Below are 72,089 nucleotides of genomic sequence, written 5' to 3' on the forward strand. Positions count from 1 at the left end.
AGTTTCCTTATCTGTAAAATGAGCTAGAGAAAGAAACAGCAAGCTAGTACTTTGCCAAGAAAACTCCAAATGAGTCCATAAAGAATCAGATACAACTAAAATGATTCAATAACAATACACACACACACACACACACACACACACACACACATAAATATGTTCTATTTCTGGTCTATGTAGTACTCTACACAAACATAGGCAAGTTCCCAGGAGGCTTCATTTCAGCCTTACAATCACATTAAGTATTAGGGTCAGAAGACCTGAGTTTAAACGCTTGCCACTTGGCCAGAATCTTAATGTTCTCTTAAATTTCTTATCATTTGTTTAGTTATGAGTGACTCTATATGACTCACAGATTTTTATCCATCATTTTTCTTGGCTAAGATACTGGACTTGCCATTTCCTTCTCTTGTGTGCTCCCATTTTACAGAAGAACCGAAGCAAATGATTTGCTCAGAGCCACACAGCTTGTATCTACAGCCACATATGAACTCAGTTCTTCCCAATTCCAAGCCTAGTGCTTTATCTACTGCATCACTTGGCTACCTTAAGTTCTTTATACCCCACAACTATTATGATTCTATGATCTAGGCTTACTAATCTTATCATTACACAAAAGTGCTTAATTTTAAATGACCAAACAATATAGTTCGTATTTAACACACAAATTGAATGAGTGACAATTCAAGGAGGAGAGAAGTAGATAAAAAGATTATTATCATGGATTGAGCTCTGGGAGGTTTTGTTTTAAACTCTCTCTGTATCTGTCTTTTAATTCTTAGTTTTTACAGTTTTCATATTTTATTGTTTCCCTGGTTTATTTTTTTCTTTCCAGTGGGCTCCTACAGCTACATCAATGAGTATTTTTTGTTTTCAAAAAATAAAGAGATCCCTGAAATCATGGAAAACCCAACAACAAAATACATATTCAGGTTTTTGCTTTAAAGATTAATATACTGAGTATAACAGCTCAGATTTGCATGATATTTTAGTTAATCTAGGGCTGTTCTTTTGGCAATCCTGAGAGGTATTTAGTTAAGTATTGTTTCTATTTTACAGAGCAAAAACTAAAGTATAATGATTTGCCTATTGGTATTTTCAGTTATTACATGGCCAAAGCCAGTACTTCAACCCAAATCCTCTCACTATGAAGGTCAAAACACTCCTTACACACCATATATCATCTTGCTAGGAGATAAGAATTAGGAAATGAATATCCCTAAAGTTTGATCCTAAAGGGAATAGAAGGAAGGGAGAGTTTTGTGCTTGAGAGTATAATGATAAATGTGATTAGACAGAGATAGTGCTAGTCATTTAGTCCACATTTTCTTACTAGACCTAAAACACTCCCAATTAAAAAGATACCGACTAAATGAAGATTCTCCAAAGGGTATCTGTCAGAGAAGATATATCAAAATTGTGAGACACTTAAAATCCAAGAGATTATATTATGTTACTATCATATTATAGAGATTCTATAAATTATTATATATTATCAATATATTATATGACATTCATAACATATATTATAAATTATATGTTAATAATATATTTATCATATATTATTACATATTATGTGGTTATACATAGTAATACATTGTATTATACATATAAATTCATATATTATAAATTGTTATATATCAATAATATATGTATAATATACACTATATAACATGTTACATGTAATATAACATATAATGCATATTATACTATAAATTATTATATATTGTTAATATATTTTAATATAGGTAATACATATATGTAATTCATTATGGCATGTTATATTAGAAATTATGTTTTGTTAACACTACATCTTATCATGTAAAATATATTTACATATATTATAAACTATTATTATGTGTTATTATTGCTAATAAAAAACTAAAATATTTGTCTAAATTCAATAGACTTTTGAGAGGATAAAAGATCATTCTGAAGCCAGAAAAAATATTTTTTTAAATTTTGAGATGGCCTGGAAACAACCAAATGAAATATAATATGGAAATATAAAATCATTTCTTTAGGTTTGGATTTTTTTTAATTGTGTTATTAAATTGTGCCCCCAATATGGGGGCGGATCTAATTTAACAGTTCTGAATGAAAAGTTGGATGAGTTTGGTTTGCCTACAGGTTCAGGAAGTCAGTGACATGGCCAACCTCACTAAAAAGCTAGTGAGCTCTTATCATTCATCCTTCATTCTGGGAGAGAAGCAAAGGCATCAGAAGGGGGATGCTTTTACTTGTGCATGAACTGGACTTAAGGGAGGCAAAGCTGTGAGCAAAGTCATCAGCCTCATTGATGAGAAAGCTCCAGACTCCAGGGCCAAGACAAAAGTAATGGTGCCAGATCAATGGGTGACCCTGGCCTTTAGACCAACAGGGAAGTATCAGTAGTTCCAATGTAACCTCTGCTGATCAGATAACAATCAATTGTGTTTGGTTCTGGGTACCATATTTTAAGAGATCCTATTTCAAAATGGGTTCTTAACTTTATATGTCTGTGTGCCATAGCCCTTTTTGGCAATCAAGGAAAGCCCATGGGATTCCATTTTTAAATGCAGCAAATAAAATGTTTAGTTCTACAAAGGAAGCCAATGATATTGAAATACCATTAACAAAATATTTTTAAAACAGCTTCTGTTCTAGAAGAAGGGTTTGGGAGGGAGGGGGAAAACTGGAAGGAAAATTATCTGAGGACATAACTATGAGACTGAGGACATAGATTGGAGAAGAGAGAATTAGAGACTTCAAATATTTGAAATGTTGATCTATAGGGGAAAGGTTAGGCTTATTCTATATAGCCTTAGAGAACAGACCCAGAAGCAGTTATTAGGTTTCATTGTCCAAAAATGGAATGGAATTCCTTGGGAATAAGCACAGATCATTCAAAAAGTCTTTGAATACAACCCATCAATGTGTGCTGTCTGGGAAGTTTCTGCAGTGGGGGGAGAAGGGGGTGTATAAAAGATGACAAAAAATGATGACTTAAGAGTAGGAAGGAAACTCTTGCATTTAAGGTCATTAAATCCAACCCTTCCTTTTCATTTTACAGATAAAGTAAGGTTGAGAGTTTAAGTGACTTGCCTAGAGGCATATATGTAGGTAATAACTACTTAGGGTAGGATGTAAGCTCCCATCTTGCCTGATCTCAGGCCCAGAATTCTATCTAATAAGCCAACTAACAACTTACGACCAACAATGGTCTCTTTTTAAGATTTTAAGATTCTTTGTAAAGTTTGAGAAGTTTATGAGAAAACATGTTTCCCCACATTTGTAAAATAAAACTTTCTAGTATTAATTGAACTTCACATTAATTTTTCAAGGCCTACTTGAAGATTCCAAACCTTATTTTCAAATTTATCCATCACATCAGAGACAAAAAAATCTGAAAACATTTAGAAAAAAAAAGGCAAATCAGGGAAACTATAAAATGTGATTATAGAAGCATAAGCATTAAGACACACACACAGGGAAAGGAGAGTATTAAAATTTTGCCATTCATAGTAGACAGACAAGGACAGGGGTATTAGGCAAGGGAAAATTTTCCTACATATTCATAGGGTGATTGGTACCTTGAGGACCCCAGAACCCTTATAACTTAAGTATCCAAATGAAGCATATGGCAGGGCCACACAAATAAAGAAAATGGGGGTGGGGTGGGGAGAGGGAAAAACATTTTTTAAAATTACTGCAGACAGATGAACAGAATAGTCCATTAAGAATAAGACCTGCCTCATAACTTTTTTTGTTAAAAAATCTTTTTGACTTAAAATTCTTCAAACACACGATGAATCCATATGGCAGGTGAACAAATTGAAAATATTTTTTAAAATTTTGAGATGGCCGGCACAAGTTTACTTGTATAGCATCCTGAAAAAATTTCAGTTTTTTTCAGACCAATTAAATCATTCGGATTACACAGGGGAATCACATTAGCAGAATAGCCCTTTAGTTAGAGAAGGGGAGAAGGAAAGGTAGGACATTAAAATTTTTATTCTGAAATGATCTCTGGCCACAACAATAAAATTCAACAAATATTCACTAAACAGTCTTACTCCTGCCATCAGCTGTACAATACACACAGTATCATAGAACTGGCCACTAGGATTAGAATCCACTATAACATATTTAATGTTCAGTGGCGACAGCAGCATCTCACAGATTTTTTTTTTTTAACATACATATATACAATCCACATTCAATCATTTTTTTCACATATTTTCAGTACACACAGTTGCAGCATATCACAGTCACGTTGTCTAAGTTGTCGCTTGATAAAAACCCAAGCCACTGCCTAGACATAATTGTAGCAGTTGAGCTGAGTAATTACAATGACTTCTGATATATTTTCATAGCAGAGATGTACAAGCCCCTAGAAACAAATGGTTCACGATGTGTGTGTGTCTTAATGCTACCGTAGCACTGAATAGGGCAATATTAAAATCTTTTTTGACAGAATCTTTTTGTAAAAAAAAAAAAATCTTCTGCTTACAAGAAATATCTTTTTGATGAGAAAAAAATTACAAAAACAAATGGCATCTCTTTTAAAATAATCCATGCTTCAATTGCTGGCTTAAAAGATTCCAATATGGCCCAATGCTACTGATGTCTAAAGTGTTTTTTAACATTCTGATGGAGTGATTTCATATGACTCCAAACCACCCATTCAGGTAAAAGTGGCTTAAGTGCCTCGCACCCAAATTGTAAAAATCCCTGGCTTTGCCTTTACTATAGCCAGGTACATAGAAAAGGAATGCACTTTGGTTCAAACCAAATGCCCTGGGATTAATCACACTATAAAATTAAACAGTTTGAGGTAAATTTTACAAATACAGTTGATTTCTGTTTAGTGTTCACATAACCAAAAAAAAAAAAAAATAGCATTTAAAAAATCAGTCTGATGTTAAGATACAAATAACTAAGGAATGCTGTCTTCAACCCTTTAAGTAAAGTAGGCATTACCTGTGTGGGCAAGGTGGTGTGTGTTGAGGCACCCACCATATGGCGAGTGACTCATGCCTTATGGTTAGCATTAAGGCCTTTGAAAGTTAACTTGATGTTTTAAGACAGGTTTACCTTTTTAAAAAGAAATTCCTGGTCCTTACTACCTCATATTCAAAGGGTTAGAGAAGCCCAGATGCATGCCTTACAACATGGCATTCATAACAAAAGGCACATTGTTAACACTAAGGGCACGATTTATACTCTATTGTTAATCTACACAGTCTTGCATCACTCTATCCTTCCATGGTTTTAGCGATACACTTAAGTGGCAATAAACACTCCAGTGGTGCAAGAAACTGAGCCAAAAGAGACTGCAACCAAAGACAAGACAACACGGTGCTATTACTCGGTCTGAAAACAGCTCAGACATCCCTAGACAATGGTCACCTGTGAGGCTAAGTGCTGTTTCCAAGCCAACTCCTAGCAGCCTATCAGAGCCCTTAACAGAATAATTCTTAAATTTACATCAAAGCAAGATGCAACATTTTTCCTTCTTTACATTATATGTATATATATATATATATATGTATATATATATATATATGTGCTAGAATATTTTAAAGCAGCCATATCACAGAAAGCTGTTAATATAGCAGGATTTTTTTTTTAAGTATAGAGGAAATTTCACTGTATTGGGGGTTAAAAAAATATCTCTGCACACTCAAGTTTGGCCTAAAAGTTTCCGGTTGCATTTATGAATAGTCAGTCACAAATGCATTATTGGCATTTTAAGAACCAGTTGGGTGGGAGGAAAAAAAATTTAGAAAAGAAAACAAGTGGCATTAACCCATCAATGATTGTTTTTAATTGTTTTATTATGAAATGTATATTAAAAGCAGGCTCAGGCTCAGGCTTCAATATTTAAAACTAGATATTGACAAACTGGAAATTAAAAGAAGGGAGAAGGCAAAGGGATAAGGAAAAGGAAAATTTGAGTCTTGACATTTTTGTTTTGTTGATTCTATAACCATCATTAAGGGACTTGTGGTTTGCAGGGTAAACCAAACCTCGGACTTCCTAGGATCGAATGTTAATAAATAAGCAGATATTTGAATTTCAAAAGCCACTGATCAGTTTGTGTATCATATTAGTATCACTTAAAATGCAACACTCATCTATTATTGCACTCTCACAGATTACATAGAATTGCATTCGATATTCTACAACGTTTTATTTGGACTAGGGGGCAAGAAGCTATCATTTTTAAATAAAGAAAAAGTACAGATTAATTTATTGGTGACAACTTTAAATATTAAAGCAAATATCAACACCAATACCTTAATAAAAATGAATTTTAATTTTAAAGTATTGATTTTTTTTTGGCAAATATTTGTGTATTTCCTGAGCATTTTTCTCCACTATCAACCAACCCACAAGGCTAAATAAAATGTTTTGTTCAAAATGGTTTTGCTATTTTGAAAAAGAAATGAAGTTGTAAGATAAATAGGAGAAGAAATTAACCGGAAACTTTCTTGGCCTCACTGGGGACCATGCTTTAAGTACTTGTAAAACAATTTACAGGCAATTTAAGATTCTCTGTTCATATAAAAATCATTTATGCTAATTTATTACCCTAACTAAAGCCTCTTGTCCAAACAGCCAGAAATCTTTCTATATTAAATTACACATTCTGTAAACTTGCTCTTTGGCCCTCCTTACTTATCTGGTGCATCTCACTGTTGATCAATTTGTGATGAAATACTGACTCTGCAGTCATGGGAATCATTACTATTCACAGAAGAAATATTCCCTTTCCTAATCTGGATATTATTCTTCCAGGTGAAGTGTTTTCCTCAAAAACAAAAACCAAAAAATTAGAAATGCTCTCCAAATAAAATGTAAAATAAGATAGGAATGTAACATCTAGTGTTCTTTCAATTATCATTCCTGGAGTAAGTAAAAACGAACGTATCCTTGAATTATAATCATTCCTTTTTTTTTCCTTTTTTTTTTTTTAAGTGCTGGTGTGAATCAATCCTACCTGGGGCAGCTATACAAGTACTTCTGCTATTAGAGGAGATTTAAATTTTTCTAAGTGAAGAATGAGTTCTTCTTGGGCTAAAAGAAACTTTTGGTACCATCTCGTAATAACACATAGCTAGTCAATCTAGTTTTCCTCCTAGAGTTTTCAACTGAGGTCATAATCCATCAGAAATGAAGAGTCTTCTCTACGTTGCCAATTCGAGGGGCTACTTGAAAAAAAAAAAAAAAAAGCAAACTGCGGCTGCAATCAAGAGAGGTCATGGTGGGGTAAGAAGGGCAGAGTGGAAGTTAGGTAAGGAGTGAACGAAGGAACAGAGAGAAAGAGAAATACTCCTTGGGCTACACATCTAAAATTAGGTTTAAAACATTTTGCAATACATGAGTTTCTCTTTACAAAGCTGCTCATCTGTCACATTGTAAGATTTTAGAAGAGCACACAGATTCCCATCTTCATTCATCCACCCACAGTCTGCTTCTCTCGCTTTTTACACACTGTCTGAATGCTAATAAGACAAAATTTATCTTCAGGATCTTATTTTTTGCTTTTGCTTTGGGATCTTAATAGTGACCTTTCAAAAATACTGTAGGACACAAGTGTATCTTCAGAGGACAGATCACTTCCACCCTGACCACTCCTACTCCTACCTCCCAGATGTTACGGAAAACAACAGTACACGCTCCATTGGTGGGCAAATGTGGAAGATGGGGAGAGGCTTACGGGGCAACCACTCTGAGGAAACTATAATATGAACCATAAAAACATAGTGAATTATCTTTGACACCAAGCTGTAACGCATGACAGTCATGTCGTAATCAATGGCCTGCCATTGATATTTATTACTCTGCCACACGAAATACAGTAAGGCTCATCATACTTTAGAAGACAAAACATTCTTTAAAACTATAAAAACTTAAAGCATTGTCCCCATATACTTTATAAAAACAAAATGAACAACTCTTACATTAAAATAAGTGCTAAAAAGATACAAATAAGTAAAATTATTGAGCAAATGAAAACATCTGAGCTACTTGTTTCAAATGAATAAGGCCCAGCAATAGAGTATCTCTCGGATTACCAGCATTAGGGCACTCAAGCTCAGCTAACAAGTTTTGGCAACACTGTCCTCTGCTGAATATTCCCATTGGCATCTGTCATTTGTGCCAAATTAGTCCTCAGTTTTGATGCTGAGCTTGAAGGTGGAGGTAACTTGGAAATAGACGTTATAGCACCAGCGCTCTCTGTTATCCGTTTTGCTGCTGTCTTCTCCCCAGTTGGAGGCTTTGGCAGGCGCCTCCGGAGCCAGGGGTGTCTCAACGCCTGGCCAGGGGTCATGCGTATGGCAGGATCCCATTCCAAACACTGTTTCAAGAAATCAAGGAAAAGCGGATCATCACACCCCTTAAGTGCAGTGCCCCACTCTCTACTCTCTGGCGGGCCCCTCAGTTTCCCCCTTCGGGAGCGGCCACCATTTAGAATGATGGAGCCGTCGGACAGAGTTGTAACAGTGCAGTACCGGGGATAACCCTTAGAGCTCACAAAATTTTTGGCTCGTTTGGATGCGTCTAGAAGTTTGGGGGCCGGCATGCCCAAGAGTTCAATCATACAAGCCAATTGGTCCCCTTCATCTTCCCCCGGCAAGAGAGGGTAACCTGTTAGGAGCTCCGCTAGAATACAGCCCAAGCTCCACATATCAATAGGCATCCCATACCGGGCACCAAGAATCACCTCCGGTGCCCGATAAAAACGCGACTGAATGTACGTGTAGACACGCTGATGTTCGTAACAACTGGAGCCAAAATCAATCACCTTAATACCACTCCTACCCTGTTGCTTTAATAAGATGTTCTCGGGTTTAAGGTCACAGTGAATGATTCTATTTTTGTGTAAAGCATCTAAGCACTGCAAAATCGAATGGGCAAATTTTCGAACCAAGGGCAAGCTGAAGCCCTGAAATTTGTTTTTCTTGATCAGCTCATAGAGGTTCATACTCAGTAACTCAAAGGTCATGCATATGTGATTGCGGAAAGTGAAATTCTCCAGCATGTGGATGACATTCATGTTGTTATCCTTGTCCTGTTTCCGCAGGTGCTCCAGGATCCGGATTTCCTCCGCAGCCTGCCGGTGGAAACGCTTCTCGTTCCTCACCATCTTGAGAGCCACGTGTTGATGCACTTTGTGGTCATAGGCCTTCACCACTTGTCCAAAGCTCCCTTTCCCTATGACCTTTAGGACTTCGTACCTATAAGCAATGTGATCGTGAGGCACTTGCACGTAAGAGCCCTGGTCATCATCGTAGCCACCGTTGTTTGGCCCGCCTGTCGTGCCTTGGCGTTTCTTTGCATTTGGACCCAAAAAGTATATTTCAGGGTAACTAAAAATCTCATGGTGTTCGAAGGCTGTTAGCTTTAGCACATATTGCTTCATTGCCTGTTCCGGTGTCATAGAGGCGGCTTTCACTTTCCCAGTTCCTTCTACAGACTTCAAAGAGTTGGAGCTCCCTTGACGTCTATGAACACTGTCCAATGGTCTTTCTTGTACTAGTGGCAATCCAGTTTTACCAACTGTTGTAAGCCCGTTTGGTTGTGTAGTAAGAACTGTCCTCTTATTACTATTATCTTCAAAAAGCTGCTGTACCTGGAGTTGTGCGTGGCTGCCAAGGACCAGGTGATCATTCATAACGTGCTTGCTACCAGCAATCTGCAAGTCAAAGATATAAGTTGATTAGAATATAAAGAGTCTATCTCTTTGACTTAAGCATTCCATACAACTTCCCATCTACCTTACTTCATATGGCTTAATTTACATTTCAGAATTAAGTGTACTAATAAGTTGAGTGGAGACCTTCCAAAAACATGGATCCCCAAGATGGTGGTGAAGATACTGAAATGTAGAGGAAAAAAATGAGAAGAAAGAGGAGAAAGATAGGAGAAGGAAGATGGAAAAGGAGAAGGAGAGGAGGAGGAAAAAAAAGAAGCTACCTTTTCCAAAGTTGCCCTAATCTTGTAGGCACTAGTTTTCCTCTCCAAACTCGGCCATTGCTATGAATTTTGAGCTTTTACACAAAGATGGGTATGCATCATCTACTGTTTAGCCACTCTTAATGGAGAACAAGACCAAACAATGCTAGACAAGGATTCATTTCACCAAATCAAGAACGGAGGTACTCTTGGTAACATTTTATAAAATCTTTATTCTCATTATTATCTAAAAAGTCTCTTACTTTTCATCAAAGCTAGGGCTACAAAAGGTTACCTATTCTGACAATACCAGCCCCTTCACTTTTTCCAGTAAGACATCTGGTCAGCAACCTAAGTCAATCTAGAAGACTATGTCTTTGGCAACAAGAAAAACTCACTTTTTAACACAGACTTTAGATAGCAATTTCAACTTCAGGTATGTGTGCCACCATAAATGCAATATCCCTCTCCAAAAAGGTGGTTAATAGGAGTATGCCATGAGTACCCAAACCAGCACTGTGATGGAATGGATACATTCCAGCCTTCTGCTACTTATTATGTGACCTATAAAACTTCTAGGATCATAGTTTCCTCATCTGAAAAATAAGAGAATTGGTCTGGATGGTATATAAAGTCCTTTCTGTTTCTACATGTTTGATCCTAGGAAGGACCTGCTTTCAACTGTCTATGGTGAACAGAGCACTGGATTTGGAATTATAGCACTTGGGCTTGAATCAAACAATAAGTTCCTACCATGTGCCAGACATTTTGGATATAAAAAGAGGTAAAATACACTCCCTGGGAGCTTACTATCTAATAAGAGAAACAATCTGCCATCAGATGTACAAAAAAAACCAAGCTATAAAACCAGATTAAATAATAATTATGAGTTGAAAAGCACCGAAATTCAGAGGACTTAGGGAAGGTTTCTTGTAGAAAACTGGATTTTAATTAAGACTTAGAAGAACACAGGGAAGTCAGTAGTCAGAAAATAAGAGGAAGAATGTCCTAGGCATGGGAAACAGCCAAAGAAAAAGCCCGGAATTGAAAAATGGGAGTGTCTTATTCTTGGAAAAGCCAGGAGGCCAGTATCATTGGATCAAAGAGAAATGTGTTGGGAATTAAAAAGAAAGAAGACTGGAAAGGTAGGAGGGGGCTAGGTTATGAAGGCCTTTGAATACCAAAAAAGGCATTTTGTTTGTGTTTGTGGAGGCAATTAGAAGCCACTGAAATTTATTGGATTGGTGGATAGGGATGGTAGCGTGGTCAGACCTGCACTTTAGGAAATCACTTTAATGGCTGAACATAAGATGAAGTGGAATGCGGAGGACTTGAGCCAAGCAGACCCACCAGTAGTAGGCTATCGTAGTAATCCAAGTGATGGGAGCCTGCTTTGCTATTTACTAGCAAGTCACTTAACCTCTCTCCGCATCAGCTTCCTCAAAATGAGGGGTGGTGAAATTAAATGCAACCAACATCATTTATTTCTAAATTCTTCTTCTACTATTCTTTAATTTATCTAAGGTATATATGTTAATACTTTCAATACATGGATATGTTATGTCTCAAGAGTTATACCCGCTACATATGTATATACTGGGTTTCCTAAAAATGAGGGAGTTAAACTAGATAATCTCTTCCAGTTCTAAATCTAAAATCTTACAATCCAAAAGCTCCTTTATGGGACAGTTGGGCCTATTTGGAGACAATATAACAATTGGATACGTGACACAGGATAGTTTATGTCAGTAAATGGTAATTTAGTGCTATAATAGCCATCAAGATTTTTAGCGATTTTTTTAGTGGATACTATGTATGCAAATATGGAAAGTATGTTAACTATTTGGATAGTCAGTTTTGATACATGTACACTTCTAAGGCATTTGACATTTCAGCCATGAGATTTTCCTCAAGTTTCCTTAGCTCCTTTCCTATTATCAATTTGCTGCCAACTCTTTTAAAAATGAATGTTTTAAAGGACATATACATGGTAGGAATTGTCGCTTTCACTATATAGTATATACTGGGCAACAGAAATCTTTGAATAAGAGATGTCTTCCAGGGATGGGGAAGAGAGAAGGGATAAAAGGGGGAATCTAGGTAATGTAAAAAAGAATAAAAAGATAGGAATTTTAAAATACTAAGCAGATTCCTAAATGGTAAAATTAATGGAAATAAAAGCAGCAGATTAGTTATAATGTGCCAGTCTAGTTTCTCATCTTTTTTTTTCTTTCCCATTTTCACTGTTTTTATGGCCTCAAAAAGCAAAAAAGAAACATAATCAAATATGAAAATCAAAATGACCAAATCTTTCCAAAATAATCAGTCTTTCCAGGTCAAGGTAGAGAAATTCAAACAGCAGAATTTAGGAAAGCCCAAGTTGACAGAACAAAGCTTTAAATGCTGGGAGTTTTATTAAGGACTTTCTTTCAAATTTGGGACTCTAGAGACTCCTCAGTGGCATTACAGAAGACTTGTTTTAAGTGTAAAAAGTACACTTTGGTACTTGAGAATTTTGAGGACTTTTAAAATAGATATTTCTGTGTTTTGCATAATTGGAAATATGTATTATAAAACAATTGTAGGTTTTGGAAATGATATTTTATAATTTAAATGTCAACAATGCCTGATTAATCTCCACATTGGACTACATTATTGAGAATTGCCTTACATAGTATTATAAGAAAACATGAAGTCAAAGCCCAGGGAATGACAAATATCTCTAGGGACCCTGAATCTTATACTGTATTTATTATCACAGACTTTGAATTCAGTGAAACCCACTATCCTAAAACCTGGGAACAATTTGCAGCAGCCTAAAAAATCTCTGGGGGGAAGATGGAAAGAAGAGATTAGTTAGAATTACTTCCAGAATATACATCTGCCAGGGATAGGTAATAAACTCAAGACTTAAATATCAATACCTCTCTCACTTCCCATGATGTTGTCAGACAGTCTCTAATCTAGACTACCTTGTTTCCATTGTAAAATAGTCCTCTGACCACCAAGCTCTGCTCAAAGAATACTTTTTTAAAATGTTGAAAAATATTAAAAAAAACAAAACAAAACAAAACAAAACACGATGCTCTACTCTTTGTGGTAATTATAATCACTGCCAACAATACAATGGCAAGCCCTTGCTAACTCAGAGAGCTAACATTCCCCGATACATTAAATGTCATAATACGCTATTCTGATGTCATCAAAAGCATTGTCTATTAGTCTAGGAAAAAAGATAGAATCCAAGAAGATTAGAATTTTCATTACACTTCCCAAACCATCTGTTTACCTTCTCTGCTTTGAAACATCTCCATCCATTAAATGGGAATACTACCACTTATTGAGTCCCCATTGAATTCAGGCATGGATGATTAATGCCTGGAGAATGCTTTATAAGAACAGCATCATGAAATGTTATCAAATTACATTTGAAAATTAAATAAGGAAAATGCTACAGTAGCATCTCCCATATGCTTCAAGACAACTTGCAGAAGGTTATCTGGAATATTTTTAGCTCAATGATTAAAGGTAAAGAAAAATGAATGGAGATGTAACATAGGTATGGAAATAGATAACACAGAGACACAGAGAAACAGAGACAGAAACAAAAGCAGAGATAGAGACAGAGGCAGAGACAGAGATGAATAGATGATAGAATCAGGCAGACAAATAGGACAGATAATGTGACAAACGTGCAGAGACGCCAAGAAGAAAAGGTTAAAGGAATAAGTTAAGTCTCAAAGTTCATAATCTTTATGTTATGTGTGTAACCTAGCATTACCCTTCATATATATAATGTGTAAAGAGGTGCTAGGGCAAGTTCCTATGACAAGATCACTTTCCCCCTCCACAATGACTTGTTTTTTTCCACTCTTATTTAAAAATAGCTCTTCCAAGATCTGTCCTAAAATTAAAAATAAAAACTTCTAACAGTCTGACAAGTGTGGGGAAATATAGGTTCAGAAAAGTGTATTTGTCTTTCTTTATAACCTAGAAACACTAGAATTAACAACCTCAGCCACTATGCAGTAGTGTGAGTTAAATTCAGTCACCAAATGTGTGACCTTAGGAAGTAAGCTTCCTCAGTTTCTTCAGTAAAACGAGGGGGTTGATCTCAATGACCTCTAAGATTCCTTCTAGTTTACGACTCTTTGAAATATACGTCTATTATACAGTATATATAGTGCTTGATCAACATTATCCCACAGAAAACAAAAACCAAAAAATCCCAGCATATTTCCTAACACAAGTATTTAGGAATTGGCAATTCATGCAGAGTTCAGACACAAGTAAAGCAAGTTGATACCAAAATGAGCTCTAAGATAGTTGAATCGGTAAATAACAATCCTAACAACATTTCTGATAAACCAAAGTGAAGCAAAGGCAACCAGGTGTTGCAGTGCATAAAGTTATACTTAATCAGGAAGAACTGAATTCCAATTGTTTCATATACTACATAAGATCACAAAGTGTTTTGAAAACTTTTTAAATGCAATTATTATTATAGTATATATTCTCTCTAAAGAGGCTCTATCATATATTTTAAATCAATTTGCTATTTTCATTGCACTTCATTCTGAAGTGCAGATTGGCTCTCTGATTAAAAACGTACCCCCTTTATTAAAGTGAACTCTAGATATAAATAAAGCACTTCTAGTAATCAATAGCTTTCTGCATCAGCACCTTACTACCTATGTAATGAAGGATTATGTGACCTCTGTGACCTTGACTACAACTCTGGGTATCAAGTTTCCTCATTGGTAGTAGAATTATATGACCCATCAGTTCCATTTTCAGATTTAAATCTTTAATTCTATGATAGTTAAAGCTAGGAAACAGCATCATAGATTTAAGGGTGGACAGAACTCAAGAGTCCAATTCCCTCATTACAACAAATCTAGACTTACACTATTCAATACAATTTCAAATGACAAACTTACTTCCCCCCTCAAAAAAAAAGACCAGGCTCTCAACAAACAAAACACCCTAAAAAAAACTTTGGTGGCAACAAATATATTCTCTAATGCATTGTATAATAATACAGATTTGTCTATAACTGCCCAGAGAATATAATATTTAAGATTTATAATGAAGTCTTAGCTCACTAATGTCCTAGATTAGTGTTAGCAAAATAAGCCATTTTTATAGACGGAAAGGATCAACATTTCCCTTCATTAGTACGAACAAGCAGCTATATTGACCTTTTTACCCACTTATAATGTTTCCTTCTGACGAAAAAAATAAACAAAAAAAAAGAAGAAAAGAAAGAAAAAATCAAGCATTACTGAAAGAAAGAGGGCAAGGCCTGAACTTCCATCTGTTAAGTGATGTCATTTCTGGGGCAAGCACCTGCCAGATCTAGCTGCCCCCTCCCACCCCACCCCTGACTCTGGCAAGCACTCCAACAGTGAACAGAGATGGCTGTCTGCCCAATTCAACTGGACTGGAGGATCTGGTTGAAGAAAGAAGGAAAAAAGATCTCATCACTACCTTTAAACACATTTCCTTTCTTGGAGCAGAAACTATCCGTGATCTGATCATGGGAGCTGAGAAAAGCATTCATTATTGGTGCAAAATTCAGTTTTGCAATCTGCAGCAGGAACAAAATATTGGAGCTTCCTGGTCTCCCTCTTGTTAAAATACTTATTTGTGCCTTCTCCCTACAAATACAGGGCTGTTGATTTCCATCAGTCTGATGTCAAACTGCAGGGACCTAGTGCTTCTTGTGCTTTTTTAACCTCATGGTCTTTTATTTTTTCCTCCTATTTTAATTACTCCCTCTGTTGAGATCAAACTTGTAACACTCATAAAACATGCCTATACAAGCAATGGGTCATTGGCACAGCTCCTTTCTGGCTAGTGAGAGAGGTCTGAGAGGTTCATTGAGGGATCAATTTTCCGGGTAGGTACTCTGCCCTGGCACATTTGTTTCTATAAATACCCACATGGGGGTGGAGAAGGGGCGCTTCATGAGCAGGAAGGGATAGCATGGGAAGGCAGGAAGAGAGAAAGCAGGCAACAAAGAAAGAGGAAATAGAGTGAGAAGAGTAAGAAGAAAAAGGAAAAAGATGAAGCTGGAAATTCTCCTTTGTGGCTATAGTTTTTAAGACTTCATTTAGTTGAGTCAGGACAGTATGGTGGAAAGAACATTGGTTGATTATCTAACTATCTAAGTTCAAATCCCAGCCAAACCAAACAAGTAGTCCAGAGTCTTTGGACAAATTATTTTTTCCACCCTGGGCCTCAGTTTCCTCCTCTGTAAAATGCACGAGGGGTGGTCTGCACTCCAAGTGCCTTTCTCAACTCCATGAGTGGAGGAGTTAGTTCTAAGTTTGCCCTTTGACCTTTCAGCTCGAGGGTGGACAGACACAAGCCTTAATGTGGCCACCCTCTCAGGCCCTCCTCCCTTCTTTTCCCCCGAGGGGCTCTCACCGCATGGGCAACGGCAGACGCCGTAGTGTTGGACCTGAGAGGCGGCAGGGTGAGGGGGGACTGTGTGCCAGTCCCCACTCCGGTCCGGGGAGCCCCAGCTCCGAGTCCTGGCGAACCTTGCAGCTGACGGACGTTGCTTTCCCCTCCTCTGCCTGGGGAAGACACGAGGGAGACAAAAGAGAGTCAGAGAGGAAGCGAGCGAGAGGGGGCCTCGGCCAGCGCCCCGGGAGCTAGCCGGGGGCCCTCTCCTGGGCCTCACTTGAGCCCGAGTGAGCAAAAACAACCCTCCCCCCGCAGGGGAAGGGGTACTACTGAGAAGGGGGGAGGCGCAGGCCCAGCCATTTAGGGCGGCGGGGAGGGGGGGGACGGACGTCCGGGAAAAGTTAATGACCAACGCTAAGCACACCAGCCAGCACACAGCATTCGAATCCGCCTACTCTCCGATTAGGGTCGCCAGCATTTGCAAAGTTAAAGCAACCTCTCAGGCGCGAATAGAGATCATTTGAGAGACCTAGAAAGAAAATGTCTTTTGGGGGTGTTTGGTGCACGTTTTAGGCGACGTCTGCCTGAGAGGGGGAGGTGTGATGGAGGGTGTATGTCAGCTTGAGCCTGTATATGTACGTTTATATGTGTATGTGTGTGCGCGTGTGGTGTGTGCACGCGTGAGTGTTGGTGTGCTGGGAGAAGGTAGTGTAAAAGGGCGAGGGGGGGGCGAAAAAGGAGTCTGGTGGGTGGGAACAATGTTTCGGACTCTTCCAGGGCTCTCTTCTGCCACCCCCACCCCCGTTTCCAAACCCAGCCTCGAGCAATTGCAGCTGCCCCCGAGAGTCGCCCCTAGGCTTGCACGCCCGAGTTTTCCTAGGCAGTGGGGGCTGAGGAGCAGCCATCCCAGTCAGCCTTCCCGCCACCGAAAGCTTGCATCCCCGCTTCGAGGGGGGTATTTCCAGCCCTAGGGAACAATGATCGAACGAGTCCCCGCGCAGAGTGGCGGCGCCCACCCGAGGAAGCAGCAACAGCAGCAGCAGCAGCAATAGGAAGCAGCAGCTCCCGGCCTGAGTGGGCTCCGATCGGCCCAGGGCGCGCCCAGCGCGGCGCCCGCCCGGGCCCCAGCTCCGCCCGCGCCCTGGCTCGCCTTGGACTTTGTTTCCAGGGGCTCCGCGCGCCCGCCCGGACCTGGCGAGGCGGCCCCTCCCCCCCTTCTCCAGCCCCTGTAGGCAAGGAAGGCAGGTCTCCGGGGATGGACGTGTGGGGCCCCGGCTGCCAGCTGCAGCTGCCCCGCTGGGTTTCAGCGCTGGGCTCGGCGCGTGTGCCCCCCTCCTCCTTCTCCTCCTTACCAGCTGGATAGGCGGCAGAAGCGGCAGCAGGTTTCCTGGTTAACATGGCCGCTGGAGAGGAAAATGCATTTCAGGGCGGCCGCCGCTGCTGCTGCCAATGCTGCTGCTGCTGCTGAGCTGCTGCTACTTCTCGCTGCAGCCGCCGCCGCCGCCGCCTCCTCCTAGTCTGCTCTCCCGTAGCCGATCCCCGGCGCCTGGTCGCGGTCTCCAAAGAGCTATACCCAGACACACACACTCCGCTGCATCCCCAGGGCCCGGGCCCGCAGCCGCGAGCCCCCTACTCTCTTCCTCGCCGCCGTCGTCCTCCTCCTCTTCCTCCGAGAGCAGCAGCAGCAGAAGCCCCGCCGCCACCCCCCGGCCCATGCACATCACTCCACCCTCCCCCACCCTCGCCGCCGACCTCCCCGACTCCCTCACATAGGGGCGCGGAGGAGCGAGCTGGGGAAAGCGGCTAGGGCCGGGACCAGGCGAGCTGGAGAGCCTCCTCCCAGTCCTCAGATGCTCACACACTCACACTCATACACTCACACTCACACACTCTGTCTCTCTTTCTCTCTCACTCTCTCTCCCTATGGGCTCAGACCTAGAGCGCTGTCCCCGCCCCTTGCTCCTCGCTTGCCTGGGCTCCCCTCCTCCCAGCCAGTCAGTCAGCAGTGCAAGCCCGTCCCCTGCTCCCCACCCAACCCAACCTCCCCCCACCCCATACATACATACACACACTCGCCCCAGTCCTAAACAACTAACTACTGAACAGCTGCATGTTCCCCTTCCCAGGCTTCCCTAGCAAACTCTCAGCAGCCTTAAACACCCTTCCTCTCTCCCCCTATAGCTCTCTGCAGAGCGCCCCTCCACCTCTGGCTCCCCTCCACTCCCGTCAACCCAGGACCTTCTCCCCTCCCCCCTTCCCTTCCTGTTCTCCCAGTCATCTGCAAAGACCCCTCCTCTTTCCTCCACATCCCAGGCTCTGGTAACCTCACTCTAAGGAAATGTCTGCAGAGCCCCCTCTCGCCCCTGACCAAAAATGCCTTTTCATTTATTTTCTCTAGCCCTCACAGACAACAGTGCTCCCCCTACTCAACCCCACCCCCACCCTGCCCCAGAACGGCCCCGATCCAAATGAATCCAACGTCCCCCAACCTATGTTTAAAATATCCAATTCGGTCACCTCAGCCAGCCAAAAACCCACACAGCCTTTCGCTCAGCCCAGCTCCGGAGGGAATCCTGAGAGCCTGGGAGGAGGTGGGGGGCTTCCAACACACCCTCCACGTTTTACTTAGTCAAAGAGACCGCTCTCCTGTCCCTAGAATGTTGGGGAGGCGGCTGGGCGCGTGTGGGCAGGCAGCTGGGGAAGTAGTTGGTCGCAGGTTGCTAAGCAAAAATAAACATCAGAGACACCTCCCATTTCCTTCCAGCAGATACCTCCCCGCTGCCTCCACCGCCACCCGGGAAGATACACCTTCCCTTCCACTCACTACCATAAGGGAGCGACACCAGCAATTCCTCTCTTCTGCAGAGCCTAGGTTTCTCTTTCCGCTTCGACCACAGAAAAACAAGGATTTGGGTGCTATTTTCCTGCTACCTACCCTTTTCCCCCTTTGGGCTTTACCTCTCCTTCAGTCTACTGTCTCGCTACTAGTTCTGATGAGCTCTTCTCACACAGGTACACCCAGAGGCACGTTACTAGGAAAACATCTCCCTTCAATTCAATTCAATTCAGCTCAAATTAACAAGCAATTTTTCATAGCTCATGAAGCTCAAGGGATTTGACATAGAAGAGAGAAAACAGTTCTCAAGGAACTTGCATTCCTTTAAGATGAGCCTTACCTATCACTGTTGAAATAGATAATCTTGCTCTTCCAATTCCTCTTTCTCTTCACCCACCAAGTCTACATCTATCCATTCCGCCATAGATGTTTCTACCTTTGTCAGTTAATCCTTTGGGTGCCCTTTGATGTTTTGGTAAGTGATGTTGCAAAAGCAGCTTGACCACCGTAAGAAGTAAGGAACAGAAGGAATACCCCTCCCCTTATAATCGGGAGCACTCAAGCTAGTCTACATAGGGGGTCTGGAGTATAAATCTGAATCCAAACAGTGGAATATGAGCTCCACGGGGGCAGGAAAGAGGTAGCCAGTGCCCAGTGGATAGAGCCACTGGGCCTGAAATCAAGAAAATCTTAGTCCAAATCCCAGCCTCAGAGACTTCTTAGCTATAGGAGCCTGGGCAAATCACTTCACTCTGTTTGCCTCAGTTTCCTCATCTGTGAAATGATCTGAGAAGGAAATAGCAAATGACTGCCAAGAAGATCCCAGATGGGGCCAGGAAGGGTAAACAACAAAGAAAGGAGCCCTTTTTCTTTTCTTTTTCCCTCTCTTCTTTCCTTTTTTTCAACTCTGTATTTCCATCAAGGACAATAAATGTATTTTGTTGTGTTGTGTTTTTTTGTCTTTGGATCATCAGCCCCAGCATAGTGGCTTGTACATAGTGGGAGCAAAATAAATGTTTGTTGAATTGAAAGGATTTGCACTAAATGGAGTTAAACTAGATTCTGCAGTCCCACTGTTTTCAAATCACTGTCATGGCAACACAACCTCCTGATCTCTCACTGAATTTATCTAAAGCCAAAGAGGGAAATGTGTTTTCCCTTTCCCTTTTAAATTCAGTTTTCCAGAGTAGAGTATGAGGCTGGAGGAGCCTCTTGAGTTTTTATGGAATGTTAAAGCTCTAAAATAAAGATGTGGGAGGCAGAGGTCACACATGACATTGTAATAGATATGATATATGCAGATAAATCCTTTGGTATCCTTTCTCAATAAAACAGACTCAAAGTAAAATAAAACAGTTTAAACACAATAGTTTAAGAGTCCAGCATGATCTAGATGTCACAACTGTTTGGGTACTTATATTAAATGCAAGTTTTCTTATCATTCCAAAGATTCTAAATGTTGAGTTTATATCAGTGGTTCTTAACTTAGGATCAACTGAATAGATTTCAGGTAGGCTATGACAAAGCACCTTAAACAATGGGCCCTGACCCCATAAGGGGCCACATAACAATGTGAGGGGGTCACAAAACTATGATATATTATTAGTAAACGTTTGATCTGTATACCTATTTTCTATACCTATAAACCTGGGGCAGCATAAAAATTTCACCCCCCCCCCAAAAAAAGGTGTGGGAATGGGAAAAGTCTGTCCTATGATATTGGATGGGAGAAAAAAATTACTTCTTTATTTTCACTAAATTTTAACTGAAAAAGATTTTTTCTTCAATTATGAATCTAGGCAATAAACATTATTTTGAGAAATTGACAGATTTCACTAGCCTGCAAAAGACCTGGGGTCTATGACATACAAAAAAAGATTAGGAAGGATCAGTATGAAATATGAATTGTAGTAAACTTTTGGGTAATAGGAAATTAATAAAATCAGAAGGAAGGCTAGAAATTGTCATAAACTATATTACTGTACAGCCCTTCTCTGTAGATTAGGGGACTATATGAGAATGACTAAAGAAAAGTACTGAAAACACAACAATATATTAAAAACATATGTTTTAGAAGTGCCAGAGAAAAGAGAAGTTCTGTAATGAGGCTTTCAAGTTAAAATAATGGTAAAAAGGAGAAAGTCCTGACTCTGCTCTTTTTGTACTTTTATATCAGCTCAAATTAATTATCCCAAATGAAAAAATCTGATCTGAGGATGGGTATTGAGAGAAATGTTGCAAAGACACATTCTTATTCCACCTATATACCTAGATATATTAAATCACCATGTTTGATTGAAAATTTAAAAAAAAATTCAATAGCCTAAAGATAATCTGGAAACTGGAAAATAAATTGGGAAAATATGATGAAATATGGAATCCATTACTAAGTTATATTAAGAAAGAATTACTATAAGCAGAAAATAAGATATTTTAAAGAGGCCAGTTGGGGGCCAGATGTTTAATGCAATTCATGGCGATCATTAAATAATAAGATAACACAGAAGGATACATATATTTTAATGTCCTCCTCCCCCAAATAAAATGTTTAGCTGTTTTAACTTGCTCTTTTTTTCTTGATAATTCCCTGCCTTTATCATTTAAGTAGAGTGTGAGAGTAAAGGGAAAGTGATTGTGACAAATAACCTGAAGCTTCTTTCATTTAGATTATTCATATGATACCCCAGTAGAGTCTTAACATAATAATACTGTCATTCATGGAGAAAAAAAAAACTGCCATAAGTTTATTACAGAAGAGTTTGTGAGCACAAAGTTTACCCTATTATTCTACTCCTTTAATATGGAGGAAAGGGAGCACCAAGGAATTTATTTTGGAAAAAGAGGCACAAAGAATCCTATGTATCGTGAACAAAGAGATATGTTGAAACACTTTCCCCCCGCTTAAGACATTATTGCTTTATGACTGATAAAAACTGTAGCTTCATCGTATTTATTTGTTGCGCATACTTTAAAAAAAAAAAATGAATAACCCAATTCTCCTAGAGTCCTTGCTAGACCTAGCTATAATTCCTATACATTTAAAATAAAACTGCATTCACTTTTCCAGACTTTAGGTTACTGTTTTCAGTCAACTAAATTTCTTTCTGCTAAGCAGCAACTATTTTATAGATTGAGACATATGTTCAATTGCTTTATAACTTCACGAACAAAAGTATTTTACAAACCTACCCCCTTAATATCTGTTTTTTAAAAAAGAATCATCTTGGAGCTCTTTGGAAGATAGTGTTATCTTTCTGATTGCTATGTTTGCTTTTGCTTCATTTAAGTTCATTGGAGTTCATTCAATATAACTATAGTCTTCCTCAGCTAACAATAACATAGCATAATATACTTCTAAGTGCCAATGGATCTGTAACTTCATTAAGGTGGTTTCTACTAATTCAGATTAAAATCTATCTATTATTATTTATCCTATGCAATTTTAATCTATGTCCTTTTATTATTTGTTATTGGGGCTCTACCCAATATTCTGAGGTTTTTCTTATATGTTTTTTTGACATTGCAGCTATACTAATGGATCTAATGTCCAGTGATTGTCCACTGTCCACTGCTTTATGTGATCTATCCACTTTTTTTTTTTCAGGTAACATTTTTCTCTCAAGACATCCTTCATACCATGTCTATATAATATTTCATTTGTAAGGTATTACAGGCAACAAAATGAGACATACCACATTTATTAAGAGCTTACTATGTGCCAGGCACTGTTCTAAATTCTCTTAAGGAAAAAATATAAACAAAAAGAAATACAATTCCTGCTCTCAAAAAGCTTACATTCTAATAAGGAAAAAGTAATGCAAAGAAAGGAGTAGATAGACAATACACAAAAGAGAGAAGAAGAGCAGCAATGAAGAGGGACAGGAATGAATATACTAACTTTGGAACATGATATTGAAATTCAGAAAATCAGAAGCACAGAAGTGAATAGAAATGAAGATTGGTCAGCCTGGGTCCTCCCCAAAATGAAGTCTCTGGGATGACCTCGCTACATGTTTCTTCACTGTTTTTTGAGTGATCTGCAATTTCGACTCATTGACTTACTATCACACAACATCAGTGGAAGAATACTCAGGTTTTGAATATTAAATAGGGGTTTTTGTTTCAGGGTAAAGCTTTGGATCATTGCAAAAAAAAAAAAATGTCAAATCCTTAAACATAACCTTACTGATTTTCTCCCTTTTTGCTCAGAAACCCACTGTTTCTATGCTTGTAGTATCCACTGAGCCTTGTAGAAAAAATAAACTTAAAGATCAGTAGGATATACCAATTATAGCAGAGGAAAAAAATTGCCTTTCTCCTTTCCATTCAGAATGGAACTGCAAAGAACATCACAGATACATATACATGTATTAGCGTATGCATGTGCTTAATAAGTACGTGCGTGCATGTGTGTTGAAGGATAAAAAAAAAATCTGGTAAAGAAGGTTGAGATTTTAATGTGATAATCTAGTAGGAATAGAAAAGAGATTTGTGAAAATTTTTAGACAGTTAAATTATAAATTAGCATTTTGAGACCAGCTACAATCCAAGTGTAGAGTATAGAGAAGTACATTTTTGCTGGGGTTTTTTCTTCCTGACTTTATCCCTAATAAAAGAGGAACTTGAAAAATTCATTACTAAGCATCTTCAAAAGAAGAAAACAAAAATGTAGTGTAATGGAAAAAGAATTGGCTCAGAAGTCAGAGAACCTGGTTCAAAGGCTGCCTTTAATATTCAATATTTTAAGCAAATCATTTAACTTTTCTGGACCTTGGTTTCCTTATCTGTCAAATAAAGGTGTTGAACTAGATGTCCTCTGAAGTACTTTGGAGCTCTGTATCCATGATCTTAAAAAGAAGAAATGGAAAATTAAAGAAGAAAAAAAGACATTTCTGAACATGAGTATAGGCTAAGTAAGAAAAGGATGAGAAAGAGGTAGTGGAAAGTGGAAAGATAATATGAAAAGGTTCCTTAAAAATAGTTTTTAAAATCCAGATGACTAGACAACTTAAAATTAGATTTTTTTGTTGTCTAGTTGTTTTTCAGCTGTGTCCAATTCTTTGTGACCCCATTTGGAGTTTTCTTGGCGAAGATACTAAGTGGGGTTAGCCATTTCCTTTTCCAGCTCATTTTAGAGATGAGTTAACTGAGGCAAACAGGGTTAAGTGATTTGCCCAGGTTCACATAGCAAGTACTGAGCCAGATCTGAATTCACAAATATGAATCTTCCTGACTCAAGCTCTGGTGCTTTATCCACTGAGTCAGCTAGGTGCTCTCAAATTAGATTAATTCTATTCTATTTTACAAACATAAAGATGAAAGTGAAAATAAATAACTAAGGTTAAGTATAAAAACCATAAGATCTAATTATATATATACACACACACATATATATACATCTGTATATTTGTATATAGATAGAATGGATAGGAAGAAAGAGAGAAAAAGAAAGAAGATAGAGAGCAAGAGAGAGAGAGAAGAGAGAAAGAAAGAAGTCTGGTCCAGGATGAGCTATTAAGTTTTATTTTGCTTTTAGTTGTGTGAGGTGAAAAAGAAAAAGAAAAAAAAGAAAAGGAATATGGTAATTAGTCAATTATCTGTGTTTTTTCCTTTCAGTTGTCTATTTTAAGATGAATGATATTCATATTAGGAAAACTAGAACAAGGATCGATAGCATAGATAGATGGAAAAGCAGAATTGTAGATACAGTCAATGAGAAGATGGCCAACCAAATATATGTCTCTATGAATTCAACTCACCATTTGACAAATTATCACTAGAGTTCTGAAAATAGTAGATGTTTGCTAAGCTCTCATCAAGGATCTGTGAAATATTGTGCTTAATTGAAAAGGTACCTCACATTTTCAAAAAATTCTAAAAAATATTAAGGTAATAGCTTTTGATGGATTATAGAGAAAGGAGTTATGCTCTCAGAAGGTAGAGAAAAATTCCCACACCAGAAGTTCCCTATATGGAGGCAACTTTAAAGATATTTTCCCATTTTTATAGGTGAATACTTAGAAAGAAGAGTTGTTTAGTTGTTTTTCAATCATGTCTGACTCTTCGTGACCTCATCTTGGGTTTTCTTGGCAGACTGGAGTGGTTTGCCATTTCCTTCTCCAACTCATTTTACAAATGAGGAAACTGAGGCAAATAGTGTTAAGTGACTTGCCCAAGATTACACAGCTAGCAAGTATCTGAGCCCAGGTTTGAAATCAGGAAAATGAGTTTTCCTGACTCTGGGCCCAGCTGATCTATCCACTGCACCACTTAGCTGCCCCTAGAAAGAGGAGTAATAATCATCAAAAGCCAGACTCATTTAATTTCATTTTCCACAAGATAATTAGACTGACAAATCAGAGGAATGCTTCAAATGTTAGATTTCAGCAAAATATTCAATAAAGTTTATCTTGCTCTATAATGTATATGATGGAGAGTTATGAGTTAAGATTATTTCATGATCAAAACTGATTCATCAAGAGAATAAGTCGTTAATGGATGGATGACAAGTTAGAGGGAAATCCCAAGTGCCTTAAAGATATTCCCTTGGCTTGATGCTATTTAATATTTTTATCAATGACTTAGATCAAAGCTTCTTAACCCCATATGAGGTCACATAACTGAATACAGGGGTCTCAAAATTATGATTTATTACAGTAAATGTTTGGTTTGTATATATACCCAAAGTCAAATAAAAATTCTCGGGCAAAAAGGAGTCGCAAGTGGAAAAATTTAAGAAACCCTGATTTAAATGAAGGTATAGATAACATACTTATCAATATTTCAGATAATACTAAGTGTAAAAGCATGAAAAATACATCAGATGATAGAGTATGGATCCAAAAAATTTCAGGAAATGGGCCAAATCTAATAAGATGAAATTTAATGAGAATAATTTAATAAATAAGCATTTATTAAATACTTGCTGAGTGCAATACACTACACTAAGAATACAAATAGACAACAATATAGTGCTTGCTTTCAAGGTTCTCATAATCTAATAAGAGGAACACAACAAATGCAGAGGGCATTGTTGTTTTTAGAGCTCTTGGGCTTACCTTCCCATTGGTGATAGATGATTGGTACTTCATAACGATGTTGGCGGGGATTACGGAGTCCTTCTTCATAATTGTAGCCCCCCTTGGTGATGGATACAGGGAGGACTTTAGGAGTGTAGCCAATGTTCTGGAAGTCCTTCTTATTCTTGGGGCTTTTAGTCTTATGGTCTTTTGCTGTCTCCACAGAAGCCTGAGGGAAAGTGATGGATGAGCTGGTAGTATTGGTAAGGGTTTTTCCCATTTGGAACTTACTGCTTTCCTCCCTCTTCCTCAGAGTACCTTACTGTCTCAGCTAACTTGGCTTTCTCACTCATTGCATATAAATATAAAGCTGCTTGTGAACATGCCCATATCACCTCCCCATCCTTTAAAAAAAAAAAAAAAGATACAATTTATAGGTCATCCCAGTAGTTTTTGTTCTATTTTATTTCTCCTCTCCTTCATCACTGAGAAAGCTATCTGCACATGATGCTTCTTTTTCTCTCCTCTCACTCTTCTGAATTTGAAATCTAGCTCCTAACTTCATCATTTCATTGTCCTATCTAAAGTTATCAAAGATCTCTTAACTACCTATTTTAATAATCTAATCCTAATTGTAGATCTCTTTGCATTAAGACACTGTCAATAATCTCCTTCTGGATACTCTCTGTACCTTCTAGTTTCTCATGGCACTGGTCTTGGTTCTCTTCCAATCTATCCAAACATTCCTTCTTAGTCTCCTTTTCTGGTTTTTTAGCCATGACATACCATTATCTCTGGAGGTCTCCCCAAATTTTATCCAAATTCCCTCCTCTTTTCACTCCACATGATCTCATTTGGTGATCTCATCAGCTCCCATGGGGTCAAGTATCATTTTTATGCCAAGAAAATCTCAAATGGAATCACAAAAAGTCACATATGACTGAACTATTGAGATGATTTCCAGATCTACAGATCCAGTCCTAATCTCATCCCTGAGCTATAATTATACATCCCCCAACTGTCTTTTAGGCATTTTCAACTGAATATCCCATAGGAACTTCAAACAAAACAGGTCCAAAAGAGAACTAATTATTCCCTTCCTTAATTTCTCCCACTTTCCAAACTTCCCTATTACCATAATTGGAGAAACCATCCTCCTCTTAATGTCATATCATCCTGAACTCCTCATCTTCAATCACCTTATGCATATTCAATCCATTGCCAAATTTTGTCATTTCTACCCTCATAACATCTCGTGTATGCATTTTTATCACTGATATGTATAATACAGGCCTTAATCATGTCTTTGCTGCAATACCAAGTGTTCCTCCCTAAAACTTTTTTCCTCACGCACCATCCTAAACTCAGCTTAAGTATAAATCTGACTATATCATCTTCCCCCACCTGCTTTCAGTGATATCTACTTTTCTCTATTTTCTCTAGAATCAAACATAATACCCTGTTTTTGACCCCTAAAGCTCTTCAAAATCTGGCTCTCTTCCCTTCTTAAGGAGCAGCTAGATGGTACAGTGGATAGAGCATCAATCCTGAAGCCAAGAGGATCTGAGTTCAAATCTGGCTTTAGATACTTACTAGCTGTGGGACCCTGGGCAAGCCTGTTTGCCTCAGTTTCCTTATCTGTAAAAGGAGAAGGAAATGGCAATCCAGTATCTTTGCCAAGAAAACTGCAAATGGATTCACAGAGAGTTAGACACAACTGAAACAAAACTGCCTTCTTACATTTTACTCCCTTCTACATTCTCTCTGATCCAGTTACATGACTTGTAATTTTTCAAACATTCTATTCCATCTCCTGACTGTCCCTATCCTGGAGATTCTCTGCCTTTTCACCTCTACCTCTTCTTAGCTTTCCTAGGTTCCTTCAAGACTCAACTCAAATCTCATCTTCTATAGGAACACTTTCCTGTTCTCTCCACTCATGTTGCTGATTCATTCTCCTTTTAAATTACCCTCATCTACTCTATATCTGCTCTATATCCAGTTATTTAGATCAAATGAGGTAACTTTGTAAATCTTCAAGTGTGATATAAAATGTTAGCTGTTATCATCATCATCAATAGTACAATGCTTTTTCTTTTATAATAAATTGGCTCTATTTCCTGATATAGATTGTAAATGAATAGTTGTGATTTTTGAAGAAGTCTATATCACTTCTCATACTCTCACCCCCTCATTTTCTACCTTTTAGTAATCTGGCTTACAACTTTACCAATATCCAGAAACTATTTTCATCTAGATCAGCAACAATTCCTTAACTATTAAATCCAAATGCTTTTTCTTGGTCTCCTTTCTTCTTGATTATTCAACGGTATTTAACACCATTGATTCTCTCCTGTTCTTTTCTCTCTTCCCTGGGTTTTTATGGTACTCCTTTCTTGTGGTCTTCCTTCTATTTCTATTTTCATTTCTAGACAGGTTCTGTTTAGACCCTCTCTCCACACTTTGTCTTGTCAATCTCCTTAGTCCCGATCTCTATATGAATAACTTTGAAATCATATCCAGCCCTCTTCTCTCTCTTGGGCTTCAGTCTTATATCACATGTTGTTTTTTTATACTTCATCCTTGAAGACAACCATGGCATCAGAGAGGTAATACCATCACAAGCAAGTGAATTGGATTTGAGTGAGGGAAGGCTGTGCAAAGTCAGGAGGAGCCTTACTTTCTGCTTTAGAACCATCTGGGATCAGGATAATTGGAGGTGGCCTTGGATACAGTAGGAGACCTTGGTCTTTTTAAGCTATCACATATTGCCCATGAGAAAATTCCACTAGATGTCTTATAGACATATTAAAGGCAACATGCTCAGATTGGAGCTCATAATCTTACCCACCTTTAGTCCTTCTCCAAACCTCTAGTTATCACTCTTCTTGAGATCCCTTTTTGTTCTGAAAAATACTACCATCCATCCAGTCATCCAGATCCACAACCCCTGAGCAGTTCAACTTTTCTCTCTTTCTCACCTCCATATTTAAAATATTTGCCAAGTCTTGTCAGCTCTACTTCCCATGTCTCTACTTGGAACATAATTACCCTGATGCAAGCCTTGGTCACCTCTTACCTAGACTTTTGCAATAGCTTCTTAACCATTCTTTCTATCTCTACTATCTCTCTTCCTCAGTCACCCTCCACTGTAATGTTCTTGGTGGTTTTCTGGAAGTCTCTGGGCAGCCTTCCTTTCAGCAAAGTAAGCACCCACAAGAGTAGCCAGGGGTTAAAAGTCCAAATCCTTTATTATCTCTTTCCAGGGGCTGGGCAGCTTTCTGGAGAGCTTTTCAGACAGGCCTTGGTCTCAGTGGAGAAAATGAAGGAGGAGAGCCTGCCACCAAGGTGGTGTGAGATGGGATGAATGAATCTGCGTCCATGAGCTTGTGCTCCAGCCTCCCGTCCACTTGTCTTCCCTAGCTCTCTCTCTCGGAGCCTCTCAGTCCCCCAGGAGAGCCACCAGAAGCCTGACTGAAGGTGAAAATGAATCTCATCCAGTTCTTGATGGCTGTTATATGCTCTCTTATCATAGGCGTGAAGCTTGTAGAACTATATTAAGTACTATGAACATGTACTGAACTAGAGAACTATTAATCACCATGCTAAACTAGATAACCATTGTCTTATCAATTCCACTGAGTTAGCAACTTGTAAGGTAGCAACCTTGTTTCAAGTTCAGAGTTCTGGCCCATAACACTTCACATAGTTCATGTCACTGGGAAGCACAGATCTTCCCATGTCATTTTACTCTAAAACTGTTACTGGCTCTCTTCTCTATGATAAATGCAATCTTCTTCATTTTGCATTTAAAACCTTTCATAATCTGCCTCCAATCCATTTTTCTAGACTAATTTATTACTCCTCATGGACTCTAGTCCCAAATAAACTGACTTATTTGCTATATCTATAACAAAACAGTCCAGTTCCTGCCTATGTGGTTCTGCCAGAGCTATTCCCCTTGATTAGAATGCACTTTCTCTGCACTGTAGCCCCATGAGGTCCCTACCTACATTAGAGGCTCAATTCATATAACATCCCCTTCAAAAAGGCTTTCCTTCTTTCTCCAAATGCTTAATTCTTTTCCTTCCCAATATTACTTCATATTTATTATAAATATACATTATACTTACTTATCTATTTGCATGCTGTATTCTCCCAGTAGAGTATAAGTTCATTTTTATCTTTGAATCCTCAGGACTAGCACAGTGCCTGGCACATAGTAGGTGCAAAATATTTGTTTATTTGAATTTGGTTAAATTGAATTGTATACAGATGAATTAAATTGAAGTCCAAAGAAAGTCTCCATGAAATTAAATGAAAATGACAAAAATAATCTGACTTTTTCATCTGCTGATGGTAATTTGAAAGGCACAACCTATTTTGTGCCCTGTCAACTATTCACAAGGTGATTAAATAAAATGTTTTTGTTCAAGTGACATAGACACATTTAAGGTTTGTTTACTTCCTTTTAAGAGTCCACAGTTGATTGATCAGATATGGAGTGAGTAAAGGAGTTGGAAAAAGCTTCTTGGAAGTGATGATAGTTGAGTTGGGTCTTTGAAATATATACAGAAAGAAAGATGTGGCAGATAAAGACAAAAATAAAGTACATAATGTTTAAGAGAAAATTAAGATATCAATCAACCTAACTATAGCTTTGGGTTTGTATTGAAGAAGAAGCAAGATTATTTCTGAAATTTATTATTTGAATAGTATAATAGGGCCTATAATACTAGGAGGAGATAGTTAGATTTGATGTGATAAGAGACCTGGAGTCATTGAAAGTTTTTGAGTGGGAAAGCAATATGGTAAAGGAAAATAAGTTTGTTTAAGTATACAAGACAAATGAGAAGGTTTAAAGTTTAGAATCATGAAGAAGACTAGTCAACAGTTGATGAGCACTTACTAAGGGCTTATTTACTATGTTAAGATCATCTAGAAAGTTGTTGCAATTATCAGCAAATAACTCCTCTAGAATTGATCGCCAGATTCTGCTCTTTGCTAGTCCTGGATAGATCGTATGGCAAATGTTTGATTGACCTTTCATATGGTAAAACTGGATGGTAGAAATCAAATAATCTCATGAATTCCCTCCACCTTTCATAATGAAATCTCTTTCTTTTGGAAATTTGGAAAGGAAAGACATGATGGGAGGGCCAAAGAGTTCCCTTGCCAACTTAGCATTTTATGTGCATATGCAATTTTTGAAGCTACATATCTAGGCATTCTATGATAAATCTCATTTAAAAATTAGCTAAATTGAGGCATAATTAAGAGATAATAGATCAAGGAAACTAAAGATCCAAAAGAAACCTAATCATGTCCTTTCCCAGCCATCTGGAAAGAATTATTAGTCATTTATTGGAAGGAGGTAGGAGAAAAGAAATGACATAATAAATTGTACAACCTGGGATCCAATTTTATTAACTGATGTGATTTATGCGATAGCTTTTTGCATAAAGTTGTATACAGAATGTTCAAAATTAAATTAGGAGTACATTGTCATTGAAAGGAAATGAATTACTTGAAGGATGGGGTATTTTGCCTATTAAATGACTTCTGTGCTTTTAAAAAGACAGTAAGACCAAAAGGGAGAATTTATGTCATCTTTGAAACCTCAAGAAACACTAAAATTATCCAGTTGTGCAGAAAGACCCAAGTACTATAACTTACTGGAAATTATAACTAAGGCCATAATGCCTGATTGTGTAAAGTCTTGGACCTTCAAGAGAGCCATACTGTAGGAAAGGCACCTGGGGTTTTGTCCCAAGATACTAAATTTAGAAGGTATTACTATTAAGAGTACCTGTAGTTTTTCTGCAGAATAGAAATGACAGGAGTTAATGAAGTAAGCAAGAATAATTACTTAAAATAAAGAGGTAATAAGTGACAAGACTTGGGTGAACACTTTCCCAAACCATAACCTCTCAACTGAGGTCATATAGTGCTTCATTCAGGTCAGCAGTAGTTCTAGGTCTCATTATGGCTCTGTCTAATTTTATTTTACTTAATTTCCTCTATCTAGTTTTAGGCATTCTGAACCTACATCTTTCCTAATCAGCAAAGCTAGAGGTCTGATAGTGTTAATTGCCTAAGAATATATATAGGTCTTTACCAAGGTTGGTCTTTAAAATTAAAAATGTCCAGGGAGACACATCTGGTAGTCCTATTCTGACTGTAGCTTGGATTTGCAGAGCAGTTACTAAGAGACTAAAGCAGAAAGGTGGAACAAGAGTCGTGACTGGTATTGGATGACTGGGAGTTGCCCTTGAATGCTGAAATCCCTGGAGTAATCACTATACCCACTCACGCTATGCTCAAAGTGCTCTGCTGGTCCTCACTCCCACAGTGTTCAACTGTCCCTGGGACAACCACCCTTAGAGTCCCATTTCTATGGTACCTCTCTCTTGGTTGAGCTTGCTTTCCTCCCAAACACTTGAGACTTCCTGAGGTATGGCTTCCCCTTCTCTTATAGGGACTGCATCTTTACTTGGATTGTCTACTGCCATGCCCCAGGTGAATTAATTCTGAGTTAAAGCTCTAGTAGGAAACTAAGGAATAATTGCATTTTTAAGTACTCTGCTGAAAAGCTTAGGAGTGGTTCTCATGCCATTCTAGACCCTTGGCAGTCTTTAAGAACATTCAAGCAGGCACTTGACTAGATCACCACCTGCCTCTATTGATATTTTGGGCTTTCCCCAATTCAGCTTGGGATCCTGTTATAATGCAAGCATTGTTCATCTAAGTGTCTCATAGTTATTAAAAATTCAAAATATTTTGATATGTGTCTTATTTTATATTAACTTGTCAACAGAAGGTTGGTATTTTTTATTATATTTTTCTTATAGGCAAACTGAGGCACAGAGTCATTAAATCACTTACCAAAGGTCACAGCCCTAATAATTTGTTCCCACCATCATCTGATTAGAACTTAATATTCTTGGTTCCTAACCCAGTGTTCTTGACTTCTCTAGTCAGATCATGGGAACATTCTGCTAAACTAGGAATTCTTGAACTCAAGGCAAATTAGTCCAGTTGATAAGTGGAGTGCAGGGGACTTTCGGTGCCATTTGGGTATCAAACAATATAATATCAATCAAACACATTTGGGAAAGGCTTTGTGGATGCTGATGGGTCCACATCTAACATCTCTATCTAGTGGAAAGTTTGGCTGAGAGCCTTATAGCATAGCACAGTGGATAGAAAGCCAATCTTAGAGTCAGATAAACTTAGGTTCAAATTCTGTGTTGTTTTTGTTATTTGTCTTTCATCCTCTAAGAGGACCAACGACATCAGGAGGATGATTTCTTGACTTGAAAGTGAACTAGATTTAAGTGAGACAGGGCTGTGTGGAGTCATCAGCCTCACTCTCTCCTCCAAAGACATGGGAGTCCAGTGGCAAGACAACTGGTGATGCCATGTGTAACTTGTACTGGTTGGCTAACTCTATACCAGTCTGTCACTTGCCCCCAGGAAATTCTCTAGGACAATAAGTTACAGAGTAGCTGCTGACCTACAATGATCGAGAAAATTTGCAACTACAGGTCCACTGATGAAGAAAAAATGCAATTACAGGTCCAATGGGGGAAAATGAGAAGCCCATAAATCAACCCCTCAAAAAGACTAGATTTAGATATTTATTTTACAAAATATGCCCCTTCAACTTGAATAAATTTGCCATGTGTAAAAGAATGAGGGTGTGAAAAAGAGAGGTAACAGAATCTTGGCCATGTCAGTACAAGGCAAAAATGATCCATGGAGCTATGTGAAATTTAAAATCTTTTCCATTATGGGTCAGTGAGAGACTTGGGCTAGCAGTACCACATGCACCAAGCATCTGAACAGTGATAGTAGGTTAAAAGACTAATATGCAGAATCCCAATGTCAACACCCATAAAGAAGCCCAGGAGACACTACTGCAGCTATTGATCTCATATAGATAAGATAACCAGTCTGGATAATTCAAACCAAAAGCCCTCTCTTGCTCTTCAGGGATCTGGACATTGCCATTTAAAAAAATAGGTTCACTTGGTTGTATAAAATCACTTTACAGCCCTCATGCTTTACATATGCTTATCAATGTTCGTTATTTTTATTATTGATACAAAATATTTTGATCAAAAAAACGTTTTTAGTGATGACTATTTAGTGTTGAAGAAGACACATCCACACATTCAATTTCAATGCAATGACGAATGTTTCCTGAACTTATCCATTGCTCATCCAGTGATAGCCTTCTGATACAGGTTCTTCTAGATTAACAAAATATAAATAATCTAACACTTAAATAGGGAATATGTGTTTCTACTTGGGAAAGATAATAAAAATTCCTTAAGATATAACTGAACTACGATAGAGTCCATAGATAATCATTGAAATATAGGTGATAAGAGTTGAAAGAAATTTAAAAGAACATTTCAGCAAGTAGTCAAGTTCAAGAGACAGATGTTGGAAAAGACAAGGAAAGAAACTTAGTCAGTTGTCAGAAACTGGAAGAAGAGAAAAAAAAGGCAAGTAGATGGGGGTAGAGAGAATAAATCTAAGTGGCCAACAATGAATAAGGCTGGGAGAAAAACTGACCTGATGGTAGAGAATGAAAACCAAGAGAGAAAAGGAATTTGGATTGGAATTGTTGTTTGGTTTAAAGTTTACTTGGGAGGTGGAAAAAAAAAAAAGACAGTGTTATTTAAGGAAAAAAAGAGTGGGGAACCCCATGCCCCAAAAGCATTAAAGGAAAGACTACTGGAATGTTGGAGTTGAATTATTTTCTTAAGTAACTTAGTATGACATGGAGGTTATTGAGTTGATTTCAAAAGTCAGGAAGTCCTAGGTTTGTGTTTTATCTCTTGGCTCATATTGGCTGTGCCAAAGATTGTACTTTTTAGAGTTCTAAGATTATGAGCTGCAGAAATGACTTGCTTTAGTAGAGGAAGTTTCCTCATCTGGATATTCTTTATACCAATGAAGTTACCAGTCCAATCCTTACTCCTAAATTTCTTTATATACTAAAGCTTACTTTACGGGTGTGTTCTGAATTTCTTCTTCCCATTCAGTATTATATCAATTCTCTTTCATTTTGGTTGCTCCCTTCTATGTTATTTCCAACTCTTTCCTTCTTTTCTTCTCTCTTTCCATGTTATTACTGCCTCACCCTTTCCTCTTTCTGTATGAGCCACAGCATATCTGCAAAAAATAAAAAATAAAAAAATAAAAAATTAATGCCTTTTTTGGAGAAAAAATCAACATTATTTTTTTCCAAATCAAAAACTTTGCAACAATAGAAATACAAAATTCTAATTTGGTCTTAAATTGAGCTATAGACTTAAGGACACAATGCTACTTAGCTATATTATGACTCTCCATTTCCCTCTTCCAGAAAACATGAGTACAAGGCAGTCTTATGTCAAAGTGGTCCCTTCTTGCTCCATGTACACACATCCATATTGTTCCCATGCCACATTTTTTGCCCAACATTAATCCCAGTACCTATGTGGTGTATGTAGGTGATATTTTCAGTGATAAATGGTGTCCACTTTCCCTCTTCTCCTGTCACCTCTGCAATTTGAATTCACAGAAGGGATGAAGCAGAGTCCCTGACAATTAAAGTCCCCTTCACTAGTGTGGTCACAGAAGGAATGAAACTACTTATATACTTGTTTTACTAGATCATTTCCCTCCAGAACCAGTTTATCCTCTCTTTTCCCCAAATCTTATTATCACGGTATTCTTCTATCAACTAAATACTAAGTAGAGTAAATACAACCTAGTACAGGAACTCTCAAACTTTTTGGTCTAAGGACCCCATTTATGCTCTTAAAAATTATTGAGCACCCCAAAGAGCTTTTGTTTATATCTATTTAATGTGTGTTTAAAATTAAAATTGTTACGTTTAAATTTGTATTTATTAAATCATTTGTTAACAATAATAAATCTATTACATTTCAATGTGAATGATATATTTTTATGAATATTTTCCAAAACAAAAATAAATCTAGTGAGAAGAGTGATGTTGGTTTACTTATTTTTGTAAATCTAGTGTCTGACTTAACAAAAGACATAAGCACATATTTAAAAAATATTTATTTACTTAAAACAGTAGTAATAAAACCATTATATGTAAACATAAATGACATAGTTTAATGAAAAATAACTATCATCTTCAAAACAAAAAAATGTAGTGAGAAAAGTGCCATTGTTCTAGACACTTTTGTGAATCCATTTAATGTCTGGCTTAATAAAAGACTAGTACAATCTCATATTCATTTGGGGCAGCAAAGTCGCCCCTGTGGAGAGGGTTTCAGACCTGGGGGCAAAAAGACCTGAGTTCATATCCAGTTTCAGACATATATTATCTGTGTGACCCTTGGCAAGCCATTTAATCTCTTTTTACCTCGATTTCCTTATCTGTAAAATAGGGATAATAAAAAAACATCTACCTCCCAGGACTTTTGTGAGTCTCATATGAGAAAATGAATGCAAAGCATGCTTAGCATGGTGCCTGGCCCACAACAGGTGCTATATAAATCTTAGCTATTATTATATCAGCTTCTATCTTCAATTTATTGCAATATGTTGCCTTGGTTGAAGTATCAGAAGAAAATTCAGCTTCACCCTGATATGTAGTTGGAACATTGGAGGACGATTTTAATAGGCAAATAACTTCACAGTATTCTTATAAGGTCTTGGGAACTCTAGATGCTTTTAAGTTTTATAAAATGCAATATAAGCTTTATTTCACTTGATTATGATCACAAACCTTTGGGGCTGGTGACCTTATTATACCCATTTTAGAGATAAGGAAACTTAGTTAATAGAAATTCATAGGTTTAGCTTCTAAGAGTCTGAAGAAGGAATGAAACTGAAGTTTTGCTGACTCGCAAGTTCAGCACTCTATCCGCCACAGCACTTTAATGTTGGGACTTTGGGTACTATTTCTCCACTCTTGCCCCAGCTTCCTTGGAAGCCTCAAACAATAGAGCATTCCTTGCTTCATCCCTTACCTCACTGTGCATGCTTTATGAGCTAAAGATGTTCCTTGGTGTTTTTCTTTAGTTCTGTTTAAGACAGTATTCTTTTTTCATTATTTATGTGTTTCTCAGGAGAATTAGGTTTTGTTAGAATTCCCTTTCCCCAAGATCTGGGGCAGGGGGTTTGCCTAAGAAGACTAATGGGAAGCCAGCATGATTGCCCATAGGACCTACTCCAGGACTAAGCTTTCAGCTAAGGACCTTCAGGTCAGGAACTGCACATGGAAGCAGGTTAAAAGATATCATACTGAAGGTAGGGTATTGGGCTGTCCCTGGGGCTGAGCCCTAAAATTTTATGTAGTGGGTAATTATATGAAGAAATGAACAAAAGCAGTGCAGAGGTGGTTTGAGAGAAGCCAGAGGAGATAGATGGAGGCTACAGTCAATAGCAGGTTATCAGGGGAGGTTTAATACCAACACTATATCCAATTTCTGACCTTGATCAGTTCTACAGCCTTAGGCCAGGGCTGGGAAAAAAGGTAAGACTGAACTCAGGTAGCCTCCTACCCAAAGATAATATGATAGTTAGCATCTTCTGGACTGCCATGGGGACAGTACTTAGATTCAGTAACAAAATTACTCTTACTATAGTGGGAAACATGATCTAGATCTGAGCAAAACATCCAATAGTGGAGGAGGGGGAAATTTTAGAACTGGTACAGAGTTCTTATCTAAGAACTCAAGTTATGACCAAACAGTAGAAGCTCCTACTAGAATGAAGAAGTATTGTGACGCAAAAGGATTATAAGATAAAATCTCATAGGAAAGAAATACATTCAAAATAATTTGCTAATAGATCCTCAGAAAAGTAGAATGGATTGGTCACAAGAACTCCAAGAGTAGATGAAAGGAATGAAGGATGACCTGAAACAAGAACATAAAAAATGAAATTAGAACACTTGAAAACAGCTGAGAGCAAAAATGGATCACCTTACTGAAGTAATCTATACTCTGAAAAACTGAATGGAGCAAAGAAAACTCAATGACTTAATGAGACAAGAAGAAATATTAGAACAAGATCCAAAGGCCAAAACAAACTAGAAGACTTATTCAGCTATTCCAAATTGATGAGTATCCACTCTTTTTCCAATTCTTTGACACCACAAATACACTAGCTGAGATTTTATGAATGTCTCTGTTATGAGAAAAGTGTAAGTTCTGCACTTCTTAATATTGTTCCCTTCTGCCATTGCCCTAATGCCAGAAGCATCAGTGTTAAAGAGATTATAAAAGAGGAAAGAGGAATAAAATGTGCAAAAATGTTTGTAGTTGCAAGGAATTGGAAAAGTGAGAGGATGCCCATCAATTGGGAAATAGCTGAATAAATTATAGCATATGAATGTAATGGAATACTATTGTTCTCTAAGAAATAATGAGCAGACTGATTTCAGAAAAGCCTGGAAAGACTTACATGAACTGATGCTGAAAGAAGTGAGTAGAACAAGGAAAACATTGTGTGGTGAGCAACTATGTTAAATTTAGATTTCCTCAGCAATGTAGTAGTTCAAAACATTTCCAGTAGTCTTGGGATGGAAAATGCTATATTCATACAGAGAGAGAGAACAATGGAGACTGAATTGGATTGAAGTATGCTGTTTTTATTTTTCATTTTTTTTTTATTTCTAATTTCCCCCCCTTTTGTCAGATTTTTCTTGTACAACATGACAAATACAGAAATATTCTTAAAAGGATTGTGCATATATAACCTGCATCAGATTGCTTGCTGTCTTGGGGAGAGAAGTAACTGAAGGAAGAAAAAAATTGGAGCACAAAATCTTACAAAAATGAATGTTGAAAGCTATTTTTAAATATATTTGGAAAAATAAGATACTACTGAGAAAAAAAGAGAAAGAAGCATTGGCTTTTAGCTATTCCAATACATGTGTCAGTGAATCTGTAGCTACTTTTTATTTAGGATATTCAGAGAATTGTGCAATCATGGAATCTCAGAATTGGAAGCAATCTCATTGGTCCCAGATCACTTCTGTGACATTCCTAATAAGAGACCCCATACCCTCTATGGCAGTGGTTCTCAAAGTATGGTCTAGAGAATCCTGGGGATCTCTGAAACCCTTTTAGAGGGTCTACAAATTCAAAAATAGTTTTTATTTCCAATATGGTAAATATCTATAAATATAATCCAGATAAACAAAAACTCTTTGGAGAGATCCTCAATAATTGTTAACAGGACAAAGATACTGAAAACAAAAGTTTGAGAACCACTGCTCTATGGGAACCCTATCAATGATCAGGAAGACTATTTTCAAGGAGTTCAAATTGTCAGGAAGACATTCTTCATATTAAGTTGAAATAATCCCACATCCCTTAAAATTTTATGCATTCTTATCAGTTTTCCCCAATAGGTCACACATAATATGTCTTAATCTCTATTTTTTATGATTGTTTATTTGAAGACAGTCATTGTATTTCTCAAGTTTTCTCTTCTCTAGCCTAAACATTCCTGTTTTTTCCAACTAATCTTTACATGACCTGATATCCCTTGATATTCTGCTAGCCTTTCCCCATACACTCTACAGATTTATCCAAATCCCCCTGAAAATAGGGTACCTGTAATTGAAGAGAGTTTTTCCAGATATTTGACTGCCAAGGGGACAATGGAATTTTCACCTCATTGGATTTGGAATATACTTCCATTGGTTTAATGTAAATTCATATTGATGATTTTGACTGTTATGTCACAGTCTTTACACATAGTGGATCTATAGGTTTTTTTTTTTTTTCTTAAAAGGGAAATGTTGGGGCAGCTAGGTGGCACAGTAGATAGAATACCAGTGCTTAAGTCAGAGGACCTGAGTTCAAATCAGGTCTCAAGACACTTAACGCTTCCTATCTATGTGACCCTGGGCAAGTCACTTAACCCCAATTGTGCCTCAGCAAAAAAAAAAAAAAAAAAGAAAGAAAAAAGAAAGAAAGAAAGAAAAAAAAAAAGGGAAATGTTTTGAAACCACATCACTAGTTCTGCAATTTGTAAAGTTGATTTTTTTTTTAATTGAAGATTTCCACAAGGACCAATTCAAATTACTCCTTAAGTGCATATCCAGTTAGTTAAATTTGCTTGTCATTTACATTTGGAGATCCTGAGGCAAAAACTTAACAGAGGCAAATCACACCACCAAATTTTATTTATAGGTACTGTTGTATTTTCTAGAAATGTATTAACTGGACCAGCATGAAAAAAGGCAATGGGCCTGGAACAAAATACCCATTTTCAAATCTTAGGTCTGTTAATCATTTTCTGTGTGGTCTTGGACCCATCCCTTCCTTTTAAGTCTCCATATTCTTATATTTAAAAGGGTAATGCTATCTGCCTGACATGCTAGTGTCACAAAATTCTTATGAAGATTAAATAAGAAAAATGCAAAAAAAAAAAAAAAACAGGTTTCTTTATATCCAACTGAGCTGAATAGCTAAGTCAGGACAATCATAACTGGCATTTGCATAGTGCTTTAAAATTTACATACATTATCTCTTTTCAGGGATGTGATGGATTTCTTTCCAACTGGCTCTGAAGAGCTGATTGTTAAATTTTCTGTGTGAGCATTTATGCCTCAGAAATTGATTTATTGTTTGGTGATGGGGAAAATGTTAACTTAAAAATATTAAACTTCAACAAATTATACAATTTCCACCCCCTCAGAATATTGGTTGCTAAATATTAACCAGTACAAGTCTGTCTCATTTGATCCAATGAATGATTCTATAAGTAATTTATTCAGGACCTAAGTGACCAATATGGTGGAAGGCATTGAGAATAGATACACAGACAAAAATAAAGCAGTCCCAGGCATAAATTTTACATCTTAATTAAGTGGGACAGTGGAATCAGTGAGACCCAAGTTCAAAGCTAGTCTCAGATAATGACTAGTTGTGTGACCCTGGACAAATCACTTAATCTTGTTTGCCTCCGTTTCCTCATCTGGAAGATGAGCTGGAAAAGGATATGGCAAACCAGTCCAGTGTCTTTGCCAAGAAAACCCTAAATGGGGTCACAAAGGGTTAAACATCACTGAAATGACTGAACACCCACCACTGATTCCAAACCCCAAACTCTTTCCCTTCTAACACACAGTTACATCTATGGAAAGAGTGCTAGACTTGGAATTAGGAGACTTGGGTTGTAGTCTCTTCCCTCTGTCATTTAATAAGCTACTTGAATTTAGGTAAGTCACTTCTCCTCTGATTCTCAACATCTCCATCTGAAGATGGGGATAATAATATTTGCAGAACCTGTATCATAGTGTTCTTTTGCTAAAGAAAAGGCAGGCAGAAGGCACAATGGGTAGAACTCTGGGGCTGGATTTAGGAAGAGCTGAATTCAAATGTGACCTAGGACACTTACCAGCTGTGTGATCCTGAGCAAGTCTGCCTTAGTTTCTTCAACTCTGAAGTGAGGAATAGCCAACCTCACTGAATTGTTGTGAAGATCAAATGAAATATTTGCAAAGTGCTTGGCACAGTGCCTGGCATATAATAGGCATTTAACAAATGCTTGTTTTCTTTCCTCATCTTTCCTTAAAGGTCATTGATCAAGAGCTGGAAGGTTCATCAAAGACCATCTACTCCAATCTCCTCATTTTACAGATGATGAAACTGAGGTCCACAGAGTTGAGGTGGCTTGGTTATTGGGAAAGATTCACCTCATAGACAGTAAAGTTTGAGCCCCTGGAATGTGAATCATTCTCCCCCTTTCATTACCTGCTGTAGCTGTCCTGGGCAGGGTTTTCAGGCTCTCTCCAGTGGGATACATTTACCAGCAGCTGGTGCTGTCTTCCTTCTCAGATGGCAGATGTGCTCATTGTCACCTCATAATTGATGGATCTCTATTGAGTGATAATGTTCTGAGTTTCATCTTACAAAAGTTAGGAAACATATTTTATATCAAAGGGCAATCCAAAATTAGTTTCAGCTCTTTAGAAATACTGAGCTATTAAACCTGCAAATCAGAATCTGAAAAATTCTTCCCTTTCCTATACAGAAAGATGACCCAAAACAGTAGGTATGGGAATGAGAAAAAATAAAGGGGAAAAAAAGATTTCATTCACATTTTATAGATGGATTGTTCTGAGCTCCATTTGTTTGAAAAACTGAATTGCCTTATTTGACATAATTCTCTGTCATTTCTTCAACAAATATTTTTTGAGCTCCACTCCTCAGAATAAGCTCTTTAAATCCATGAAATAAAATACATAAGATTATAAAGGAAATCAAATGTATTGAAAATAGTTATAATTATTTTTTAAGTTCATGACCCTGAGGTTAAAGACTCTGTTCTAGTTCATCTGCTTCACTTTTTCCCCCTCAGATAAATAAATTGAAGTTTCCAGAGGTTGAGTTGCTCAAGGTCATATAACTATCATGTAGCAGATTCAGGATTTGAACCCCAATCCTCTAGCTAAAAATCCGATATTTTTTTCTCCATTACCATGCTGAGAGAGAAAAATACTTAGTGATCATCCATCCTAATCTTTCCATTTTGCAAAAAAAAAAAAAAAAAAAAAAAAAAAAACCCAGAAGATCAGAGGAAATAAGTTATTTGCCCAAGGTTATACACATGTTATCCCTTAGGAGGCTTACTTAAAAAAAAAAAAAAAGTTCAGGATGATAAATGATTAAGTCCTGAAGGAAAGTGAGGGCAATGAGATTTGAAAGGAGAATGTGCTCATATAATGTAACCACAGGTAAAAAATATAAACACAAATGTAAAATTGACAGGGCTCATAAACTGTTTGGATGGTGGATGGTAAATGGGACCCTACAGAGGCATGAGTCAGAGATGACTCTGAGGGAGATGTCTCATGTCAGCTCTCTCCAATAGGTTCCAGCAAAGATTTTTAAAAGGTTGTGCCTGGGAATCCAGTGATCAGGATTCTCTCATGCCTATGATAATTTATCTCAAATACCTCAGCAGAACTGATTCTGCCCAGTCATATGAAGATGTTATAACATCTTCAATAATCTCCCTACAAAGACTCTAGATAATTTTACAGTATCTTTAAGAGGCAATGGAATCTTTAAGTTAGAGTTAATTGTCTATCAATAAAGAATCCATGAAGGAGATAGAGTCTAATTCTTCTGGAAAGATTTAACAGTTATGGTTGAAGAAAGGACAGTTGAAAAGGATCAAGGCAATTTATTTTCTAAGAGAACTGAATTTTAATTTTATCTCAATGAAGAAACAAAAAGGGAATTCTTAAGACTTTAATTGGCATCCTGAGAGAACTAAAAGGTGGAACTTTGTTTTTAGAGTTAAGAATTTAGCAGTTGTAATGATAATTAAAGGTGACTCATAGCTGATGGTGTAAATAACCACTTATATCTTTCTTTTATTGTTTGTTGCACTGTTAATAAATACAGCCAGTAACTTCAAAGCTTATTACTTAAAACTAAGAAATTAGGAAGGTTTACATTTAGATATTTTAAAAACACAAGAAAAAATGGGTTTCTCCAGCTTATGAAATAAATTATTTGTAACAAGCTAGTATGAGAACTCAGAATTCAATGATTAATGATATAGATGTTGTTATATTAATAATTGAAAAGGAAATTTAAAAAATAACCTTTGATTATCTTAACCAGGGATAAGGATAAGGAAAATGAATTAGTAGATATAGAAGTGACCACCCTACTTATGCTGTATGTATAAAAGAAATAAGGAGAGTGGAAGAAGGGGCCAAGTTAATAACATGGCAAAGTATGCAACAGGTATTCATAGACAAGTCTAAGGCAAAGCTTCCTAACCTGTAGGTTGTGATCCCATATGAAGGGGCACAATGAATGTGGGAGTTGTGAAATTGTGATGCTTATGAAATTGTGAAAATATGATCAATAAATGTTTGATTTGAAAAGGGATCACAAGTGGAAAACTTTTAAGAAGCCTTGGAGTACAGAAGAACAGAATTTTGACCCTCACATAAAGGGTCCTTGAATACCATTTGGAGCCAGTACTGTTGTCTTTTGGGTCACTCAGAACAGGGATCCAGATGGCTGAATTTTGTATAACCAACATGAATAAAGTATAAACACTTAGTAACCCAGCCTTAAGGTCTGTGCACCAATAGAGACAAGAGAGCCAAGAGTGACTAATAAGGAACTATAAGAAAAAGAATTAAATACCAAAAATATCATGAAATAGAGCCTAAATAAAAACCCTTTGAACAAACTGACATCTTGAAAATAGAAGGAAAAAAATAAATAAAATGTGACAAACCAAAACAAATTCAACGGAAAAATACAGCTGCTGCCTGATGCAAGACAGAATTTTGTGGACTTTTCAAAGAACAAGAAATAACAGAAGCTGGAATAGTTCAAGAGGGAGTAAGATACATAAAAGAAGAAATGAAGTGAACTTAGGTCAAAAGTTATAACTTTGGACATAGAAATTAGAGCTCTCAATGATATAATGTAAGCAAGAGGTGATAGGACATGTACTAGATAGTGGCTGTATGAATATTAAAAAGGGGATCAATGTGAGAGAGATTGTGTAAATATGGAAGTCAATACAATAAAATTCACATTGACAAACAAACATCCTGATGTGAGCTTTGAAGGAAAGAGGAGCAAAAGTATATGATTTATTCTTCAATCTCAATATTTCTAGTGAATCTTGGGTTGTATTTTACTGACTCTAGTATAGCTATAACTTGGGCAAGATGATCTGAGCTTTGATAAAGGGCAGCAAAATTTAAGAGCGTACACATTTAATATATTACTTGCTTTGGTAGTGTAAAATCATTATAGAAACTAATTCCTTCCTTTATTAAAATACATTTGTCTTGGTTATTTCTTCTATTATGTTTACATATGAAAGCACAAGGATAGTTAAGGGGAGTATTCTTATTGCTAGGTCTGAGTGCATTTGTTTTGTTATTTGCCCTGAATGCCAAACTTTCAAGTTACAATCCTTGTCTTTGTACCCAAAGAATCCCATTTCTCCTCTGTCTCCAAATAAATATCACCCCATGAATCAGAACAATAAGAAATTCTCCTTTATCTTTTTTCCCCCTGAGGCAATTGGGGTTAAGTGACTTACCCAGAGTCACACAGCTGGAAATGTTAAATATCTGAGATCAGATTTGAACTTAGGTCTTCCTGACTTAGGGCTGGTGCTCTATCCACTACATCACCTAGCTGACACCCTCTCCTTTATCTTCAAAAAGAATCTGTAATAACAGTGAAGACAAATAGAGTAAACTTTTCTTCTTGGAAAAAGGCATAAAGCCAAGAGTCATTTGGTTTTGAATTCAAGATAAATCTCTTCACCTTTGTCATCTGTAATCTGAATTTCAGTGAATCACAAATGAGCTTCTTGAACTTTGAAGTCAGGGCAGAAAAGTATTGCATGTTGCTTGTTCATAATGCTGAACATCGCTCTACTATGCAACTAAGCTCACTGGCTGCCATTTTTCACTGGGTTACAATTTTCAAACCTCATAAAGTTTCCCAAATGGAGCACAAAATCCTTTAGAGACAGAATCAATATAACTGAGGGATAAAATGCCAAAGGGAGGGAATAATGTCACCTTCAGTAAAAATAAAAAAAGCAAAACAGGTTATGTAGGCAATATCAAGTGATTTGTTGGCAAGACACATGTGGGGACAACAAAGATATATTCTTTAATTCTCTCTCCTTTTTGTCACATGGTTCTGGGAAATGACTGTTTAATTGTCTAAAAGGAAGATTGTCCGCCTGTGACTTTAACTTGAGCAGTAGCAAAGATTTTAATTTTACATGGTTATTGGGAATTTCATCCTGCTGACTCTTCCAATAACTGAGAATTTTAAACTGAATAAGAATTTTAAACAGCTTATAGGGTAACATGAAGGAAGAACAGCAGCATTTTGTGGGAGAAAAAAAAACAGTACATGTTAAAAGTCTGATTCCATCATGGCATATGATAGATTATTATTGTGCCATAAGAAAGGATGAATATGAAGAATGTATGAGAAACATGAGGAGACTCCTAAAAACTGAAGTAGAGAGAAGAAAGGAGAAATAAGAGAAAAGGCACAGTATCTACAATTACGTTACCATAACAACACTGAAAAAACAGTTGAACTCTTATGAATTATAATTAACAATCTTGAGCCTGCAATACTGATAAAGAAAACACCTTCCTCTTCTCAATTCAGAAGTAGGTACTAGAGAAGTGGAATGCAATGAGGCTGTAATAGACTTTGCTTAAATATCTTTATTATAAGGAAGGGATGGTGTGGCAGTTGAGTTAAGAGGAAATGACAGGATTATTCGGGATCACCTTAACCAACCAAAATTATCTAAAAAGAATCCAGCAATATAGTAAAAGAACAATACTAAAAAATCATTTACTTAAGCACACACACACACACACACACACACACACACACACACACACAATTTTCTGTACCATTCCAAAGTCTTGGAAGAAAGTAATAAAAAGTCCTTCCAAATCTTTAAGAAAAAGAAAGCAGAAAGCTAATTGTCTAGGACAGAATAAGGCACTGCTGGGAACTGGGAACGTGGAACAGCCAGATCCAATCAAGAATGCATATTTCTTTGTAAGAAAAGTCTAACCTCAAGCAATGTAACCTTTTAGGAAAAAGCCCTTTCATCCCTGCTCCTCCCATCTCTCCCCCACCCAAGACCCTCTGAAGTGAAATCCCTGAAGTGACAGTAATTGCTATACTGTATGAGATGATACAGGGCATAGCGAGCTAGATATTGTGCCCCAGGGATGTGCTATTCAGCACATTAGAAGGGGCTCTAAAGATGCCGCTGGAATTAAATGACTATATATAATGGGCTTGCTCTTCCTCGAGTCCCATAGACAGAAGAGCAATGCAGAAAATGACTTTCCATTACAGCAAAGAAAACCAATGCAGCTCCTGAAGACCCCAGTTTGAGCTGTTTATGAATCCTAATCACACACCTCAAACAAGCTCCCAAGATATCTATTAGATTGCTTCTGCTCTCTACATGTGAACCACAACAAGCTCTTTTGTCATCAGAAAAATCTGTGCCAAGGATATTTTCTTGACATTCCTCATTATTTTCTTGGGACTTTAATTCAATAGATAGAAATTCCTTTTTTTTTTCTTTTAAGGACAGGGCAAAAGCATCACAATTAATACTATAAAATCAAAATGACTTCAAACTCTCCAGACTATCTAACTGCCAATATAGTTAGCTTTTCAGCTTAACCTTAACAAGTCATTCAATATTCCGCCCCCTCCCCCCCCCAAAAAAATGGATATCTTAAGATAAAGATACATTGGAAAATTGATTACAGAATCTCAAACTGAAAAAGGACCTCAGTGACCAGCTACTCCAACCTGCACTTGAGCAAGAATTCCTTCTAGAAGACATCCAATAGTGGATTTGGCTTGAAAACCTTAAGTGCAGGAAGCCTGCAAGTCCCCCCAGTTACATCAACATCCCAAGTCACACTCATCAAGCATTTACTAAGTGCCTGCTATGTATCAGGCTCTGTGCTAAACCCTGGGGATAGAAAGAAAGTAAAAATGGTCCATACCTTGAAGTGTCTTATAAGCTGATTAACATGCAAACAACTATGCACAAAAATGATATATACAGGATAAATTGGAGTCTCAGAGTCTAAATTACTTATTTAAGACCACCCAAGTAGTAATCATTACAGGTAAGCTTGGAATCTCCATACTGTGACTTCAAAACTAGTGTTCTTCCCATTGCATCAACAATACATAATTAAAGCAAACTATAAATAAGGGCTAATTAACAGTGCAAAATGAATATATTAACAACACAGATCAATTGATTCACAACTGGTAATCCAAATCAGGGCTAATAATCATTACTGGCAAATATAGATTTCAAATGGACTAGTAGAAAAGGATCCTGCATGAGCACAGAGTTCAATTCAGTCTAATGAAAATGACAGGAATATCGGTAAGATCATGAATGTTCATTTCATTTTGGACTAGCCCTCAATGTTAAGAATTCCCCACCCCCCACCCCTTTTATCAATCCTAGATTAGATGTAATTTCCTTCTGATGTTCTTAAATCTGCCCTCTGCTGCCAAACAGAAAATTTTAATCTTCCAATACTCTCTTCCTCTTTGCCCATTTTACATTATTCAGATTACTTTTACCTGGTGTTTTCTTCCTTCTAATGTTGAAGAGATGATCTTTCTTGCCAAAACAAATTCCTCAATATGTATCCTGGGTCCTGTTGCCTCTTATTCATGTTCTCCATCAGATTGCTCCTCTCTCTTTCTCTGTCTCTCTGTCTCTTTGTGTCTGTCTCTCTCTATTTCTGTCTCTTTCTCTCTCTCTCTTTCTCTTTTTCTTCCCTATATCTAGCCTCTCCCTAACTTATCTATTCCTTCTCTACTGCTCACAAACAAACCCATATTTTTCCCATGCTGAAAAACTCTTCCTCTATCTTATCCACCTATTCTAGTTATCATCCTAGATCTCTCTCTACTTCTTTTCAGAAAAAAACTTGAGAAACCCATCTGGACCCTGTCTCCAATCTCTATTCTCTTACTCATTACCAAACTTTCTACAATATGGCATCTTCTTTCATCATCATCATTCCACTGAAATTGCTATCTCCAAAGTTACCAGTGATCATTTAACTGCCAAATCTAATGGCTTTTAAAAATCAGATAAACTGCTATAGTCTGTTTGACAGAATCTTATTTAAATTTTTGAATGAATATTCATTACTATGTCTACAGTTCTCATTCTTTGCCTTTCTCTTCCTTAGTTAGGTATTAGGACTAAATTTGTCTCACAAAAGGAATTTATTAGAGTTCCTTCTTTGCCAATTATTCATAATAAGTTATGTAGTATTGTTATAATTTTTTTTTTAAGTTTGACTCCTTTAGTAATTTCTTGTTAGATAGTTCAATGTCATTTTCTAAGACTGGATTATTTAAGATTTCTTTTTGGTTGTACATTACTGGTAGTTGGTGTCATATTTTAAAAACTATCCCTCTATTTGGTGTCATTGGTTTCATTGGTATAGAATTGCATAATAGATCCTAGTCTTTTATTTCTTTTGGCTGTCACCTTAATCATTTGTATTTTTTTTAATCTGATTTTTGTCATTTTTAATGAGGTTGGCTAAAAGTTTATGAAACTTGTTAATCTTTTCAAAGAATCAGATTTTCATTTTATCAATTTGATAGCCGTTTTTGTTTTTAATTTATTTACTTCTTTTCTATTTTCAAGATTTTCTCTTTTCTACTTTTTTTTTATTTGTTGGTTTTCTAATTTTTTAAAACACATATTCAACCCTTTCATGCTCTCCTTGTCAATTTTGTTAATGTATGCTTTTAGAAATAGAATTTTTTCCTGTTACTCTAGTTTCATCCATCATTATCATTCTTTCACAAACTTATTATTTCTATAATTTGTTCTTTAATCCATTATTTAGGTTCTTTTTTTTGTGTGTGTGTTTCCTAAATTGATCATTATTTTAATTATGTTTTCTCTAAAGGATGTGCTTAGTACAAATAGGTCTCAATTAGTGTGAATAATGTATCCCCTAAAATATAGTCAGTAGCAATATTCAAATTTATGCTGTTTATTTTCATGGGCTGGAACCAATATTTTACATAATTTTACATCATTATAACTTTGATTCCTGAGAATTTAAATACATGTGACCACTTCAAAGATTCCTTATTTACATTTTGTCTTTACATTTTTGTCATTTTTTTCAATTCTTGTAAAAGTTCTTGGTGATGAGATATATGCATATTCTTCGTCAAGCTCATTTAAGTGGTTCTGAGTGGTTTCTCAGTCTTTATCCTCCTAATCAATCTCACTTCTCCCTGCACATTTTCTCTTCTCTTGGTTTCTTTCTCATTGTTTTCTTTTGATTCTCCTCCCATCTCCTCCAATCAGTCTGAGGATTTTCTTCTCAGTCTCATATGTTGAATCTTCATCCAGGTTATTCCTATTAATCTTGTTTTTCCCAGCCCATTTCTATTCCCAAGGCTCTATCCTTGGGATTACTTCTTTGGCAGCAAAACATTTCTGAACTATTTTAATTAACTTTGAGTTGGTCTCCCTATCTCAAGTTTCTCCATGCCAGTCCATCCTTCATTCAAACTGATCTTCCTAAAGTACAATTCTGGCTATTTTATCTCCATTCAATAAACTTCAGTGTCTTTCCATTGTCCCAAAATTAAATAAAAAATTCTGGTTGGCATTTTAAATTTTTTTCCAAAGCTAATCACTTCCTACTTTTCTAGTCTTCTTACACTTTACTCCCCTCCACATATTCTATGATCTAGGAATACTGAGCTCCTTAGTATTCTTCTAATATAACTCTATAGCTATTAGTCCAGCTGTTGCCCATCTCTGGAATGATTTATTTCTCACTTCCCCCTCCACCTTTATCTTCCCTTCAAAACTCAGCTCAAATCTCATCTTCTGCAAGAAATCTTTCCTCTTACTTTCCCCACACATACATATAATACTGATAGTGCCTTCCCTCTGAGATTACTTTCAGTTTCCACTATGCGTATTTTATCTGTACATAGTTATTTGTATGGTTTCTCCAAGTTCCTTGAGGGCAGGAAACAGGATAGATTGATCCTATATCAGTATCTTTCTCAGCCACAAACAAGAAGAGCTAGCTCTCTTCATATTAGAAGAACACACAAATTTTCCATCTGTTTGGGCCAAGACTCAAATATGTTCTGTTCTGACACAATAAGATGCTCAAGGTCTAAGTATGTAATCAAATGGTTGCAGTGACATAAAGATAATTAAATATGGGGTGGAGGGAGAGAGGGGATGAGCAGCTTGCAGGCAGCTAGAGGATGTATCCAGTGGGTGTGGGAAGGACCCAAGAGGAACAGCCACTGCAACATCATGCTTTAGCCCCTTCTTTTCAAATAACCACCTCTCTGAGGGTTCAAGCTCGCATCTATGTTTCCAATTATTCACTAAGGACAAAAGTTTTTGTTTTTTAGTTCTTGCCAGCTGTCTATAGGAATTTAATTGACTTCTGGACCACCACAATATTCAAGGTCATCCTCAATCTATATTACTGAATCTTATCTAGCACTTTTTAGCCAGAATATTCAATTGTAATCTGAGATTAAATAAGTCACAAAAATTCCCAAAAGGGATGAATTTTAGGAAAAAAGGGTCAACTTTTTCCCAATCTCCATGTCCATTCTTAAAGAGTCATGGTGGCTTAGCAGTATGTCTTCTGGGCCTCGATTTAGGGAAACCTGACTTCTAATTCAATTTCAGGCACTTATTAGTTCTGTCATCCCAGGCAAATCTTTCCACTTCCATTTGCTTCAGTTTTCTCAACTGTAAAATAAAGTTAGTAATAGCACCCATCTCTTAGGGTTATCCTCTTAGAGGAGCAAAGGAAATAATATTGTAAAGTTCCTAGCATAGTTCCTAGTAGATGCTTGACAAATGTTCATTTTTTTTCTCCATTCTCTTTCCTTCAGAGTCATACAGCTATAAGAATTTAAGCTAATATTTGAACCTAGATTTTCCTGATTCCAAGTCTAGTGGACTGGAACATGACACCATATTTTCCTCATCTATAACATAGTAGAAATAACATTTCTACTATCTTCCTCACATATTTATGCAAGAAGCTAATATATTAAAATGTGCTTTAAATCTTAAAGCATCAAATAAACATTAATTAGTATTAGTATGAAAGAAAAATATGGAGTTTAATTTACAAGGTTTAAAAATATGACATTAGAAATTTACTAGTGATAAAAAGCAGGAGTGCATATTTTAGATCGCTATAGATCAATAAATGTGATATTAACTATTAGCAGTCATAGTAGATATGAGAAGAGATTTTCATTGGCTCCTTGTTGCTTTCACTTTAAACAAAAAAAAACCAACACTCTTCTGTTGGGCATTTGAAGTTTTTAACAATCTCCTTTTGGCCTGTCTGTCCAGGTTTATTGAACATTACCTCCCTTCATGCACTCCAATCAGATTGGTCGGCTTGCTGTTCCCCATAAATTACACTCCAACTCTTACTTATCTGCCTTTGCACAGCCTGTTCCCTCTCCACGACCATGCTCCATCCTTGTTTTATCTTTTAGAATCTAACTTCCTTCTAGGCTCAATTCAAGAATTCATTCTTTCTAAAAGTCTTCACTGACTTCCTTATCTCTTCCTCCTTATTGCTGTTCATTTTGTGTGTATATGTATCATACGTAGCATGCACATATTACATCTATGTATATATTATATTGCTATACATGGGCATATTTCATTGCTATGGACACACACACAATATTGCATTATATATGTCACATGTATATATTGTATATGGATCATACATGTACTCAAAGCAAATACATGCTGTGTATGTATTGAACAGCTGTGCTGTTATGTGTGTATTGTGCATTATATATGTTGTGTGCATGTTGTATTGTTATATATTTATATTGTGCATGCTACATTGTGTCATATTTTATATGTATATATGTGTATGTGTATTATGTATGTGCCTGTGTATGTATGTATATAGGTATACACACATGCAAAAGAGAAAATAGTTTCTGCCTTCATGCTTTCTACATGATGATTCATGTTCACAGATAAATATAGAACAGATAAATAGATCATCTGTCTGAGTGAATAGACTGATTTTTCCCTTTAGTTTTCATAACTCTAATGCCTAGAGCAATACCTGGCATAACATAGGCTATTAATAATTGTTTGTTGAATGTAACTGGATTGACTACTTTTCAGTCAGTTGCCTGGACACACTAATAGGATGGATGCAAAGAGATGTGATGGTTGGAATCATCAGAAACACCTGGACAGCTGTAGAACCAGATATTGGAAGAAAAACTAGGATTTTAATTCATTTGGTAGAATACCTAAGGGAGCAGTGAAATAACTCAAACCATCACAAAGTTTGTAGAATGTGGCCAAAATGTGACTTTCTGAGAGCAGAAGATTGCTATAATAGAAACTAAAACTATAAAAAATGTAGTGCCTTTGGACAGAGGCATGAAAGAACAAACTAAGAAATGTGGATTGTGCTTCAAAGTTAAAAAAAAAAAAAAACTTCAATGTTCACTCCTATTTCTTTTCTGTTTTTTCTTTTCTTCACTCCCTTCTTCTCCCTTCCCCTCTCTTTCTTTCTTCCCTCCCTTCCTCTCTCCCTCTTTCCCTTCCTTCCTTCCTTCCTTTCTTCCTTCTTTCCTTCTTTCCTTCCTTCCTTCCTTTTTTCTTTCCTTTTCTTTCTCTCTTTTTTTTTTCTTCCACTAATAATTAGGGATAATCAACTAGAGACATTTAAAAAGTTTAGGAAAGAAACGTTTTCCTGAAGTTTGTGGTGGTCCAATAGGAGCATGTGAAATATATACAAATAGCTATGGTATAAAACAAAATGTGAAACATACAATGAAAAATACAGGTCAAGCATGGGATCCAAAGAACAGAGCAGGGAAATCTTCCTGGAAAAGAGGATACTTGAATTGTGCTTTAAAGGACAAGGATAAATTCCATAGACTGAGGATAATAAGAGACCTTGCAATCTTAGGGAAGAAATATTTGGGTCTGTGAGCAAAGTCACAGAAATAAAAAAAGATGGGACATGTTGGCTATTGTCCTTCATTCTTGAAGAGGACTAAAATGACTATGTTGGGATCAAAGTATAATGTGTCCAACCATGACTGATCATAGCAATATGAGCCTGAAAGTCTCTACCACAGGTTGGGAACAAATAGTCCATATAAACACTTGGTGTGAAGATGTCCTATTTGCACATCTCATATTTCATTTGAGCACTTCTGCTTTTCTCATAGAGTACCATGCCTTCTTTGATGTAGGTATGTTATACTGTTTGGTGCAATGTCTCCCATGTCTCTCAATTCCAGAATTCTTCAGAAAGACCTAGAGAATATCCTTGTATCATTTTTTCTGACCTTCATGTATGTATGGGAGATGGCAAATAGCTCAGACTGACTGGTACATGCAATATATGGAGGAGAATAATAAGTGAAAAGGTAAAGAAAGGGTAGAGAACTATGAATATTAGGCAAAAGATTCTGAACATTATTTTATATGTAACTGTGAGCCATTGAGGGGTTTTGAGTAAAGGAGTTATTGCCAGATCTACACATAAAATGGACAGATCAGTCAGAACTCAAGAATGATTGGCTGTGAAGGTGGGAAAGCCTTTTGGTTAGTTATTTCAGTGGTTCAGGTTAGTGATAATGAAAACATATATCAATGTAGTTGGCTGAACAAAGAGAAGGGGACTGATGAAAAATAGTGCAGAGATAGAAACAATAGGACCTAGTAACATGTTTTTCTACTTATTGCCTCTATGACCTACAGCAAATCATTGTTTCTATCTGGGCCTCAATTTGCTCATCTGCAAAATGAAAATACTGAAATAAATCACTCCAAGTTCCCTTTCAAATCTGAATATATAATTGGTTATGAGTCCTCTGAGATTAATTCAATTTTTTTCTATCTATATTATATTTGTTCTCTCCCCGTTGTTCTCCTCACTCCCACCCCAATTAGACCATTAGCTCTTTGAGGACAGAAATTGTCTTTTGCCGTTTTTTCTATCCCTAAGAGAAAGCCAGAGCAGTTGCTTAATACTTGTTGATTTGACTGAACTGGACTCTATCTAAATGGCATCCAATTTTCCTTTTTTCCTCTACCATGTGTTGCTATAACACAGAGAAATTGCAAATAAATGCGCAGAAATACTAAATGCATCTTTCATTGTAATGCAATAAAAATAGTAATCAATACAAGAAACACCACCAAAACGCAGAACTAAATGGGAATTTTAAAGTTAAATTCTAAAAAACAATGGATCAAAGAATAAAGATTGAAATAATAACTATGAGACCATGATGATAATGAGACAAAATAGCTTAAGCTTAAGCACTAATTAAAAAAAAAAAATTATACCCCTAAAAAGATCAAGGAAAAAAATTGAAGAGAGAACTGATGAAGTGAATACACAATTAGAAAATTAAAAACCAAGAAATAAACAAATCTAAAAAAAACACAAGAAAAATTTGGTAAAATTAGAGAAATGCCTAACTTGAAAACTAAAAAGACCATAGAATGTAGGAGTCAAGCTAAAAGTGGTTCTTTGAAAATACTAACAAAGTTGATAAGCCTTTAACCAACTTGTTTAAAAGGAGGAAAAGACTATTATCAAAATATAAAATGAACAATGTAAAAATCACAACAGAGAAAAATATAAAGGAATTCTCATAACTATGCACAATTAAATTACCAATGAAAACAGTTTTGGTCCAATTGGATTTTTATCAAACTTTTAGTGAATAATTAATACCTATACTACACAATCTCAAAAATTAAAAAAGAAAGCACTTTACTAAATTCACATTACAAGTCAAAATAATAGCTGAAGAAACAAGCAAAGAAAGAGAACAATATACTAATATCATTAATGAATAGTGATTTAAATTTTTTAAGAAATAAAACCATAGGGAAAAGAATATAGCTATTTATTTTAAAAATCACAATGATCAAGTTCAATTTATTCTAGGCATACAAAGATAGGAAACTTATTAGGAATATTAGGAATATTCAATATTTGATATTAGGAAAACAATTAACAAAATTAAACTTAAAACAAAAACATACAAAGCAATATATCAATCTATGTAGTATATAAGCCTTTGACAAAGTACAACACTTATTCATACTAAAAACCCTACAAAACATAGGCATAAAAGGATAAAATGTCAATACAAAGTCAAAAAATAGCCATGTTTCCAAAGGGAAAATATTAGATTTCTCCAATAAATACAGAAATAAAGCAAGGATGCCTGCTTTTACCTGTGTTATTTGACACAATTCTGAAATTCTAGCAATTTCTAGAAATTCTTTTTGGTATTTTATTGCTAATTCTAGAAAATCTGGTAACAGCAATAAAGCAACAAAATGAATTTAAAGCATAAAGATAGAGGACAGGGGGGGAAAAAAACTATTTCTATTTACTAATCACTTAAAGCTATACTTCAAAAATGTTGAAGAATTTGCCTAGAAACCAAAACAATTAATACAGATTATTAGCTTCAGTAAAATTGACAGTTACAAAATAAACTCACAACATTTCTAATTGGTAGTAACAAAATCTAAAAGACAATAATTGAAAAGGGAGTGTAAAATAAATAAAGTATCTGGGAATCAATTGATGAACATATGATTAATGTCTGATATAAATGAAACACTCCTTAAGAAAAATTTTAAAAAACCTATTTTTAAAATTGTAGCGACATTCAGTGCTTATGGCTGAGCCATGGCAATAAAATAAATAAGACAATAAGACCACAATTAATTTAGTGCTAATATAACCACCAAACATATATTACAGAGGTATAGATTAATAACAAAATTACTTTGGAAAAATGAAAATTCCAGAATATAAGGGAAGTAAAACAATAAAACAAAAAGTAGGTTTAGATTTTAAATCACTATCCTTGCCAGTCTCACTTTTTTCCCCACTGTCTTTCCCATAACTTTCTCAGCTAAAAATTTTGCCTCCCCCTGCCCCTATCCAGTTGAGGCTATTCGCTATACTTTCCCTATTTTCCTCAATTCACAATCCCCTGGCATCTTCCTCCACTATTTCCCTTGTGTGGTCTTTTTTTTTTTTTTTAATTTTAGAGATGTGGACTTTTTTGCCAAAACCAATCCTTCTGTGTGTATATTAGATTCCATTCCCTCTCACCTCAGGCAGATTGCCCATATTATGATTCCAATTCTTTCCCTAATCTTTGGTCTCTCCTTATCTACTGATGCTATCCTAATGCCAACAAAGACATCCAAGTTTCCCCTATCTTTAAAAAATCTTTTAAAAATACCACCATCTTCATTAATTATCATTATCCATTTTTCTTCCCCTTCTTGGCAATCTCCTTGTAAAAGCTGCCTAAATTTGGCATCTTCTCTTCCTCCCCTGTCTCTTCTCAATGTTCTGTCTGGTTTCTTATTTCATTCAACTGAAAAAGTTATTTCCAAAGTCTTTAGTGATCTCTAAATCACCAAATCCAATGGCTTTTCCTCAATTGTTATGCTTCTTGACCTCTCTGCATTTGTCCTGTTGACCATCTTCTCCACTCTGGGATTTAAAATGACACTGTCCTGTCTCAATTTTCTTCCTACCTGTGGATGTGGATGTAGAGTAGATGCAAGCTGGCCTTTCCTAAGTCTTTTCTCAGTCCAATCTTTCTCTTTACTTCTAGTTCCATATCACAAATTATCCATTTTAGCTTTCAAAATGGATTTATTTTTAATGGATAATTCAAAAACCCAAAATAGCCCTATTATCTCCTTACTCCAACCTGCCCTCAGTAGCCGCTACCAATTTCCCTGTATTGTTGAAGGCACTACAGTCCTTACCAAAATACTACTAAACATAGTGTCATCCTGGACTCTTCATTCTTGCTCATTCCATGAAACCAGATCTGAAAACTTTTTCCTTCTCAATATCTCTCACATCCATTTCCTCTTCCCTCAATAGTCATTTCAGATCATTATCACTTCTCTCCTGGATTATTAAAATACCCTCCTAACTAATCTCCCTACCTTGGACTTCTCCAATATAATCCAAGTAGCTAAGTGATGCAGAGGACAGAAGACAGGATCTGGGCTCAGGAAGACTTGAGTTCACATCCAGCCTCAGACACTGACTAGATGTGAGAGCCTAGAAAAGTCATTTGACTTCTGTTTGCTTCAGTTTCCTTCATTATGAAATGGTGATAATAACAGTACCTACTCATAGGACTGTTGTGAGGATCAAGTGAAATAATATTTGTAAATTACTTAGGACCTGATACATAATGACTGCTCTACAAATGATTCCTTTTCTTTACCCTTCTTCAGTCAATTTTCTTCACAGCTAATACAGTTCTGTGTCATCCTCCTATTTAATGAACTCTTTCAATTCTCTATTTGCAGAATCACTATCTTTTCCTGTTTTGCTTTTTAAAAGCTCCACAATCTGAGCAGTTACTATCTTCATAGTCTATTTCTTCTTTCCATGCATTCTATCTATGGTCCTGCCATATTGACCTACTCACAGACACTGTTACTTCAGTGCCTTTGTGCGGGCGGTCAACTCTCATGCCTGGAATATTCTCCTCACATTAGTCTCTGGGAATCCATTGTTTTATTTGAGAGGCAGCTCAAATACCATCTTCTTCCTAAGACCTTCCTAGTACCATCAATAGCTGGTGATTTTTTTAAGACCACCTACTAGTACCATCAATAGCTGGCGATTAAAAAAAAAAAAACACCTAGTATCTACTCTACATGCATTTTGCTTTTTCTATTTATGTGAATGTTATCTCTCCCCTATTAGATTATAAATTCCTTAAGGGCATGGGATTATGTTTGCTTTTTCTTTGTATCTTGGGAGTTTAGCACAGTGCCTAACACATAATAAATACTTGTTGATGAATGGATTGATGGATTTTTGTTTCTCTACTCTTGATACTCGGTATTATATCTTGGTTTTTTTTAATCAATTTTTTGTTATGCCTGACTCTTCATGACCCAATTTGGGGATTTCTTGGCAGAGATATTAGAGCAGTTCACCATTTCTTTCTCCAATAGTACTATGATGGACACTTTAAAAATGTTTCTTGTTTGAGATTCATGACTACTTTGTGAGCCAAGTAATACAATCATTATTCATTTTTTTCTTTACTTTTCTTTTTTTTTTTTTTCAGGAAGAAACTGAAGCTCAAAGAGGCAAAACTAAAACATTCTCTTTTCCATTAGTAATATAGACAGCCATCATTGATAAGGAAGTAGAGTCCATGTTATCATTATATGATATTTCTATGACTTGCTCAGGATCATAGAACTATTCTCAAGTAGTAAAATCAGCACTTAAATCCAGATTGTCTTTCTCTAAGTCGTTTTACTTTTATTATATTATAACAAGTACTGTATTTATGAGAATTCAACATTAGCAATCTCTACCTTTAATTAGTCTTTAACTAGTTTAGTCTGATATTTTTCCCAAAAGAAAGCCAAATGGAAGAAATGACTATACAGCTTACAGGAAGAAAATATCTAAAAAAGAGGAATATTGACACTTTCTTAACAACAGTGCTAAATACACAGAATAACACTGTCATTAACATCATACCCAAAGGGAAGAAGGTAGTTTGAACTATATAACTTGGAAGTAGAAGGAATATTGAGACAAACAGACAGACAGAGGCAGAGAGAGACACACACACAGAGTATCACAGAGAGAAGAGGAAGGAAGGAAGGAAGGAAGGAAGGAAGGAAGGAAGGAAGGAAGGAAGGAAGGAAGGAAGGAAGGAAGGAAGGAAGGAAGGAAGGAAGGAGGAAGGAAGGAAGGAAGGAAGGAGGGAGGGAGGGAGGGAGGGAGGAAGAAAGGAGGAGGAAGGAAGGAAGGGAGGGAGGGAGGAAGGAAGGAGGGAGGGAGGAAGGAAGGAGGGAGGGAGGAAGGAAGGAAGGGAGGGAGGGAGGAAGGAAAGAAGGGAGGGAGGGAGGAAGGGAGGGAGGGAGGAAGGAAGGAAGGGAGGGAGGGAGGAAGGAAGGAGGGAGGGAGGGAGGAGGAAGGAGGGAGGGAGGAAGGAGGAAGGGAGGAAGGAAGGAAGGAAGGAAGGAAGGAAGGAGGGAGGGAGGAAGGAAGGGAGGGAGGAAGGAAGGAAGGAAGGAGGAAGGAAGGAAGGGAGGGAGGAAGGAGGAGGAAGAAAAGAAGGGGAAGGGAAAACAGTAAGGAAAAGGGAAAGAAGGGAAAGGAAGGGGGAAAAAAGGGAAGAAAGGTAAGAAGGAAGGTAGAAGGAGGGAAGAAAGTCAAATTTGAATCATTATTAAGTACTAACCTGAATGGGGAGCTTCATGTACAGAAATCCAAGTATTTTCACAGATTTGGACCATTTATAGATTAGTATAAGAGTTATATAGAATTGTCACAGAACTTCTCTGAAGTTCCAGTGATTGAAAGATTTCTAGCATTGTTAAATGTACAAAACCCAAAAAGCTTGCCTGAGCCCACAATTGCTTTTTTATTTAACCTTTCCTTCATTTATAAGGAAATGCCCTGGTTAAGGGTACTCCTGCTCCGTTACTTGTTTGAGATTCCAAACTTGGTTAAATTCTTACATTCTAAACTGCCTTTTGGAATTGCCTGTCAGGGATAGTGCTGGTGGTCAGATTTCCCCTAAAAACCTTTCCTCAAAAGCTGTGTGAGGAGAAACATCAAAGTAAGGAATCCTTGCCTCTTCACTGAGAAGAACTGGAAGGGGTAACTACAGGCTCTGATAAATGCCAGACCCCATGAGAGTAGGAATGGTGATCACCAAATGGAAGACCTGAATTCAATATTACTACATCCAGTGTCTTGTCATATCTTTCCCTGAAACATCCCCTTTGCTTGACATCTCAGTTTTTGTTCTATTCTACATTTGGCAAAGAACTTGAAATGCCTCTGTGTAGTGGATTTACTCCATCTAGTAAATTAAGGGTTTCATTTTCTACCTACAGGTGTTTTTCTTGTCTAACAACCTTCTCTCCCCACCTCAACTCGGCTTTAATCCAAGGATGCTATAATTTTCACATGGTTTGCATAAATTGGCATGTAGGCAACAAGAGACGTTTTCCTTGGTATGTTAGCTAAAAGTTAAATTAATTCATTCAGCCTACTACAATGATTATGAAAGGACCGGAGTGTTTTTTTTGTTTTGGTTGGTTTTTTTGGATTTTTTTTGCCAAGGCAATTGGGGTTAAGTGACTTGCCCAGGGTCACACAGTAAGTGTTAAGTGTCTGAGGCCATATTTGAACTCAGGTCCTCCTGACTTCAGGGCTGGTGCTCTATCCATTGTGGCATATAACTGTCCTACTGGTTATGAAATATAACATGTAAAGCTTGACTATCCATCACTGTGGTATATGAAGAGGAAAGGTCAACTTTAAATAATCAAACAGACATAATTTGTATTTGGTGCTCTCATCTCCTTCTTCCTTTGCATGTTTGACCTTCCTTTTTCCCTTTTCCTTTGCCACTTCTTGAGATGGTTCTTTCTACTGCATTCTCAAAAGGGAAAATATTCTAGCTTCTAATCCATTCACACTAAGATCTTATTGACTGATAGCAGAATAATGGGTTACTACTCTTGAGGAAATGAACATTTTGAAAAGGAAATATTAATTGAATTTCAGGTATTGTAGCACCCAGATAAAGGAAGGCTCTCTGTAGGCAGCCAAAAGTGTCCCTCAAATTACCCTTGCACAAAGGATTCCTGACTCTACACAAGTGAAAAGCTGATTTAGATGGTCTGGTCTTTAAGAGCCTCATGAGAATGCGGAATTGGCAGAGAGGTGGTGCAATGAATAGAGCAGTAAGTAGGTCTGGAGTCAAGAAGACAAGAGTTCAAATTCAATACTTATTAGCTATGGGATCCTGAGTAATTACTTAGCCTCAGTATGTCTCAGTTCCTTATCTGTGAAATGGGGATACCCTAGAGAAGGAAATGACAAGCCACTTCAGTATCTTTGCCAAGAAAACCTCATGGTACCATATTCTGTTTGAATCCAACATTACTGAACAATAACAGCAACAAGTATACTGAATTTTTCTGCTGCTCTCTTCAGTACAAATTAGTCCCAGGCTCCAGATAAGGGAGAGGATATAATGAAACAACGAAAATTCACTTTTCTTTTTCTCCTAAGGTTGAAATATTAGATAGGAATCCTATTTCCCTTCTAGTTCTCATTTCAATCATGTCTGACTCGTTATGAACTTATTTGGGGTTTTCATAGCAAAGATAGTTTTTTTTTTTTACCATTTCCTTCTCCAGTTCATTGTACAGATGAGGAAACTGAGGCAAACAAGATAAATCAACTTGCCTAGGATCACACTGCTAGTAAATGGATTTGAATTCATGACTCAAAACCTAATCCAAGATAAATTCTGAAGATTATATGGTGCAATAAATAGAATGCTGGGTTTGGAATCAGGAAGACCTGAATTCAAATCCTGCCTAATGAGCTTCAGTTTCCTCACTTGTAAAATGAGAACAATTGGATGTGATGGCTGCTAAAATCCACCCCAGTTCAAAATCTATTGTCCATCTGCTATTAGGAACAGAGGGAGTAAATCAAAGGCTTTCTGGGGAATTAATTAGACTTGAATTGTTGTTGTTTGTCCTTTGTTCTAGGACAGGGTCATGTCATCAGGGAAATGATGTCATGACATGTAAGTGAGTTGGATTTAAGTGAGAGAGGGCTGTGCAAAGTCACCCTCCTCACTTTCCCCTCCAGAGCCATCTGGGTCTTTGGGTTCTGATTGACTCAGAGTGAATGTTAATAGCAGTTGTTTCTGTTTGGTCCAGAAACCCTGAAGGTCTTCCCCTCCTAGATTAGAGCTGAATGAGAAAGACCTTATAAGACTTCCTTAAATTGTTTAATCTATCTGAACCTCAGTTTCCTCTTCTGGCAAAATGAACTCACTGTTTTAAATGGCCTCAAAGAATTCTTCCAGCTCTTATATGAAGACTCTCAACTTTGTGTTTGCCCAGAATTTATGAGATTAGAAACACGGCAAGGAATCATGACTCCACAAGTAAGAAAAGAGCTGAGTTTAGTTTATATTCCCATACATCTGTTTCCAGGATCAAAATTAAAAGTCACCAGAAAAATACCTGGGCCCCGAAAAGGCAGCCAGTATGTTGAAATGTATAACTCCTTTGCTTGTTTTTAGAGACATAGTTTTGAAACTTAATTTTAAGATGACAAACAGCTCTGCAGATCATTCCTAAGAATGAGAATCATTTTAGAGTTTAAAACATTTGTTCTCTTAGACTTTCTAATTATTTCTTTCTTCCTTCCTTCTTTTCGTTTTTTTCTTTTTTTCCTTTTTCCCTCTTTCCCTCCCATCCCTCCTACCCCCCTGTTTCTCTTCCTCCCTCCCTCTCTGTGACCCTCCCTCCAGCCCTCCCTTTCTGGTAAACCACTTGACAAAATACAAATTTCAAGGGTAAATAAAAAGCCAAATCTCAAGATTGTACACTGACACATCAAAAAATTCCTAAGGTGAGACTGATTACAGAATCTGTGAAAAGCAACAATCATTTTCAGGCCACCACAAAGCTTTCAAATGTATAAGAACATACATACCATTTTTATTCCCCGGGTGGTTTAGGGGGAAAATTGTTGCCCTAATCCCTATTCTCTGGGAAGACTCAGTGACAGAACTTTTCAAGGGCAGGAATCAACTATATAATTCAACTGGGGGTGAGCAAATAAATAGCTGTTGAAAGGCAGCTCAATGCAGGGCAATGGGCTAGGCCCTGAATACAGTTTGTAACAACAACCATCTTAGATAAACACTCAGTTATAATTTTTATAAACTGGTTGGTTAAATTATCCTTTCTCTTTTATAGTAGCTACCATTTATAACTACTATTTGCAAAGCAATTGACATTATCCTATTTGATCCAATAATCATGTGAAGTAGATGCTATTATCTCCATTTTTAGATGAGGAAATAGAAGCTGAAAAAAAAAAAGTTAAATCTATTCCTAGGATTGCAAGTGCCTGAGGTAGGTTTTGAATTCACATCCTTTGGATTCCAAGTCCAATATTATATTTGCTAAGTTTCTTCAAATGGAGGTAATAATAGCACTTACCTCTCAGGTTTGTTGGGAGGATAAAAATCAGATAATATTTGTAAAGCACTTAACATAATTCTTGTCACATAGTAGGAACTATATAAATATGAGTTAATAGTAATAAAAAATTAGTATTTCATCCATGGCAAATGTTAATGGGATCATTAGATCACAGCTATTATCACCATTTTACAAAATGTGGAAACTGAGGTTCCAAGAAGAAAAGTGTTTTTGTCTGTGGTCATACAATTAGTATCAAAATGACGTTACAATCCAAGTCCTAAGATATTTATTCCTATCTAAAGGGAAACTATATTGTCATATTGTCAGCTGTCCCTCCCTGTTTTTGATTCCTTTCAAAGTCTTCTATGCCTTCTGTGAAGTATAAGCCCTCACATCACTATACTCAGACTCCTTTGGAGTGTTCAGTAGGTAGCATTGCTAGCTTTTTTGTTCTTCCTGAGAAAAAAGCTTGTCTTGTCCATCATGCAACCATCCAGGGGATGACTTCAGAATTTCCTTGTCATGGTAAGAGACCCAGATTTTCCTTATACACTTCAAAAAACCATGCAAGGCAAGAGTATGTCCACTTTGAATCCTCTCATTTGCACAGAGTGCTCACGTCTGGCCTCATGTAAAAATTTTCTCAGAAGTCTATTATATAGTCCAACCTCACTCCCATTTCTACCCCATCTCCAAGCAGGTGTTTTCTACCAACTCCACACTTAGAATAGAGCAGCTTCCCAAATCTGATGTTCTCACAGAGAACCTGGCAATGAATGAGTTTCACACCTACTGAGGCATTCCTTGTGAATCTAGAAAGTTGATCATACTACCTCCCAATTCCTTTCTAGTCTCAATTAGTCTTTGAGTATAAACAAATGGCGTTACTGAAACTACCTTGGGATGCTTTTTTTGTCACATCCCTAGCATACCTGTGTGACAAGAAAGTGAACCACATTAGTATCCCTGGCACAAAGTACCTTTTATTTTATAGGCATTTTGTCTGTGGAAATGAAAGGACACAATTAACTGTCTGAAAATGAAATGGTGAGATGATATAATGTACTGCTCCCATCTTAAAAACATTGACTTAGAGAAAGATTCTACTAAAAACAGGTGTCAGGAAATTTGAATCCAGATTCAAACCATTAATATTTGATGACTATATTCTTCCTTGAATCAAATGTTTTGAGGAATGGGGGGGCTTAGAGAGGTTTCTTCTCATAAACACAAATGGGAGGGTAGGAGTTTGGAAGGGTTGGATAGAGAGTTAAATCATTTATGCCCAGAGTGCCTAATCCTAACACCCACTACTATTTATTTAATTTTTCCCCAGTTACATTCAAAATATATATTTTTTGCATTTTTAAAAAGATTTTTGAGTCCTAGATTCTTTCCCTATTCCCAACCACAATTAAGAAACCACATGTAACATTGATGGGTTTCTAGTGGCAGTCAGAGAGTTGTGGGAATCCCCTTTTAGTTGGAGCAGATCCTTCATGAAAGAATTCACAACCCTGAAATATTAAGTGGCAAAATGGAAGTTTATTGTTGGATGAGAAGTCAGCTTTGCTAGGAGACTGACTTCCTAGTGGCAAAGTCCTAATAGGGAAATGGAGGCTGGCATTGAGAAGAGAATGTCTTCTCAGCGGCAGGAAACCTGGAAGCTATGCCAAAGAAGCAAAGCATGCTACTTTGGACATTCTGCAAAGAAATGAGTGAACAGAAACCTATTTTATGAGCAGATCTTGATGAGAGGCTGGGGGCAGTTTGAGCTGATTATCAGACTAAGATCTTTTTTTGAGAATCTGGAATTTCCTGAAGAAGCAGCACCCCAAAAGATCAATGGACTGCTTGACCAAGATTTCCAATTGAATAATGATGTTTAACTTGTCTGAGGAGATATGCTCTCTCTCAGACTCTATGGAGCCTGGGAGGCCAGGAATCAAAAGGGACAGAATTTCAGAGTATTAATTTTACAGATCAAATGGAAACACAGTTTCACACCCCCATCAAAGTTATGCAAAACATTTCCATAAAAGCCAAGTTGTGAAAGAAAATATCTCCCACCCTAATGAAAATAAAAACTCTCAAGAAAAATTAAATTAAAAAGAAAGAATGTTTCAGTCTATATTCAGACACAATCAGTTCCTTGAATTTTTCATCATATGTTCTTCAGAGCAGTTGTGTATGATTGTACTATTGAAAATAATAAAGTCATTTACATCTGAGCATTCTAGAACATTGTTATTACTTTGTATACGGTATATTTCACTTTGTTCATGGAGGACTTTCTAAGTGTTTTTCCCTCCTGAGATCACCTTGCTCATCAATTCCCAGAGAGTAATACTATTCCATCACAAACACATAGCACAATTTATTGAGCCATTCCCCAATTGATGGGCATCCCCTCAATTGCCTTTTTTTTTTTTTTTTTTTGGTCCTGAGAAGAGAGCTGCTATGAATATTTTTTGTACATATAGGTCATTTCTCTTTTTTATTTTGTTTTATTCTCCTGAATCTCTTTTGGTATTTTTTTTTGGGAGGAAGGAAGGAAGGAAAGAACAGAGGGAGAGAGAAAGGAAGGGGAAAAGGGAGAGGGAGAGAGGAAGGAGAAAGGGAGGGATGCATAGATGTCTGCAGAACTCTGTGGGTCAGTGCTTTCTAAGAATCTATATCTGACACTTCTATACTCCATGAGGAGCCATATTACCCGAAATTTCCTTTCCTTAGAAGTTGATCCTTCCAAATCTGATTATCTTTGGGGTCTCTCTGGACTTCTTATGCATACTTTCCAACTGCCATTTACCACTACCCCCAGACACTATCACCATCTCTAGTGGCTTGCAGGTGTTGCATCCATTTAGCCTATGACCACTCAAATGAAACTTCTTCTGGGATAACAATCTTCCAAACTCATAAGATCACCTAGGACAGTACACTATTGAAATATTCATATACCTATAATCAGGAAAGAACAGACACAAAGAAAGGAATCAAATACATCATGACTTTCCCACCGATGGAAAATAGACCAGCTACCCTTCCCAAACCAACTTTACACAAACTATAAAGGAAAGAAAGAGCAACAAAAGGGAATAGAACTTATCTCTTGAGTTCTAGCTCAGTAACTCCTGAATCATTTGTCATTCTAGCTCCACACCCAATTCAAAGATGTCCCCTCATCTCATGGAACCAACTTCTCAAGCACTCCTGGTCAGAAACAGGTTTTCCCCCAAGCTTCCATATGGTTTCTTAGACTAGAACCAGGCAGTGAATATCTGCAAATACTTTGTATAATCTAATAGGAAGTAAAAATTTGAATGTGTTTTGTTCCAGTTACACACACACACACACACACACACACACACACAATGAATTTTAGAAGACTATATTTGTATAATGCTTTGAGAAAAACTTTTTTCAATACTTCATTTTGAATCATTAGAACACAATTTGCCAACATTATACATTTAGGCTAACAAAACACACCCTGATGATATTTTTTATTTCCTTCTAGAAACTTAGCTTATCATTAAGGTAAATTGCCATCCAGTCAAATGACTCAAACAGATAGGTGTCTCATAATTACAACTGATCTGTATTCAAATATGGCTTATTATTTAATTTATCTGAAAAATATAACACACTATGAAAACTAAATATTGTTTTTAAAAGCAACTATGAACAATTGGGAATAATATTTAAAGAAAAAAATCTAGGAAAGGTTACGAATTTCCACCAATTTCTGTTAGCAGTCAGTGAGTCAAACCATGATCCATCCTCCATTCCTACCTTCATGAGTAGAATATTTCAACTTGCTTTAAATTTCCGATTAAAAATCAAATCCTATGAGAGCTCCATGTTGGTGCTCCAATGTTTTAGAGCTTCAGGGCAATTTGGTATCAAAATCTTTTCCTGGAATCCTTCTACTACAAGCTTCACCAGCACCAACTCCACCACCATCACCACCACAAATCAAAACTAACTAAACAATTTATCAACTTTTATTTTTAAAGAGACAATACATATTCTTTGTCTAATAAAGAGGGCAAAGTTATGTAACCAGAGATCTTCATTGGTCCAGGTAAAATCCCATGATGGAAATTTCCTATCAAAAGAGCAATTTTTATTTCTCTCTGCTGAACTCATTTCAAGTTACCTCCTTCTCTGTGACTTCACTTTTGATTAGCAGCTATTCCTTGGCATACAAGACTTAAGAAATTCTTTTTGAAAAGTTTTCACCCAAAACCTTGTTTCTGACTAAATTCATTTCAGCAAATGTTATTTCTATTGAATTTCAAGCTTACCAGGAAAAAAGAACAAAATTGATTTGAAAGGAGGAGGGAAAGAGGGAAATGGAAAGCATATGGGATTTAGAATCAGAGACCTTCCTGTTACTTGCAACCTGAGCATATTTCTATAAATTAATCCACCTCCCTAAGCCAAGTTTCCTCAAATGTCAAATGAGAGGGTTGGACTAGATATCCTAGATGGTACCTTTTGGCTCTAAATCTCTGATCTTATAAACTTAATAATCTCTTCTACTGGACATATCTCAAAGTCACATAGATAATTGTCTTCCCAATTTTTATGGTTTATATATAGTTCTAACTAGAAGCAAGGAAATAAACAAGATAACTTCTACCTAAAGCTTCTAGAATTAAAAACTAAAGATAGCTGTGTAAATCTATCTTCCTAATTCTACCAATCATTTTTCCACTGAAGAAAAAATAAGACCAGATTTTAAAGACATGTATTGAGTCAGTCTCCAAAACATTAAGAAAGCTTATGGATAAAATATGTTGTTTGGAGATTACCATCCTAAATTCAGTTAAATTGAATGCAATTGAAAGACTAGTGCATGAGGAGCACTGTTCTTGGTCCTGAAAATGTGTATAGAAGTTTAATCTATTTTTATTTTTATCTAGCACCACTAGGAGACTCATCAAATTTTTCATCCCCGGAGAATAGTAATGGAGGTAGTAATTAGGAGGAATTAATGAAGCCTAAGGGAAAGAATTTTTTGGGAAATCTAAGTCTGGGAAATCTACTCTGAAAGAATAGACAATACACCATGAAGGGTCAAACCAGAGTTCTCGGGGACAGTAAAATTCCAGGGATTAAGCAAAAGGTTGAAACAAGGAGCCACAGCTAGAGAAATTAGCACAGAAAAGACTAGGAAGAAAGCACTACTAAGGGAAGCAGTAGACACTATCATCATAATGATCCATTTCAAATTTTTCCATCCAAGACAATGTTTTATCATGAACCTCGGCATCACATTGTATTAGCATTGATATGGTCTGGTCATACAGCTGATCAGCCTTGCCACTATTCCCCTATTCTTCACCCAAAGCATTAATATAAAGCTGATAACAACAATCACAATACTTTACAAAATACCTCCCTGTCTCTCGTTTCAGGATGAATAATAATTTTACAAAGGTTTTCATTTATTCTATTTTGTGAGTACACTTTAGGGGTAGAATACCAGAAATTTTCTGACTGACAAACTTTGGGGGTAATTTTTAGCGAAGATTCATTTAGCAATTAGATTTCTTGCCAGGAAAAAAAGCTGCAATGGCTCAGCTGATGTCCAGGACTAAACTGGCCCAGAAGGAAATCTGGAATTTCCCCAAATAGCTCACAGGAATCTGGCAATGATGTTTATGGTGTGGATGGATCATGTTGGGCTAGTGTAAAGGTTATCACTCCTTCTTTCCCATCACCCATTCTTGGGGGTTGGAGAATTCTTTCCAATCACTTTCTCAACTCATCCCCTCAGGCATAACTTTTTCTAGTCAACCTCTCAGTTCCAACTTCCTGTAGAAATGTTTTGCTTTCAAATTAGCCAGGAATAGAACTTCCAACCTTAAGCATCACTAATTTGCATGTCATCTTGTATGACTTCTTGTAAGCATCAGCTTCTATCACAAGTCAGCTACAGACTAATGAGGCAATGGAAGTATGGTTTAATGAAACAAAGTTTACATGCTATTACCATGTTATTTCATGGAAATCTTGTTACTGACAGATCTTTCACACATAACCTTCACCTCATAGGTTTAGTGCCATAAAGCCTTTGGAATAAGGCATCTACATGCACATTAATTTTCCCTAACTGCTAGTAGGTGCTGAATTTGTGGCTGACTTTGGCTACTGCCTAATTAAAGCAACGTAGAACTCTTGAGAAAGAGACAGGGAAATCAAGCCATCACAGTTTCCTTGACTATCATCTCTATTTCAGCCATGATGAAGATAGCCCAGAACTATGAACCCAAGAGTCTTGGGAATAACAGTGTCCCCTCCCCACAAAAATAAACAACCAGACCTGTTTTTAGCCTATTCCTTCACACTCATCATTTAGGAAAAGAAATCTTTGTAAAAAGAGGCCCACAGTTAGCAGAGCAGTTAGAGTCTACTAGCAGTATGGCATGTGAAAATAAAATGGCTTGGTTATTATGGTTATTAGCAGAAAAAAGAGGAACAGGTGGATGATTGAAGGTAGTTCTTATAAATTCATTCCTGATACAATACTGTCAGAAGAATTAGCAGAGAATTCAGGAATTAATTATCCATTTACTGAGTAGCTAGAGTCATGGTTTAGAAAATGACAAGAAATAGGAATCTTCATCCTGATCTTATTAACAGCAGTTGCTGGGATGTTAGTAGCAGGAGGTTTTCCTGTGTAAGGAGATCTATGCAGAAGTTAACAGATTTTTAAGAAATAGGATGTAAAAAGTATTAGCCCAATTTGAGAGGTTAGAAAAGGATGTGGAAACCAACTATGAATAAAATAAGGGAGGGATTGTTGGAATTAGGATGATTTCGTTTCCACAGAGTTATGAAAAATTGTTTTAGAGAAAGGAAACAAATTAGAAAATTGAAACCTAAAAAATGGGAGGCTGGGAACCATAAGGACATTGAAGAATGTACTCAAGGGCAGAGATTTTAGAGTTGAACAGGAGCTCTCTGGACTTTACCCCCTATCCCAATTTGGTTTATCTTCAGAAAGAAAATAAGAATGTAAGCTCCTTGAGGGCAGAGACTAGCTACAAAATAACAGGTAGAGATTCACATTCTGTAACATTAAATTAATGGGGAATCAGGGGAAGGATTTGCACTTCAAGGATGTATAGGAAATAAAATACTATATTTACAATTTCAAAAGTGTGCCTCCTAGCCTAGGTGCCCATTCTTGCAAGAATTTAAAATAAAATCTTTCCAGTATTTAAAAAAAAATAGCAGGTACCTAAGAAATGCCTCTCTGTTCTAAGTCATCTTACATTTTCACAACTTTGGCATGAATTGAACTACATGTCATCAACAATCTAATAACATTTTGAACCAGAACTAGAAATTCATTGGAATGAGAAATACAACTAAGAAAACTTACCCTATTAGTGCAAATCAGCACACTGAAATGGATATGGTCTTTCTTGCAATGAGACATTGAGAGATTAATTAAATTGTCTTGGATTACACAATCAGTATGTGTCAGAAGCAGGATTCTCACAGAGGTCTTCCTGATTCCAGAAACAGGTTTTCTGTTCACTAAATTGAACTGCTACTCAATTTAAGTATTACAGATACAGTATCTGAGTCTAGAAACCAATTGATTCTCTTTTAATTACACACATATATCATGGCGATGTAAGTTACTTATCTGAAATAAATTTGTTACTAAGAATCATTCTTATCCAGAATTGATTTAATTCAATTGATTCTTAATTGTTTAATAATTTTATGGAATTATAGTCAAAATGCAAAAGCCATAGTATTTGAAAATGGTAAGTTTTTTAAACTGAGGAGTTTCTCTTATCAAAAAAAAGAGAAATAAATTACTTCATCTAGAGCTCTTTCCTTCTTCACTTCTGCCTTCTGGCTTCCCTATCATTTTTTAAGTATCACCTAAATTTCCAGGCTTCTGCCTTCACTAGATCTTAAATCTTTGGTGCTTTTCTTCTGTGGTTATCTCCAACATAGCATGTCTATATTTTGTTTGTACATAATTGTTTGTATACTAGCATCACCAATAACTTCCCTGACTTTGGTTGTAAGCTTCCTGAGGGAAAAAGCTATTGTTGGTCTTTCTTTCTTTCTTTCTTTCTTTCTTTATTCAATTGACTTAATTATTTTCTTGATCAATTCCTCCTCTTCCTCTTCCTCAGCTGGAAGTGTCTAGATCA

At 36.8% G+C, this 72,089-nt stretch overlaps 1 protein-coding gene across 2 annotated transcripts; it reads right to left on the reverse strand.

Annotated features, from left to right (window-relative positions):
* Positions 1-5,798: 5,798 nt before the first annotated feature.
* DYRK2 (dual specificity tyrosine phosphorylation regulated kinase 2) lies at positions 5,799-42,068 on the reverse strand. Of its 2 annotated transcripts, XM_052000140.1 has the most exons (5): positions 41,961-42,068; positions 35,234-35,400; positions 26,254-26,443; positions 16,378-16,529; positions 5,799-9,685 (listed from the first exon to the last, which is right to left on the reverse strand). In XM_052000140.1, exons 2-5 carry the CDS (start codon positions 35,264-35,266, stop codon positions 8,084-8,086), a joined length of 1,977 nt encoding a protein of 658 aa, XP_051856100.1. In that variant the 5' UTR covers positions 35,267-35,400; positions 41,961-42,068; the 3' UTR covers positions 5,799-8,083. The 2 variants fall into 2 exon arrangements, with proteins under 2 accessions (XP_051856100.1, XP_051856101.1); XM_052000141.1 differs by lacking the exons at positions 26,254-26,443; positions 35,234-35,400; positions 41,961-42,068 and adding an exon at positions 17,712-17,807.
* Positions 42,069-72,089: the final 30,021 nt, after the last annotated feature.

The sequence above is a fragment of the Antechinus flavipes genome, chromosome 5 (assembly GCF_016432865.1).
Source record: "Antechinus flavipes isolate AdamAnt ecotype Samford, QLD, Australia chromosome 5, AdamAnt_v2, whole genome shotgun sequence".
Taxonomy (NCBI): domain Eukaryota; kingdom Metazoa; phylum Chordata; class Mammalia; order Dasyuromorphia; family Dasyuridae; genus Antechinus; species Antechinus flavipes.

Excerpts from the sequence above, each read along its gene's own strand:
- DYRK2 (XM_052000140.1), bottom strand. The coding sequence starts at position 35,266 with ATGGGAAGAAGAAATTCAGAACACACCCGTAAA. Across the intron at positions 26,444-35,233 it reads ATTCAGAACACACCCGTAAA|GCTTCTGTGGAGACAGCAAA; the intron begins GTAAGCTTTAGT and ends ACTTTCCCTCAG. Across the intron at positions 16,530-26,253 it reads CATCTATCACCAATGGGAAG|GCAGAGGAGGGGAAAGCAAC; the intron begins GTAAGCCCAAGA and ends TGTCTTCCCCAG.